Here is a 72,089-nt window from a genome sequence, read left to right as displayed (position 1 = left end):
TCCTCAATTGATGGGCATTTATTTCGTTTTCAGTTCTTTGCTACCCCAAAAAACGCCTCTAAAATTTTTTGGTATATAAGGGGACTTTCCCTTGAGATAAATACCTAGTATTCTTTGATATAGTTGTCACTAGTTGTAATTCTTCTTCTGAGATTTGTTTATACTATTAACTCAATTAGCATACACCTGCTCCTTAGAAATAACAGAGGCAAACTTCAACCCAGATCATATTAGGATTATCTCCAATTTAGAATTAGCCAGCCAGTCAATAAGCATTTATTAAAGATTTATTATGGACCAGACACTGTGCTAAGAGCCTGGGATACAAATAAAGGCAAAGCCACGGTCCCTTTTCTCAAGAAGCTCCCATTCTAATAGGTGAGACAACATGTAAATAATGGTACACAAGATATGTATATATATGTACACACACAACATATATATAATATATATAACACATATATGTGTATATATATACCACATATATATAACATATATTATATATGTATATATGATATAAAGGAAGGAAATCTCAAAGGCACTTGAGGAGGAAGAGGGGACAGGAAAGCCTCTTGCAGAAGGATGATTTTCACCTGAGTCTTGACATAATCTGGGGAAACCAGGAGACAGAGGTAAAGGAGAGGAAACTGGGGCATGGTGAATAGCCAGTGAACAGAAATGGGAAATTGAGGGTCCTGTGTAAGAAATAATAAAAAGGTGAGTGTCATTGGTTCATAGAATACATGAAAGAAAAATAGTAAAGACTAAGAAGACTAGAAATATAGGGAGAAGCTGAGTGTAAAGGTCTTTAAAAACCAAAGAGAAGATTTTGTATTTGATGCTGGAGGTATTAAGGAGACACAGGATGTGACTGGGTTGGGGTGTGACATGGTTATACCAGTGCCTTAAAAAAAATTACCTTAGGGCAGCTAGGTAGTGCAGTGGATAGAGCACAGGCCATGAAGTCAGGAGGACCTGAGTTCAAATCCAGCCTCAGATCAAACACTTGACATTTACTAGCTGTGTGACCTTGGGCAAGTCACTTAACCCCAGTTGCCTAAAAAAAAGAAAAAAATTACCTTGGCAGCTAAATGGAGGATGAATTTGAGGACCAACCAGAAAGCTATTGCAATAGCCAAGCAAGAGGTGATGAGGGTCTGCACCAGCGTGGCAGCTGTGTGAGTAGAGAGAAGGGAACATATAAAAGAGATATCACAAATGTAGACACTCTGAAACTTGGCAAGTCATTGGGTATATGAATTGAGTGAGAGAGAGGAATTGAAGAAGACACCAAGGTTGTAAGCCAGGGTGACTTGGAGGATGATGATACCCTCAAAAGTGAAAGGGAAATTTGGAAGAAAGGAGGGTTTGGGGAAAAGTTAATCCATTCTGTTTTGGACATGTTGAAATTTTAGATGTTGACAGAACATCTAGTTTGAGATGTCCAAGAGGCAGTTGGTGATGTGAGACTGGAGTTCAGAAGAGAAAATAGTGATGGATATATAAATCTGGAAGTCATCTACATATAGATGGTAATTGAACCCCTGGAAGTTTATGAGGTTACCAAATGAGATAATATAGATTGAGAAAGAAAGGTCACCTAAGTAGGAGAGACTGGAGAAATTAGTGTGTATCACCAAAACCAAGAGAAGAAAGGGTATCCAGAAGAAGAAGGTTATTGACACTATGGAAGTCATCAGAGAGGTCAAGAAGGATGAGTACTGAGAAAAGGCCATTAGATTTGGCAATTAAGATATCATTGGTAACTTCAGAGAAAATAATTACTGATGAATGATGAGGTTAGAAGCAAAATTGCAGAGGTTTAGAAGTGAATGAGAGAAGAAATTGAGGCACTTACTGTACATGGATTTTTCAAGGGCTTTGGCCTCAAAAGAGATGATGGTTACATGACAATTGCTTGTGGGGATGGTCAGATCATGTGAAAAGCAGACATGGGTTTGTTTGTAGGTTACTGAGAAGTAGCCAGTAGATAGGGAAAGTTTGAAGATTAGTGAGAAAGTGAGGATGAAATAGGGGGCAGTCTGCTGGAAAAGATGGGAAAGAATGGAAAGCCAATTTGGAACCAAAAATTCCAAAGATAATTTTAATTATCATAACTAGAGAAAAATAATAACAGCCACTATCAATAGCTAAGATTCGTATAAGGCATTTTAATATCCAAACTCTTTCATATCCGATATATGATATATGGCACTTTCTCATTGGATCTGACGTTCTCTTCCCATGCCACTCCCAGATGTGAAAGTCACTCATGGTTCTCCAAGCCTTTGGCACTCAAACTCAGGAAGGTCCAACTGAGATAAGAAGTCTTTAATTACAAGTTCAGTGAATGACTCTGAATGTGTCCATCATTTGAGGGGCAGCTTAGTGAGAATATAGATGCTTGTGTGCAGAGGGTTGGACATGGGATGTTTTTTGTTTTTGTTTTTGTTTTGTCCATTGAAATTCACGAAGATTTTGAATCTTTAGAAGAATCAAAGTACCAATTCTAAAAAACACCTCTAGGGGGAGGGCAAGACGCTGATTATTCTATCCATTTTATAGCAACAGTAAATGAGGATCAAAAAGCCTGCATAAAACCACTTGACTGAAACATCTAATCTAGGATTAGCTCCAAATCTTCTAACTCCAAGCCAAGGGCTATTTACATTGCAGCACGTTGCCCCTTTACTTCACTTAGAATTAGTCTTACCCAGGACAATTGGCAGACAGAGTAGAATGTTGGGCTATAACCAGGGAATTTGGCTGGTCTGGAGTTCACTTGTCAGGTCTCTGTATTACTGGAATGTAGCATGGTGAACTGAAAAACCAGATGAGAGAGCTCAGTCCCAGGATGGCTTTGTGAAATCACTGTTTCAGCCAGCCCTGGGCTAGAAAATGAAACAAGTGAGAAGAAGGCTGCCCTTCATGGGTCGGATGCCCAAGCCCCACTACGGAAAAAAAAAAAACAACCCACAACAAAAACAAAATAAACTCCAGGGAGAACAAGGGCCAGAGGAAACGTTATTTTATTCTTCTCATTTCATTTTCCCAGATATGTGCACTGGTCAAAAGTTCAGTGGCCTCTTATCTCCAGCCCTATCTCCAGACACTCCAAGGTATGGAACAAATTTGGTCTTTGTATGGAAAATGCATGCAATCATGCCAAACCTTCAAACCACTCTTTTTTTTATTTAGCCACATCCAAAGTTGGTCAGTAGCAAATATAATACAGAGTCACAAATATTCCTAAACCTCACCTATAACCAACTTCGAAATACATTCTTTTATTTAATTTTCAGCATTGATTTTACTTTCCTATTTGCTCTCTGCTTGGATAGTGCAGCTGATTCTCCAGCCCTGCAGATCATCAGGTCTGGGGAATGCTGTAAGACTGTAGGTGGAAGGACAATGGTGAGACTCTGTAGGGTTAGAGATCTAGAACTTCCCGCAACAGGAGTGGCCAGTGACACCTTTTCCATCATATGCCTTCAGAAGGAGGGTTAATGTTCTGCTGTGCTGGGTCTGGAGAATCAAACATTCTTCTTGCTGGCTGGGAGAAACATGGCAGGGGCTTGGGGAAGTAGAGGAAAAAGACAGTTATAAAATTGCTGAGGATAATCCACAGAATGGGAGGATGGAGAATTTGCTGAATATTGACAGTTTTTACGTGAGTATGAGTCAAGCTGAACCACAGGTAGGGCTAGCTTCTCCCAGGGCTCAACTCTCCATGGGTTAGACATAGCCTGGCCAGGAAACTGGACAGGACCCTGACTCTGCTTCTTTCTTGGTTTGCAGTCACTGTAAAAGTTGATGAGATTTCCAGCTTGGATTACAGTCTTTTGGGGCCATCCCAGATAACCTGGCAGAACCTGGATGTGATGTTCAAGGTAGAGCAGTCCTGCCTACTAGAGTCTATACAGACCATGATGTAGGACAGTCCTGCCCCTTTCTACCTCACTGAACCATGCAGCTGAGGAAGATCAACATAACCTCCTCTTCCACTTGAGTTATACTGCCATCCCATACACCAGTGAAGCCACAGGGGGCTGGAGGTGTGGCGGTTCACTCTCGTAAAACAAAAGCAACATGTCTGGCTTCAGAAGTCTGATTCCCAAGAGACATGAGAGGGAGTCCTTTATCGGTGGCTGGCCTTGCCTCACGGTGCTTCTCTCCAACCACAGGGGGAGTTCTTTAGTAACACTCACCGCTCCCCTGTTCCTTTTGATGCTCCTGCCCTCAGCCTTCCTCAGGAAAACAACCACATGGTTTACCTTGGAATCTCGGATTATCTCTTCAACACAGGCAGCATGGTTTACCAAGAGGCTGGTGTCATGAACTTTTCCATCACTGATGACATGGTAAAGAAAACCAGAGGAAGCTATTTACGTCTATGCTTATTAATAACATTAATAATAGCTTACTATTAATAATCCTGCATACTGAACTTTTGTACATCAGATCTTGTTACTATGAATTTCTAGCAATCGTTCAAATGCTCTTGTTATAATGGAATTTTGCCCTAGCCAATATTTTTAAAAATAAATAGATAATAATGTAGGTAGTTAAAAGTATTTTGCTATATAGGGATTTTCTAATAGTCATATTTGATCTAATAAATGGCAAGAACGGCCAGAAAGACAAGCAGAACAAATTGCTATAAATTCAGAATAGAAATCACAGAGTCTAGCTGTCTCCTTTTACTGATCAGGAAACTATGTCTCTTATGAGCCTGAGAGACATAGACACTTGCCTAAGTCAGTTCTATTCTGATGGTACTATGGAGACACCAAAGCTGTTAACTGATGGAGCTAGAACTTCAAACCAGCTCTTCAGAACTGAAATCCATGGTAAAGGTTTTCCGCCTACCACGGTGCCTCATATCCCTAAAGAAGGAAAGGAGAATAACAAATTCATGAATTGTTGGTGGATCAATCATGAAAGATAACCATTTTTAACTTAAGTAAGAAATGTTGCCGTTGTCGTAAACGTGATCATAATGTAACATTAGCTTATGCTGACCATACCTTAATGCATGATTTGAAATTCAAATCTAGTGCTTGACACATAGAAGTGAAAAGCCATAGGATTCATAGAACTCTAGAGGTGGGAGAGACCTTACTGATACTGATCCTACCCCATTTATTTTAAAAATGGGGAAACTGAGGACCAGAGAAGGGAATGGCTTGACCAAGTTCACACTGCAATTATTGACAAAACTAGGACTTGAAATGAGGGTCTCCAGACTAAGAGATAGAATAATTTAGTGGAGTCAGAGCACCAAGTGCCAAACTGGACTCTGCCACTAGTTTGTCCCATGACTTGGAGTAAGTTCCTTTTCTCTTCTGGGCCTTAGTTTCTTCATCTATCAAATAGAGCCTTGCTCAGTGAACCCAGCTCATATGTTTTACTATTGCTTTCCCTGGTCATAACAGCAATGCCCAGGACCCAGTGTAGATTCCTGCCATAGTAATCCTGTTACCATAGTCATATCTCCTTGGTCCCTTACCTCTTAGGTTCTGAGTGTGTTTCTCTTGCTACAGATTCTCACAGACTTTGGTATCCATCTGAGCACCAACTTGTTCAAAAATTTGATACCTGAGCTGGCCACAGCCTGTCCCAATATGCAGATGGAATTTCAAATGTGCCCTGCTACATTCCCGATCCTGACCTTCAGCCCTGGGAACGTGACAATTATGCCAAAGATACATGTGGAGGCCTTCGTCATCTTACCCCACTGCCCTCCCCAAATCTGTCTTCTGGCTTAGTGTGGTCAGTCTGGGCCTATTTGGGAAGGACTGGATTATAAATCCAATGTGCATAAGACCATAGGATCTGGAATTGAAATAGACTTTCCAGTCTAACCCCATTATTTCACAGATGAGCAAACAGAAGTAAACAAGACATGCATGATTCCTTACCTCGAGGAGTTTACAATATAATTTAAATTAAAAAATCCTTCCCTAGTGAGAGTAAATGGGATGAGTGGGAAAAAACCTGAGGTTTTTTGTTTTTTACCCAGAAGTCCATTCTGGAATGATAGATCTAGAAGTTGGATGACTTAGGCCACCAACTCTCTGCATCTCAACCATTAAAGATATATGGTGGTTGATTGATTTTCTACAATTCTTCAGGGACAGAGACTGTTTAGAAGATCACTTGGTAGCTTCTTGCAGTATTTAATCATTCTTATGGTCAGAAAGTTCTTCCTTACATTTAATCAGATGTTTCTTACAGAAAGCACATTTCCTCTTGTTGAATTTACTTCCTATACCCAGAAACAGTGTTTCCCTGTCTCTGGGTATGGTATTGAGTGACACACTCACTTAGTCCAAGGGCTAACAGCTTGGACACAGGAGCATCTTGTACTTAATCTCTTTCCCTTGGTCTGATGGGAAACAGTCGGGTGCTAGGCTAGTGCAAAGCTAAAGGGTCTAGTAGTCCTCCTTCCCATATCAGCACCACTTCAATATCTCAATTCTTTGTTCTGAGATCAACCTCCAAACTCCCACTGACAAAAGGTAGCCTCACTTACCTAGGGGCAGGTAAATGCATTTTGAGCTTTCACTGATGTTCTGATTCGCTAGACAATGATTCTTTCTCTACTCTTCACTTCTAGAGAAGTTTCAGAAAGGCTTCATCCTCCCTCTGCCAAAAGACATTTACTTCTATGACCTTGTTTTGCAGCCTTATAAGGTCAGTAAGAAACCCTGCTCCAATAAGGAGCATGTGGTGGTAGGATTGTTGAGATGACCTATTGCTCTGGTTGTGAGTGGTTTTTCAGCGGTGTTGAAGGGAATTAGAAGAATGTCTTTGAGGGGGATTAGGCTGAGATTTCACTAGGGTGCTGCCATGTGTAGAGGTAGAGAGATGACTGGTCAGGGGTAAGGAGGGATGGATTTCCATTACACACAGCTATGGGGCTCCCTGCCATTCACTGACAAATGCTACAACTGCCTTGGCCTTGACAAGTGGATCTAAAACAGAAGAACTTGATTCTAGCCCCTTTCTCCCAACATATGCCCTCCCCCACCCAGTAAAACAGATCAGCTAGAACTTCTGAGCCAGTCCAAGTTTCCAAAACTGATTTGGAGACTCAAGGAGGAAGGGAGAAGAGTGGCTTAAAATCTCTCCTGAAGCTGGTTTCAAGGCAGGATCCCTGGACACTTACACTAACAGAGTGAAACTGGGGATGGATGGAGAAAGTTGTGCCATATAGACAGCAATCTCTGTATTGGAGCTCCCAAAAGGGACTTACCAAAGATTGTTCAATTCTCCATTTCATAAACATCAGTGGGGAGAGGCAATAAAAACACACCAAAGACTGAACCATTTGAAAGTCATTTCCAAAAGTCTGGGTACCTAGAGTCAAGCTGAGATTAAAGAAGCAAGCAAAATGGCCCCTGAGTCTCTACAATAAATTGGATAAAGTTTATACTCTTAGGATGCCTCTCAGGCCCACAGACCTAGCAACTTCACTTTTAATTTGTATATAATTCTAATGAGCTGGGCTCTAGTCTTCCAGCCCACAGGACATTAGACGGGGGGAAAAAAGTATAATGTGTGAAGAAATAAGAAGTGACAGCTTACAGTTGGGAAGAGACAATATTATTATGAGAGTAGGTCTAACATTTTAAAAATCAAAAGTCTAAGCCCATTAAGAAAGAAGTCAAATCTCATTCCTTAGTCATTTAAGAAGACAATAAAATGTCTATTATAATTTAGAAGGTTTTCCTACCAAAATGATTCAAATTTTTTTAAAAAAGTGTTTCAGTTATGTAGAATCTGTATGAAAGGATGAGGACTGACTGTTTTGGAAGCTAGAAGCCCTAGGTTCAAATCCTAACTCTATTATTAACTTGCTTTCTGACCTTGCAATTTCTTTTCCCCTTCTCTGGCTCATTTGCACTTCTTTATAAGCAGCTGGGTGGCATAACGGATAGAGCATTAGGCTTGAAGTTGGAAGACTTGATTTCAAATCTGTCTTCAGATACTTTACTAAATACATGATATTGAGCAAGTCACTTAGCCTCTGCCTCAGTTTCCTTATTTGTAAAAGGGCCATAATAATAGCACCTACCCCTCAAGGTTGTTGCGAGGATCAAATGAGATCATTGTAAAGCACTCAGCACAGTGTCTGGTATCTTGTAAATGGTCTATAAACATTAGCTATTATTATTAGTCTCTGTGCAATGAGAAGGTTAACTATATGACCTTTAAGATCCCTTGCAGCCCTAAATCTGTCTCTAAGAACAGCTTGTTTTCCAACCTCATGAGATGAATGAGCTGTTTCTTTCTGATCCAAACTAAGGGCAGTCTTGCTGAGATGGTGATGATGGTGGTGGGCTCCATTTTCTGTCTGTCCTCCAGAAGCAACTTCCTCTGACTATTCCTCAGTGAGAAAGAGCAGTGGAAAGGGATCTGGCATTTCCTGAAGCTTTGGAAATATCTTCTCCTTTGGGTGATGGGAAATGTAACATTGGGCAGGAGAGCAGCACACAGCACCCATAGCTTTCTTGTGTGCATTCAGCACACAAAATTTACAAGGCAGGTGACATTTCTCTGTGTCTTCCAGAAAATAAACTGTCACTTTATAAAATGATAGATATGGCCCAGGAGCTGGGCTCAGTGAAGACCACAGAGTTGAAGGAAAATTTGATTCCTATCAGTTGACCTGGGTTTAGTTCAAAGTGAGTATTTGCATTTCCATGAAAGGTATTTCTTCCTGAAGTTAGAGAGGTGTTTTTCATGAAGAAAGGTTCTTTACTATTTGTCCTCTTCTGACTCTTCCCTAGAACTTTCTGCTCTTAGGAGCCAACATCCAGTAGACCAGAATGAAGATTGGCTGCAGAATAATGAAGAAATATCTGGAAATGAAAAGGCCGCATTCCCACTTCTATGGACCGGGCAGTGTTTCTCCTGCCTCTTCATCTGTTTTGGTGGATACTGGATGTTGTGATTCCTGCAAAGCAGCTTTTGAACATAGCACAAGATACTTCCAGAATATCCTTTCTTTTTCTCATCCCACCCTCTCCCCTCTCCAGGGTCTAAACCAGGGGTGGGGAAAGTGTGCCCTTGAGGCCACAAATAAGGGAATTTGTTCTGTGAAGTTTGGATTCAGTCAAAGGACCACATTTGAGGAGCTAGAGAGGCCACATGTGACCTCAAGGCCACAGGTTCCCAAGCCCTGGTAAATTATTCCCCAACATCCCTGAAAGGGGAGCTCATGAGGTTTAAAGGAATGGTGGTGCTTATTATTTCAAGACAAAAACCATTAAATATTTGTTGCATCAATTTTGGTGTCAGAATTGATTTCAGCAGGAAATGTTTGCTCAGGCTTTGGAAGATTTCATAGAATCATAACTACAAGATTGTAATTAGATAAATTTAGTTTGGGGAAGTTCATAGGGAACATCTGTCCTGGTCATGTTCAATTGCACCAGGCAATTTGATGGAGAGGTAGGCAATGGGCAGGAGAGACAGGACCCTTGTGATATGGTACAAGACCAGTAGAATATCATGATGTATGTGGATGTTGGGTCAGATGAATGCTATAGGGGAATGTCTACCCCAAGATATTGGCACCCTGGAAAATATCATTGTTGGTTTTTCCAGGAGTGTGCTAGAGCCAGATCAAATTGGCTTATAAGAGCCAATTATTAGATTTTAAATGTAAGCATTTACACTTCAGAAATCAGCAAGCTATAAATCAGGGCTTGAATTATTCTTTTGTTTGTTGTCTAGACATGTATAGCCACCCCTGCTATTGGGCTATCAGCTCAAGCTATACACAGGGATATTGTCTAAACACCCCAGAATTGAAATGTTGCCCTAAAAGCAGACTCATGGAATATCCAACTGAGTTTTAATTCATTCATTCATTTCATTCACTCATTCAACAATATTTATTGAGTATCTACTTTATAATGGGCTTGGCTTTGGTGTAAGGAGGATATAGATGTGAATAAGGCAAGCCTTTACCTTCAAGCAGCTCACCATTCATCCAGAGATGCAGTACGTAATTCTCCTTCCTAGGAACCCCCTCCCCCTCACAGTCCTATGTCTTTCTTTGCCTTTGTCATGTTTCCTAGAATATCTTCCATTTTCATTATTTGGTTAAAAAGATCAAGAATTTAAAGCTAGAAGAGACCTTAGAAATCATCTAATCCAATCTGCCCTTTTGCACAAAGGTTCAGAGATGCTAAGTAATTTGCCTGAGATCTGAAAGGTCATAATTAACACAGGGGACATTTGGACCACAGTCACCTAACTACAAATCCAGCATTCTCTCTGAGGGCAAAGTCTGTGCCATATTCATCCCTGCCTCCCTTACATCATAACCCTACACAGAACCCTACTCATACACAGCAAGGAATCAACAAATTTTTCTTGAATGAATTATTTCACACCCAGCAATATATTAGGACATAAGTGATACAACATAAGACTCACCCCCAATTAAACACAAGACACAGGTCATGAGGTTTTAAACACCCAATGAAGGGTTCATATAGTAAAGGACTGAGGGGAAGGCAGGGTCAAAGCCAAATATTGATGTGAGGGCTGAAGTAGCCAAGGGAGGTCTCCTGGAGAAGATCAGGTTATAAGCTGAGCCTTGAAGTATGCATGGGCTTTAGAGAAGGTATTCTGATCATTCACTCACAGAAGATCCTCCTACATGGGAAATTTCCTCCTGTTTCCTGATACTACACCATCTGCCACCAGACAATATTTTTGCAACCTGGTCATGAGCCAGTCCAGGAGGGATTTGAAGTGTCCGAATTGACAGTAGTAAGTTGGAAGAGAAAGGCAGAGAGGGTTAACTTTTCCTATAACCCTGCCCTTTTCCCTCCCTGGCTCTGTTATTCCCTCAATCCTGCCTTCACAGCACTTGTCTCCAAAGCAGATTCCATAGCCGTCTTGGTACTGAAGTAGCTCCTGGAGTCCAGAGACATGGACTGATGGCAGGCAGGATGCTGCCTGCAAACAGCGCAACTAGTGTAACCAGCTGCACTAGGAAGCTGTGACTTCTAACTTCCCATTTATAACCCACACTTTATGTCACAGGGAAAGTGAAATATGTGGACTTTCCTTTCCCTACCTCTCCATTCTGGGAAGGCTAGGGGAGACTATTGAACTGGGTACCACTTCCTTATGGGGAGAAAGTGGTCCTAAGTTCCCCATTGTGGTTTCCCCTTGTATGTCCCTTTGGATGGTGATAAACACTCCCTTGGGCATCATTTAATCTCTTAGTTCAACACAAGATCATAAAATTGTATTATTTAGATTTGAAAAGAATCTTCAGAATTTATCTAGTTCTCTACCTCCTCATTTTATGGAGAAGGAAATTGAGGCCTATGAAAAGAAAAGAGTTTGCCTAAAATCACAAAGATAGAAAGTAGCAATTTTCTTTTTTATCTAACAACTAAATAAGTTTGGATTTTCATATATGTATATATGTAGATACACAAATATATGCCTTATTTTGAGTAAATTTGTATGTGAACATCTACATTTTTATAGATATTAATCATGTCATCTCATTTTAGACCTAGAATCATAGAACCTAATTGAGATAATAATGTCAGAAAGGCTGCAGAAATACAGACACACTGTATGAAACACCTTTGGTTTTGAAATTGTACATGACCATTCTGGGAAACAATAAGATATTATCCTGAGAAAGTAACTAAGACTTCCATATTTATTGCAGAGATCCCAATCTATACATATACCCCAAAGAAGTCAAAAGTGGAAAGAAAGGTCCTATATACGCCTCAAACACCCAGAGTAGCACTAGTGTGGTATCTAAGGACTGGAAAAAAGCAGATGACCCTCAGTTAAGAAATGGTAAACATATTGTATACATGAATATAATGTTAAAATAATATACTGTGACATAAGAAATGATTAGTGTGAAGAATTCAGAGAAGCATGGAAAAACTTACATGATCCGTTGCAGGGTGAAGTAAATATAAATCAGGAAAACTATGTAAATGACGACTACAGCAATGCAAACGGAAAGCACAAAAAACTTCAAATCAAGTGTTGTGTAATTATAAAAACAACGGTCAATGGGGACTTTGAGATCATCTCATCCAACACACCCTCATTTTACAGATGAAGAAACGGAGGATCAGAGAGTCCTCTTCCACTTTGTGGGTGAGTTTATCCAGGTCACATTCTTATTTAGCTCCTTCCAATTGCTTAAGTGTATTATACTTCTCTTGATTCCTATTATTGCATTTCACATTTTTTACTCAGCTGTGGTCTTTTCATTTAATCAGGAGTGTTTACGTAATGAGATACTACTGGATAATGAATGTCTAGCCCTTATGAAGTTGCTCATATGAACACATTTTCATATGAGCTAGACTATCGCTGGATGACTCCCCAGTATATTTGAAAGTCTGCTGTTTTCATTAAAGGTCCATTCTCCCTACCAATCCTCCTCTTACAATCCCCTTCTTGATCATAAGCCTTTATCTGCTGCCTTTTCGAATAGTATGTTCCAAGCTTGTCTCTCCTTTAGCATAGTTGCCCTCAAGTCTTGGATGATCTTGACTGACTCCTTGATACTTGAATCCTTTAAGTTTATTTATGGTATTTTTCCTCTGAACTGAAGCTCTGGATTTTGTCTATGACATATTTTGGAATTTTAATTTGAGGTTTCTTTTAGGAAGTGATTGTTGAATTCTTTCTATTTTTATTTGATCCTGTAGTTCTAATAGGGTGCAGCAGTTTTCATTTTGAATTTCCTGAAATATGGTGCAGACTTTTTTGGTCATGGTTTTCAGAAAGGGAGTTGCATGTTGCTTAAATTATGTCTCCTAGCCCTGATTTACAAGTCAGTTTATTTAACTATATATACTTCATATATTTTTATTTTTTCAATATTTTTCAATATTTCCCATTATTTCATGCAGTTCCTTTTTGTTTATATTAATTCTCAGAGAGTTTGCTAGTTGGATAAGATTTTCTACTTCATGTTCTAAGTTACAGAGTTACTTATTATCCTTCCATTGTTTTCCTCTGGAGCTCTTGTTTCAATATTTGTTTCTTGCTTTGGCCAAGTATTTCTTTCAGCATCACTTTTGTGATAGCTAAGAATTAGAACTAAGTAGAGGCCCATCAGTTGGGGAATGACTAAATAAATCATGGTGCATTAAAAAAACGGAATATCACTGTGCTGTAAGAAATGAAAGGGACAATGAACACAGAGAAGAATGGAAAGATCTATATAAATTGATGCAGAGTGAAGTAAGTAGAGCAAAGAAAATAATATATACAAGTGGCTACAACACTATAAATGGAAAGAACAGCACACTAAGCAATCCAAAGTAAATGTAACAAAATTACAAAAATCAAGCAGGACTCAAATGAAGAGATATGAGAAGACACTTCTAATCTATCCCTTCATGGATGTGGGAGGACCGCAAATGTTACACATTGAATATTTTTTCAGACTTTTTCAATGTATCAATTATTTGCGCTGAGTATTTTTCCTCTCTAAAAAATACTATTTGTCCTATGAGATAGTTTTCTGGGAGACGTTAGAAGAGGGACACTTGAGATAACTGTGGTGATGTATGAAACAAAAAATATCAATAAAAACTTCTTTAAAAATATTTTTTTTTCTGGATACACACACATATTAGCAATGATTATTGAGTTTCCATCTAGGTGTATTCTTTTTTTGCTTTGTTCTCAATTAATATTTTATTATATTATAATTTAAAAGGGATGCTGTTTAGCATTGCTGACATTATACATTTACTAAGATGTTCTTTGTGCCATAGAACATTGTTTATTTTTGTAAAAGTGCCATGTGATGATGACAGTATTTGTATATTCATTAATGTTTCCATTCAAAGACCTCATACATTTTTCATATTGAATTTCTCCAACAGTTTGTTGAGATCTATATTTTGCCTTTTTCTTATCTTTCTATCAGATTTGGCCAGTTCTGAGAGAGGTACTAGTCTTCTTCAAGTATTGTTTTACTAGTTACAAGTGAATATATATTTACTATTGCTATGTTTTCATAATGTAATTTCCCTGTTTGTCTATCTTGAGACTGTGAATTTTTTGTTTTTGCTTTTATTCTGATAACAATATTGCCACTGCTACTTTTTTGGAATTACCAAATGCAGAGTAAATTTGGTTCCAGTCTCTCATTTTCACTCTGTAAAGGTCTTTATTTTTAGATGTCTTGCTTGTATGCAGCAAATTTTTGGACTTTTTAAAGCCATTCTAACATTTTATTTACTCTTATCGAAGTATTTGAGACATTCAAATTTAGGGCTATAATTGCTAGGTTTATGCTTTTCTCCATCTTTTTGTATTGCTTTTCGTTCTCTTCTTCAGTCAGTATTTTGTCCTTGTGATTAGTTGTGCTTTACTATATTTATTCCATAGTCTCTCAGCCCACTGCTGTTTGCTTACCTGATCCCACATTTCTTAAATTTAATTAAATTGTCAATACCTTTCTTTTTTTATTTGTTTGCCTCCTACATACCCCTCCCACTTTTTATCCTTCCCTGTCTACATCCAGATAAGAATGTAGTTCAAAATGTTAGGGTATTCTGAATTTTTTTCCTCACCTATTCATCAGTTATACTTTTGCTTAGTCTTCCTTCATTCTCCCTTAAGGAGAGGAAAGGCTGGGAAATTTGAGCCCCATCTTCTGTCCTATTTCTTTCTCATTGCATTGTAAATTTTACATGGTTGAGCCTTTTACTTTTGTGTCTCTTAGCAGTATTAATCCATGAAGGAAGGTGGGTCATGTGGAAGGAGGTACTCTTACTTTTATACCATGAAGTTCATTCCTTGTCTCTGCCTTCATGATCTCTCACTGCTCCTATCTATGCTATCCTATCTATGGCATTCTGACTCCAAGTCCAGGACTTTTTGTAGTAAATAATATCCACTCTGCCAAATTCTTCTCCTCTTGCAGCTTCCTCTGCCCTTGTCTTCTTCCCTCTCCCAACACTTCCCACCCCTTCTACCTCCAACCCCAATGTTCCAGTGCTCACATGTGTGCTTGGGAGGATGGAAAGCAAAGATATCAATGCAAACTAGTTCATGGCCTCTTCTACCACTCTGGATGGCTAGTTGCCTCTGGGGACCCATATATCCCTTATCCTGGGGTGGGATACAACTACAAGAAATTTTTTTTCTTACATTTCCAGTCTATTGCCCAGGCAAGGACTGGGCATTGGTCAGAGATTGAGGCAAAACTGAAGACCTGTATTCTCTAGTATTAACTATTCTATTTCTCTTCATTCTGCCTTATCTAAATCTTCTCAAGTTTATGTGAATCTAACCCTTTATCATTTCTTAAGGCACAAAAATGTTCCACTACATTCATATCCCATAATTTCTTTATTTACTCTCCAACTGAGGGGCATTCACTTTGTTTCCATTTCTCTGTTACAACAAAAATTGTTGTAATAAATGTAATAAAATAAATTTTATGTACCAATGTTCTTTACCTCTGTCTTTGATCTCTTTGACGATATGTATCTTAATAGTGGTATCACTGGGTTAAAGGTTATGCCCATTTCACTGAAATTTTGGTTATAGTTACAAATTGCTTTCCAGAAAGTTCAAACTAATTCTCAGCTCCACTAGCAGTACACTAATATGCCTGTTACCCCAAAGCCTCTCTAACAATTGTTATTTTCCTTTTTTTTAAAAAAAATTATCTTTGCCAATTTGAGGGGGATGAGGAAGAACCTCAGAGCTGTTTTAATTTCAATTTCTCTTATTAGCATTTTGGAGCACTTTTTCATGTGGATATTGATAGCTTGCCTCTTTTCCTTTGAAAACTGGCAGGGATTGATTTTTAAAAGGATCTGGGTGACCCCTTTCCTTCCACTCCACCAACATTTCGTAATACCTCTCCTAAGGACTCAAACTGGAAGACTAATAATAGAGTGTCCTTTTGTGTACTCTAAGTATCCATGTGCCCATCTTGTACACAGTTGACACAAAATACTCCTTTTGGTGCACTTTTCATACAATTTATATATTTGGCTAGGCAATGGGGTTAAGTGACTTACCCAGGGCCACACAGCTAGTAAATGTTATGTGTCTGAGGCTGATTTGAACTCAGGTCCTCCTGACTCCAGGGCCGGTGCTCTATCCACTGTGCCACCTAGCTGCCACCAAGCTGCCCCCACAACACACTTTTAAGTTTAATTTGCATCATTAACATTTTTTCCCATTTCTTTCTAAGTCTAGACAATAGACAAGAGAGTAAATTAAGCCTTAATTTGTGGTGTTTGCCAATTTTGGAGGATTAAATGCTCACACTGAAAATTAACAATGAGCTTTTGCTGGCTGATATGAACTAGCTCCAACATACCCTTTGTCCTAGGTAACATGATTTGTTGCAGTAGCCTACCTCACCGTCCAGCTTTCAGCAGATCTACAGAAAGGAGTGTAGTAGTATGTATTTTGGCCACCAGATGGCTCCATCCTCAAAGCACTAAACAATTCAGAGGTTATCCATTGCGTATGTACTATTAAGCTTTCCCAAAAGCTGCAGCGTTCTTGATGTTCAACAGAAGGTATTCACCTATAAGCTCATAGACTACTCTCTTTCACACCACAGAGGTAGCTGGGTAGTTTTAGTAACCTTCACTACCTAGCTAGCTTTGAAATTTAGCTTAGGGGAAAAGAAAAGTAATTATCAATCTAAAATACCAAAATCAGGGATTCTCTCATCCCACATCAACTTTGGGAAATCTGCTTTTTGCTGATCACTCTCATTCATAAGACTTAGACAACTGGTTTGTCGATGGACACATGGTTGATTAAACCCAGTAAAGGAATATAAGTAGTTATATATGAGCTGTTGCATAGAAAAACCAAAAATAATCCCCCCCAATAGTCTCTGCCCTCCCAATCTCTGAGCTGATAGTTTATGAGATAAATAGAGTTCATGAGATAGGCCACCGAGGACATCTAAGAGAAGGATTTTTGCTTCAGAAGACTGGCTCTGAATCATACAGATAAGGGGAGTAGGAGCTAGGACTCTGGACCACAAAGACAATTTGATTTGGTACAGAAAAGGGGGAAAATTGGGGTTTGGAACTTTCAAAAACTAGATCTGCAAAAAAGAAATGGAGAAAATAGAGAATAAGAGGATGGGATAGGATCAATCTACCAGCCTGATCTTGCCAACAACTTAAAGTTTCACTGTAGTTGTCAGTCTGGACTCTACTACCACACTGGTTCTGCCTAGCACCAATGGTCTGTCTCACCAACATGATAATTCAGTCCTATCTTTGTCCCATGATCACTGTCATTGCCATCTTTGAACACTCCTTGCTACGTTCAGCTCAGGATGCAGTAGCAGTGGCAACTCCAGAAAAAAGAAAATAGTGAGCAGCAAGAGGCTGCTGCTGGCTGCCTATCTCACCAGCAATATGGGAAAGAAGGTTTTGAATGTCAAACTAGAAGTTTCTTCAAAAGCAAGAGAAGAGGATACTCAAGGATTTTGTGATGTGTACGTATGACTATATAGCTTTTCCTGCCTTCCCACTTCCTCCCTGATCAATTGCTCTTTTCAGACTTCAGAGAGAGGGAGGGGCTGGTTCATACCACTTATACTATTAGGTATCTATTATATGCATATGCATATCATATGGGGTGTATAGAGTGTTCTAGGAAGACTAGCACCTCTAGTGCCAGGGCTTGCTGAGCCCTTCTCAGGGCTGCTCATCCAACTTTGGTGTCCACCTGATTCATTCAATCGTCACCTATGGTTCCAAGAAGCTATAGCATGGAGGGCAGAGCCAAGATGGCAGAGTGAAAGCAGGGACTTGCTTGAGCTCCCCCCCAAACCACTTCAAATACTCATAAAAATGGCTCTAAACAAATTCTAAAGCAGCAGAACCCACAAAAAGACAGAGTGAAACAAATTTCCAGCCCAAGACATCCTGGATGATTGATCAGAAAGGACCGGAACAGGAGCACAGTGCAGCCACAGCGAACCTGGAGCAGGCCTCAGAGAACTGAATTGCGGGCAGCTGTGGCAGTTTCCATATTCCACAATCCACAAATGCCAAAGACAACTTAGCAGATCAGTGGGAAAAGTCTGTTTCTGCGGTGCTGAGAGAGGAACGCGGGGTCTCAGCTCCATTCCCCAAAAGCGTGGCTCTGGGGGGGCCAGCTGCCTCCTGAGCTTCCAGCCCATAGACTAAGGAATCCAGTGGCTGATCAGAGAGGGATCTCTTTGCCAGTGCTGAGGCAGGAATCTCTTGCTTTGCCTGTGTTTGGATCTGGGTCAGAGTTCTGGGTGGAGGTCCAGGTGTGAGGAGGAGTACTGGCATGGTGGAGCTTGTAGTAGCTGTGCATAGGAAACCCTCCTCACAGTTACAGGGCAGAAAGGAGTACTGGTGGTCACAGGCCAGGAAAGGAGTAAACACCTCGCTCCTTATCATACCACCTTGGAAGAAGTGAAAATTTACAGGTCCCTACAAGTATCTCTGAAAACATCTACACAAACCCCTGAAGCTTGGAAACAGTACATTCTCCACACTGGAAGCAGATTCTTACCTTAACAAAGCATTTAAAACTCAAGTAATTTCCCAGGATCATGAGCAAGCAGCACAAAAAGAGTCAGACCAGAGAATCTTACTTTGGTGACAAAGAAGATCAAAATATACAACCAGAAGGAGACAACAAAGTCAAAGCCCCTACATCCAAAGCCTCCAAGAAAAATATGAATCAGTCCCAGGCCTTAGAAGAGCTCAAAAAGGATTTTGAGAAGCAACTAAGGGAAGTAGAGGCAAAAATGGGAAGAGAAATGAGAGTGATGCAAGAAAATCATGAAAAACAAGTCAACAGCTTGCTAAAGGAGATCCAAAAAAATACTGAAGAAAATAACACCTTAAAAAATAGCCTAACCCAAATGGCAAAAGAGGTCCAAAAAGCCAATGAGGAGAAAAAAGCCCTAAAAGAAAAATTGGCCAAATGGAAAAGGAAGTCCAAAAGATTACTGAAGAAAATACTTCCTTAAAAATTAGAATAGAGCAATTGGAAGCTAGTGACTTTATGAGAAATCAAGACACTGTAAAACAAATCCAAAAGAATGAAAAATTAGAAAACAATGTGAAATATCTCATTGGAAAAAACAACTGATCTGGAAAATAGATCCAGGAGAGAGAATTTAAAAATTATTGGACTATCTGAAAGCCATGTTCAAAAAAAGAGCCTAGACATCATCTTTCAAGAAATTATCAAGGAAAACTGCCCTGATATAGTAGAACCAGAGGGTAAAATAGAAATTGAAAGAATTCACTGATCTTCTGCTGAAAGAGATCCCCAAAGGAAAACTTCTAGGCATATTGTAGCCAAATTCCAGAGTTCCTAGGTCAAGGAGAAAATATTACAAGCTGCCAGAAAGAAACAATTCAAGTACTGTGGAAACACAATCAGGATGACACAAGATTTAGCAGCTTCTACATTAAAGGACCACAGGGCATGGAATATAATATTCTGGAGGGCAAAGGAGATAGGATTACAACCAAGAATCACCTACCCAGCAAAACTGAGTATAATCCTTCAGGGGGAAAAATAGTCATTCAGTGAAATAGAGGACTTTCAAGCATTCTTGATGAAAAGTCCAGAGCTGAATAGAAAATTTGACTTTTAAATACAAGACTCAAGTGGAACATGAAGAGGTAAACAGGAGAGAGAAATCATAAGAGACTTATTAAGGTTGAACTGTTTACATTCCTTCATGGAAAGATGATGTTTGTAACTCATGAGACCTTTGTCAGTATTAGGGTAGTTGGAGGAAAAATTATATGTATGTGTATATATATATATATATATATATGTATATATATATATATACACATATATATGTATGTGTATATATATATATATGTATATATATATATACATATATATGTATGTGTATATATATATGTATATATATATATACACATATACACATATATATGTATGTAGATAGATAGGTGCATACATAGATAGATAGATAGATAGATAGATAGATAGATACACAGATACATAGATACATAGATACATAGATAGATGGATGGATGGATGGATGGATAGAGGGCACAGGGTGAGTTGAAGATTAAGGGGTCATATCTGGAGAATAAAATCAAGGGACGAGAGAGGATTATACTCAGAAAAGAAGAAAGAGAGAGATAGAATGGGGCAAATTATCTCACAAAAAAAACCAGAAAAGAAAAGGGCTCTTACAGTGGAGGGGAAATGGGGGAAGGTGAGAGGGAATGAGTGAATCTTATTCTCATAGGATTTGGCTTATGGAGGGAATAACATACACATTCAATTGGGTATGGAAATCTGTCTTACCCTATGGGAAAATAGGGGGAGAAGGGGACAAGAGAACAGGGGGATGATAGAGAGGAAGGCAGATTGGGAAAGGGGGCAATCAGAAGTAAATACTTCTGAGGAGAACAGGGTCAAAAGAAAGAACAGAATAAATGGGAGGGCAGGATAGTATTAAGGGAAATAGAGTTATTTTTTCACAACATGTCTACTATGGAAGTGTTTTGCATAACTGCACATGTATAACCTATAATGAGTTGCTTGCCTTTTCAATGAGGGTGGGTGGGGAGGAAGGATGGGAGAAAATTTGAAACCTAAAGTTTTTAAAACATATGTTTAAAAAAATGTTTTCACATGCAACTGGGAAATAAGAAATACAGGAAATGGGGTACAGAAGTCTATCCTGCCCTACAGGAAAATAGAAGGGGAAGGGGATAAGAGCAGGGGGGAGAGATAGAAGAGAGGGCAGACTAGTGGAAGGAATATTCTGAATGCATGCCATCTTGTGGTAGGAGGAGGGGTGAGATGAGGTGAAAATTTGGAACTCAAAATCTTGTGGAAGTAAATATTGAAAACTAAAAATAAATAAATTTATATATAAAAAAAGAAAGAAGCTATAGCATGTGCAGTGATCACCCCCCCGTAAAACCATTGTGGCAGATGCTAAATCAGGTTATGGGTAACCAACGGGCTTCAAACCTTTCAATGACTTACGAGTCCTAAGCAAAACAAACTCTAAAGATGTACAAAAATATTTGTAGCTCTTTTTGAGGTGACAAAGTATAGGAATCTAAGAAAGGGGGCTCATAAATTGGGTAATGGGTATACAAGTTATAGTATATAAATGAATAGACCACTATTATGATATAAGAAAAGATGGAAAAAGTTTCAGAGAAACCTGGGAAGACTTTTATGAACTGATACAGAATGAAGTGAACAGAACCTGGAGAACAATTTATACAATGACAATAAACAATTTTGAAAGAATTAAAAACTTTTATCAGTGTAATGACAAACCATAATTCCAAAAGATTGATGATAAAACATCATTATTGTAAGACTATGATGAAACATGCTATCCTCCTCCTGATAGGGATGCAAAGGATGCAGAATGTGGAATGAGATACTTTTTTTTTTTAATATGGCATATGTGGAAATTTGTTTTGATTGACCATAGATGTATGCAATTGGCTTTGTTTTTTCTTTTATTCTCATTTGGGAGAATGGGAAGAGGGAGTTTGGGATGAGAAAATTTAAAATATTGATTTTTGCTGATTGAAACAAAATATATTTTTTAAAAACCTGTAGTCCTCATGAAGTAGAATGAGGACTAGAAAAACAAAAACCATTCTATTTAGCAGGTAAGAGGTCATGAAAAACTTTGGTTATGAAAGTGACAGAGGATGCATGGTAGCTTGAAGGAATTGCAGGCTCAAGTAAAAGCTTTTTAAAGGGTAGAGTGGGCCTGGGTATAAGTGTAGGTAGCTAGGAAGTAAGCATTAGCTAAAAAAAGTATTGAAGATAAGAGAGTAGGAGGCAGTGATTTGTGAGGCAAATTCCTAGAGGAGATAGGAAAGGATGGGACCAAGAGCACAAGTAGAGAGATTGTTTTAGGAAGGAGAAGGGCTACCTCTTAATGACAGAGTGGAACAAAGGAGGAGAGGGCAGGGCATGATGAAGAAGGGCTTTGAGGTGTGAAAGAATGTTTTTAGCAACTGTGCAGTTTAAGGCTAGATTGCTCTGAGCCAGGGGTAGGGAACCTGCAGCCTCAAGGCCACATGTGGCCCTCTAGGTCCTTAAGTGCCGCTCTTTGACTGAATCCAAACTTCACAGAACAAATCCGCTTAATAAAAGGATTTGTTCTATAAAACTTGGACTCAGTCATGAGGCCAAAACCAAGGACGTAGAAGGCCACATGTGGCCTTGAACCCACAGGTTCCCCACCCCAGCTTTGTGAGAGAAAAAAAGTGCCTTTTCTGATGTATCCTTATCAATAAGCTCTGAGTCTGGCCCCTTTCAGTTGTTCTTGAAGATTTGTAAGTTATAATTAGCCAAGGTTCATGAGTTTGAGTTCCTGGACTGTTTTTTTTTTTTTTCTGAGTGGTAATTGACCTACCCAGCTGACAGTGTTTTCTACATTTATGATTGGTTTTTTACTTTTAGGGGTCTCAGATATAGGCAGGTGTCTATTGTCTGGGGGAAACCAATGGTAAACTACTTCCTGTAATTAAGTAAAGGATTATATATGGTCAATGACATTGGGAGTGAGAGTTCTCTTAGGATGGGCAGTATGCTCAGTTTCAGTACTAATAAATATCCTGAGAGAGACCTTGACAGAAACTACTGTTATCCTAAGAGTATGAATGTGTGTGCCACACTCCTACCATCCTGCACTTGAGTGGGAGAGGGAAGGTATTGAAGATGGAGTTGAGAGGAAATCTTTTGAAGAAGTTAAAGGGGATACAAGGGAAAAAAACCTCTTAAACTTCTGACAGGCAAATTCATGAGGCTATAAACAACTATGCTTCTAAGAAAACTATTAACTTTTAACATGCAAGTAACAAGGATTTTAATAAATCATACTTAATACGAAAGGTTTTTATTCTTAGGAAAGCAATCTCTTACAATGGGGATAACAAAACAGTTTCAATAGATAACAAATAATAACTGCTACAGCAATAATGGTTTGATCCATCAGCAAACCTCATTTCTACAGCTAGAAATTCATGCAGTAATAGTGCCTGAAACTAGGAGATGAAAATTCACACTGGCTAATGAAAAAGACCACCAAGGACATCTAGGACAAGGATTTTTGTTTCAGAAGACTGGCTATGAGTCATAGAGATAAGGGGAGCAGGAGCTAGGATTCTGGACCACAAAGACAATTTGATTTGGTAGAGAAAAACTGTGCTTTAAAGGCTTTCCTCTGACAAGTTGTCTCCCATGCACATGTCAAAAATAATACAAGCTTCCTTTAAAGATAGAACAACAGAGATAATTTTGCTTGACGACCCTGATTGTTAATATTAAGTGAAGGATTCATTCATTCATTCAATAATAATTACTAAGCATTTACAATGTGCCAGATACTGTGATAAACGTTAGACATGCAAAGGGGGTAAAAAGCACCAATTCCTGCCTTCAAGGTATTTCTTGTTTTTATTGGAGGAAAAACAATGTACAGAAAATTAAATTCAAAATATGTGTGAAAAAAATAAAAAGTAGTTTCCAAGGCTCAAGGGCATGAATAACTGGAAAGAAGGATCAACTTTCATATAGGAAATGGTATTTGACCTGAAGTTTGAAGGAAGCTAATTATTCTACAAGAGGAAGTCTAGAAGAAGCTACATTCCACCTAGATAGCACGTACTATGTAAAGACATGGAGACAGGAGATATAGTTTATGGCAGCAGTGTGTGAAGCTAGCTCCTACTGATCTGGAGTGCTTACCCCTTGTAAATGAGCAAATTACCAATCAAGGCTTGATTCATTATTTTTTGTTGTCTAAGAGGATTAAGGAAAAAATGGAGAAAATGTTAATATAAATTAAACTCAAAAGTATGTCATGGGGACTTTTTTTTTCTTTTTGCTAACAGGTTAAACATTCACCAGGATACCTAAGTTTATGAATAACATTAAGCAGGGCAGTTTGGCCATAACGTAGAGTACCTGAAAGAGAATAATGTGTGCAATAAGACTAGAAAGGGAAGGTAGAGTCAGACTGAAGGGCTTTAAATACCAAAGAGATATTCCTAGAGGTAAAAGGGAGCCACTAGGGTTTCTGGAGTAGGGGAGTGACATAATCAGACTGAGCTTTAGAAATATCAATTTGTCAACTGTGTGGATGCTGCATTGGACAGAGGAAAGATCAGAGAGGTCAGTTAGGAGGCTAGTGCAGTAGTGGAGGTGAGAGGTGATGAAGGCCTGAATGAGAGTGGTTGTGACGTGAGTGTCCGATGTAAAATACATTATGGAGGTAGAATTGACAAGATTTGTCAATCAAGAGATCATTGGTAACCTCTGTGGAGCACTCCCACTTGAGTGATGAGGAAAGCCAGATTGTAAGGGGCTGGGAAGTGAGAGTAAAGTGAGAAAGTGGAGGGAAGTGGTCATTCAATAAACATTCATTAAGCACCCCATATGTGTCAGGCACTGAGCTAACTGCTATGAAAGATTCAGTCAGGACCTGAGTTGAAATCCAGTTTCAGACACATGACACTTACTAGCTGTGTTACCCTAGGCAAGTCACTTAACCCCAATTGTCTCACCCAATTAAAAAAAAAAGATTTCAGTCTAATGGGGGAGACAATTTACAAAGAAATATGTACAAATAGGAGCTATAGTGGTTAAACTGGAGATAGCAACAGAGAGACGACACCAGCATTAATGGGGATGGAACAGTGAAGGGAGACATCTTTTTCTAGGGATTTGGCAGTTTCCTGTATCATGTTCCCTAAAGGTGTTTGCCATGAGCATGCAGAATATCAAGGGCAGAGTCCAAACTGAAGATTTCCTTATAGATAGTTAAGTCTTCCAGATATTCCTATTTGCAGATGAGATTTGTGCTGATTGTTTGATGCCCCAAACACTGCAGAATCCCTTAAATTAGAGCTATAATCACTGGAAAGAGTCTGGCCTGATGATCCAAGTAGGAAAAATACGATGCCTATTGCCCAGTGTTAAGACGTGTACTAGAACAGAGAATCCTTAAAGCTTTTCCATCAGCACTCATGTCTTGGAAAGACCCTGCAAAGCGGACAAAGGCTTTCAATCATTACTGAACAGGAGGAGAAAAACCTTGGGAAACTGAAGAGTTCTTTCAAGGACCATGAGCTTGCCCTTGAAACAAAGGCTCGTGATTTTAACCACACTATTTTTCAGGGGACAATGTATGACTGCAAGTGGTGGAATATTATAGTCTCTACTAATTTCCTTAGAGCCAGTGTAACGCTTCCCTTCTGAGACTTCCACCCACTGCTCCTCATTCAATCCTCTGGGGCCAGGTAGGACGAGAATATTCCCCTTCCACATAGCAGACTTCCAAAGACTGGCAAGGCTGTCATCTTGCCCCACACGTTGCTTCCTTGGGTTCAAGATCCCCAATTCTTCAGGGGGTGGAGGACCCATAACATTATAAGTCATAGGATTTTCCCCCCATATTAGTATCCTTATCATTATTTCCTTGGGAAGGGGAGGGTTGTCGCCCACATTAGCGAAGGTAAGACTTCTGTTGCAGCGAAGCCAAGAGAACGGGACCAGGGGGAGGAACTCATCTCCCGGGGCTTGTTTCCGGGAGGGCCCGCTGCGGACGGGACCAAATGCGCCTGCGCAGTTGCGCAGGGATCGTGGAGTGATCGCACTCTCTGGGGGATCTGGAGGTGGTAAGGCAGCCTCCCGGCCTCTGGCTGCCGGCTCGTCGCTCTCCGCAGCTTCCTTGCAAAGCCGGGAGGGTGACCGCAGACGGACAGGTGGGAAGGAGCGATATTTTCCGGGTTAAGAGGCCCTAACGCCAGACTGTTGGACCGACTGGTGTGACTGGGCATCGCGCACGTGTGTCGCGCCCCCCCCTCCACTTCCGCCCCCTCCCCTTTGTGATCTGGGGTGGCAGGACGGTTCCCCCCTAGTGTTGCTTGTGACCTTGAAGGAAGGCCTGGGGCCGATGGCGAGCTTGGAGGGCCCAGCGGGCAGTCAGTGTAGCTGGAGCTGTTTCAAATAGCATTTGTTGAGGTTCCACCGAGTGTGATTTGGTGTCCTTTGGGAAGAAACAAAAGCAGTTGTGGGCACTGATACAGTAAGGAATCTGATTGGGCAGTCAGAACATTGGCATAACATGAAACAGCTAAAAAACCAAAAAGTATAAAAGTGAGTGTTACATTAGATGGCTTCTTCCTGCTCTGACATCACATAAATTATGATCCTGGAGTAAGGTGAAATTAATTGGCAGATTTCTTGCAAAATGGCAATTTTTCATGCAGTTTTGGAAAAGAGTCTATATAGGTGAAGAGGGTGTTTTAGATGTGGACTTCGTGAGAATGAAAAATTCCTTTGCCAGCATATAATGAGGTTTACCTGGCAAGTGTGCAGCATGAGTTGGAGAGGAATGTGGTGGGAAGTTTGTGATTTGAGGGGCTTTGTCCACGGAAAGCCTTAATCATTTGTATGTAATACTTCATGTTAAATGGCATTATGTGGGAGAATTACGAAGGAATAACCTTAAGATTCAAACATTTACTGCTTTTCAAAAATTTTGTTTCATTTATCATGCTTTGAAGCTTGGGATCAATAACTTTGTTGATGTGAACACACCCTCCAAATTGCACTCCTTTTTAACTTGATTTTTTAACTTGAGAGATGCTTGGTTAAAAAATTCATCATCTGTGGCCAAGTTGATGCCGAACCTCTATGAATTTAGGTAGATCAGCTGGATAGCCAACATACAGCTGGTCACTGAGTCCATACCCAAAGTCTTTCTTGATTGATGGGACGACCAGGGCTTGCACACTGCTGTTACGGTCTGTGAGGATCCAGTGTTATCTCTGTGCCATAATGAGGCATCAGAAGCAGACTTCAGTAGAGGTTGGTTCATTAATTGTAATTTGTTTGTAACATGTTTGTCTCTTTTTAGTCTTTGTACAGTTTGGGTTCCTTGCTCCCGACATGCAACCTTTGAAGTATGCATTGAAAACCAGTCAGACTCTGAGGCAGAGTCCATGGTCCTCAGTAATCTGGCAGATCCTCAGGACCTACAGAGCAACAAGCCATCTCAATGCAAAAGTATATCCAGAGTTAGAGAAACGGCAAGATGATAGAGTCCAGAGGGATTTCAGCTCCAGACTGGCAGCAGGACCAACATTTCAGCACTTTTTAAGAAATGCTTCAACCCCTCAAGAGAAATCTGATTCCTCTGCAGCAGTGGAAGATCCTCCACCTTATCTTACTGCAGAAGCCCTTGTAGGAAGAGGGAGAAAAGGTCTGTTTTTACTTCCTTTCTATCTCTTTGGTCTCCCTCAGTGCCAACATGCAGTTTTCATGTCCTAGGTCTTAGCTTTCAAAAACTGTCGTAATATTGATTACTGTGAAATTTTTTTTCTTCTCTCTTTTATTTTATTTTGTAGGTCCTTGACATTTAATTGTTAAGATAAGGACCACTCATTTTTAATATCTATTAATTAGATATTTTAGATATATTATTAGATATTATTAGATATTATTATTAGATATATATAATAATTAGATTATTATTAAGCAATAATCTGTAGAATGGATGCATCATACAGGTTCATAATTGTCCTGAGCCTGAAAAGCTGAGAAAATTTGGCTCCAGTTTAGGGTCTTTCCATGTAAGAAAACTTTGAAAGTTTTGCAGTTACAAAATTTCACAGGGTTGCATATTAACATAGAGGAACTCTTTTTAGCCAGCGTGGGGTTTGAATTCCTGGGAATTTATCCTTTTAGTATAACATTCTTTTCCTGTGTGACCTTTGGATAGTCTCTGCCCTTTTAATTGAGAAAATGATTGCCAAAAGGCATAAAAGGATTAAAGAATCATTTAGGTTTATAATGTTAAGCAGATTCGTTGTTTGTTTTTGAGTTGGGGATTCAGTAGAACCTTAGTCATACTTTTTAGTTTTATAGGGAGTTTTGTAAAATTGATATTGCTATTTCAGAATAGCAGAATCATAGATCCCAAAGCTGGTAGTGACCTCAATAAGTCTTCTGGCCCAAATCCTTTTTCATTTTATAGATGAGATAATTGACATATTGTGGTGATGCGACTCTGTTAACATATAGGTACAACCATTACTAGTAAACCTGATATATCACTGTAGTATTTCCAGGTGTTGTCAGGGTATTTGAAAAGGTATTCTTATCTATGACCCTTTGTTTTCTCCCTCTTATGTACTGTATTACATAGGATTTTCCTTCTTTTTCTAGTCTATCTAGAGACTTATGGCTGCCAAATGAATGTTAATGATACAGAGATTGCTTGGTCCATTCTGCAGAAGAATGGCTATTTGAGAACTAATAGCCTCCATGAGGTAAGATATCATTTTAATTTTTCTTATATCCTGGGACTAGAAGAAGATTTGCATTGATGGTAAGTTCTTAAATGTGGTTTGGTGTGTTGGTCACATAGAAGAAATAATGATATATACTTCCCTTCTCTTGGTAGAAAGGTGGAGGGCTATGAGAACAAAATGGTGCACAAGCTTCCAGGCATGATTGTTTTGTCAGTTGGTTTTACTTAACTTTTTCTTTGTTATGTGAGGAAAGATTTATCGGTTTAGAAAGATGGTGTTTATTAAGAAATAATTTATAAAAACAAAAAGAATCAGTAAAATTATTTAAAATGCAAAAAAATAGTGATTTGGGGTGCATGTTGGAGTTTCTTGGTAAAGAAAAAAATCCCATGTATGAGATGATATATTCAATTCATCAGCCATTAAATGTCTATTGTATACTAGGTACTCTGCATACAAAAATGAAAAAATAACAGTTCCTGCCCTCAAGGACTGTACATCTACTAGAAATAGTGTGTAAATAAATATGATAAAAAGTAGAATGTGAAAGTGGTAAAGAAGAGATCCAGATAAAATAATCTAGGTGAATCAGGACAGAGTGCTCACTTTTAATTGGGGGTGAGGGGGGGTGATGGGTAGAGATCAGAGAAACCTTCATTGAGGAAGTGGCATCTGAGCCTCCACCCTGAAGGGAAGGAGAAAGTAATTTCAACCAGTAAAGATGAGGAAGAAATTGTGTGTCAGGCATTGTGGGCAGTTTACATGAATGCATATAAGTCTGAAAGGAAGGATGAGATCAGGGAAAAGCTTATAGTTTGGTTTAGCTATTTAGAACCTAAGGTGCCTGAAGTGGAATTGAATGAAAAAGATGCTAGAAAAAGGTAAGTTGGAGCCAGAGTATGGAGAGCCTAATATGGCTGACTAAGAAGTTTGTATTTATCCTATAGGTAGTAGGGAATCACTGAAGGATTGACATAGGTGTCATTGTGTGAATGGTTATTTTGATGGTTGTGTGAAGGATAGATTGATGGTGGGAAAGATTCGAGACAGGATCTCTTCCAAAGCAAGAGAAAATGTGGACTAAGGTGACAGGGCTGTTAGTGGAGAGAATGCAAGATGTGTTATGAAGATAGAATTGATAGGACCTTTTGTATGAGGGAGAAGAAAGAATCAAAGATAACATTTGAGATTCCCTTCTGGATGACTGAGAAGATGGTGGTGTCATAAATAGAAATGTGGAAATTAAGGGGAAGGGTGACTTTGGGAGGAAGATGAGTTCAGCTTTGTATATATTGAATTGGGGGTGCTGTTGGGACATCCAGATATATATTGGGCCTGGATACATAGATTTGGAAGTCGACTACGTAGAAGTAACAATTAAAGTCTTGAGATTGAGTGAGATCCCTGTGAGAAAGAATACAGGAAGAAGAGAGAAGAGGGTAGAAGATAAAGCCTTAGGGAACACTCACACCTAAGTGGCAGGTGGAGGATGAGAAACCAGTGAGCAGTCAGAGACATTAGAAATCCAGGAGAGAGTATTGAAAAGAAGGAGATAGTAAATAGTGTGAATTACAGCAAACAAGGCAGGTTTTGCAGTTTACAGGTTATTGATGATCTCAGAGAAAATAGTTTCACTATAGCACTGTGATCAGAAGCTGGTTTGCCAAGGCTGGAGGATTGAGTTGATGGTGAGGATATTTTATAGAAGTATTACAGAAGTATGTAACTACCAGTGGAATTATTGGAGTGTCAGTTATTCTTTTTAGAGGTCAGGCAGTTAAGGTTGCAAGAGATATTGGTTAATAGCTTGTGGAAATGAGCCTGTTTGTACATGATGGGGAGAGGAGCTGATAGGGAAGTGTCAGGGATGATGAGAGGGAGGTTGGGAATGATTTTTGGAACAAAATCCCAGCAAAGATGAGAGGGGATGAGAACAAAGGCTCATGTGGATGATTAGCATTTGCAAGGAGGTGGAACACCTCATCCTCTGAAACTGCTTTCTCAGAAGTTACCAGTGACCTTTTAGTTGCCAAATGTCATAGCCTTTTCTTAATTCTCATCCTTGACCTCCCTGAAAAAATTGATGCCAGTGATAGTCTTCTCCTCCTGTGTACTCTGGGTTTTCATGATACAGTTTTCTATTGGTTTTCTTCCTACTTATTGGATTCTCATACTTTTTTGCTCAGTCATCATCTATCATACCACCTAACGATGAATGTGCTCCAAAACTTTGTTTTCTGCTTGCTTCTCTTCTTACTGGTTCTTGTGGGTTTAATGATCTTATCCCTACAATTCATTCAGTAAGTGAGTAAACGTTTATTAAATACTCACTATGTGCCAGGCGCTGTACTAAGTGCTGGTGATACAAAAAGAGACCAAAAACAGTCCCTGCCCTCAAGGACCTCACAATCTGATGGCGAGACAACAAGTAAGCAAATATATACGAAACAAGTTATATGCAAGATAAATAAGAAGTAATTGACATAGGGAGAAGGCACCAGAATTAAGAGGAAATGGAAAAGGCTTCCTGTAAAAGATGGGATTTTCGTTGGGACTTAAAAGAAGCCAGGGAAGCCAGCCAGTGTAGCCAGAAAGTGGAAATGAGGAAGGAGAGCATTGCAGACATGGGGGACAGATACCTAGGGTAAATTACCTGGGGCTGAGAGATGGAATATCTTGTTTGTGGAACAGCAAGCAGGCCAGTGTCCCTGGATTGAAGAGTAAGTTCGTGGAGAGGAATAAAGTGTAAGAAGACTGGAAATGTAGGAGGGGGATAGGTTATGACTCCAATGGACTCCAGTCTATTTTATCCTGCTCTAATCTCTTTCCCAAATAACAGTCCTGCATCATTAATTATCTGTTGGACATTTTAAACTTCATGCCCTCTATGCATCTTCAATTTAACGTGTTAAAAAGGTTGTATAGATTGGGCCATTGTTTTCCTCTGGAGTCACTAAACCCATTCCTCTTCTGAACTTTTTATTACTGTTAAGGGCACCATGATCCTTCCAGTTAGTCAAGTTTGCAGCCTCAGTGTCATCCTTGATTCCTTATTTTACTCATTTCATAAGTCCTCTCATTTGTCAAATCTTGTCATATCTACCTCTGTAACATCTCTCAAGTCCGTCTCCTTTTTTCTGCTCACACAGCTACCACCTTTGTGTGCCCTTTATTGCCTCTTTTCTGGATTATTGCGATAGCATTCTAATTGGTTTCCCCACCTCATCTTCCTTCTCCAGTTCATCCTCCATGTAGCTGCCAAAGTGGTTTCCTTGTCCTTTTCACTCCCCTACTCAATAAACTTCAGTTGTTCCCAGTTGTCTCTAGAATCAAATATAAACTCTTTCCTTTGACATTCAAAGTTCTTTACAACCTGATTATAACTTACCTTCCTAGCTTTATTGCACATTACTCTCCTCGAGTCTACAATCCTGCCAAATTGACTTTCTCACTGTTTCCCATGCACAGTTTTCCATCTCCCATCTCTGTATTTGTGTACTGGTTGTTGCTAGGGTTGGAGTTTTGGGTGATAGGATAAGGGTTCAGAGGACTCAAGGGTAGAGGACAGTGTAGTTCAACTGGTTATCTGTAGGTTCTGGATCTTGAAGGGAGGCAAGAGAGGACAGACCTGGAGAGAGAGTGTGGGAAATCAGGGCAGGGTAGAATGACCAGAGATTGTCATGAGGATGGAGAATAGGCGGAACTTGTAGTAATAATTCTTCAAGGGAATCAGTGACTTCAAAAATGATCATTTTTCTTTTTTTTTTTTTTCCTGCTCTCATCTCAGGCTGACGTGATTCTTCTTGTCACATGTTCAATCAGGTAAGGCTTTGTCCATATGAGCAGATAAGAATGATTCACTGTCTTTTGTATTATGGAGTGCTGACCTCCATCTGTAGACCACATAGTGCCTGGCACTTAAAAGGTTCTTAATCAGTGTGGATTGATTGAATTGTAGGATGTAATGCTTTTTCTAGGAGTGAGAATGGAGATGACCCGTGCTCAGTTTTCCTCACTCTTTGGATAGTTCTTGTGACCATTGAAACAAATTGATGAGGCAGCATTCTAGCACTAAGGATATATACTGCATGTTCAGAGGACCTGTTTGAAGTTAGGTGCTCAGGTCTTACCAGCATCCTTTATTGGTTAATCATAGGTGTTTCTGTGTTAAACATAGGTGTTCTGTCTTTGTTTTCTTTTCTAAATGTAGCTGTATTTCTTTCTGTTTTATTAATGCTCTTTTAGAAAAAATTGTCAGTTCCCAGTGTCCCTCTCCCTACTCCCATAGAACTTCCCTAATAATAAAATGCAATTATGCAAAACAATCCAATTTGTTGGCCTTATCTGAAAACGTACACTAACTTCCATACCTGTCATCCAGCACTTCTCTACAAGTGGTCAGAGACTTGTTTCATTGTCGGTTCCTCTGAAGTCGCTATTAGTTACTGCACTGAACAAAGTTCCGAAGCCTTTCAGTGTTATTTTCCTTTATGTTCCCGTGTAAATTGTTTGCTCTGCTTACTTTGCTCTACTTCAGTTCATACACATTTTTCATAGTTATTTTTCCATCACTGATTACATTAAAGTTACATTACATTAATGATCCTTCTCTGCAAGACCACTAAGAGGACCCAAGTAATTTATAACATTATTCTCTCTGCCTCCAGTTATGTGGTGACTCTTTTAAATGTCCTGATCATTTCAGTTCTAACTTGGTCTATTTATTTATGCCACAGGGAGAAGGCTGAACAGACCATCTGGAATCGTTTAAAACGACTTAAATCTGTAAAGGCCAGACGTCTCAAATCACAGGTTCCTCTTCGGATTGGGATTCTAGGTATCCTAAAATTTGGAAATGAAAGTCATTTTGATGGATTGGGCTCTGTATTGCTGGAATGTACTAGATTCTTCGTTGGAGACGGCCACTTGTGAATTCTGAGCAGACCCAACAGGATATCAGTGTATCTTGGCTTCACTATACAAAGACTTCCCATAGTGCAAAATTGTGTATATTAGTGTTAGAAAAGGAAATAGAATGACAACATGTAGTTCTACAAGTAAGTGGCAGCCTGAAAGAATGGAGAAAACACTTGGCCCTATGTATGTTGGGAATACGTCTGATAAAAGAAGTCTGAGTAGGACAGTGCCTTAAGTACCTCAAAAAATTTTAGCAGTTCCAGGACTTTCTCCACAGGCACAGATTACAACTCCTTCATGCCTCAGTTGAAGGCATTCACGATTGCTATGGCCAAAAAGTGATTATCTGGTGGTTGACCTACTAGTTATGAGTCTTTTTGAGCTTAGCTAGACTGTCCTTAGGGTTTAGAGCTGGAAGGGACCTTGGAGAGTATCTAATCCTATCCCCTTCTTTAGTAGATGAAGAAATTGAAGCCTAGTTCTTCAAACAGTAAGCATTACATGTATTTATATGAGACCATACTCTACTGCAACAACAACAACAATTCTCAAATTTGTGATAGACAAACTCTATCAGAGTTTGTGGTCTTCTAGGGTACCCTCTCATAGGTCGCCTCCATACCAGGACTCATCAGAGTAGCACTTCAATAAAGGCTCACTCCTCCTAAGCCTCTAAATGAGGGGCTGAGACTTCTGAGCTAATCCTTGATGTTTCCAAAAAGAACAGGGGAATGAGGCCAGCATCTATGATTGCCTGTCACTCTTTTGACCTAAAACATATTGTTGGAAAAGATAAGCCAAAAAGTAGAGTTTTTGCCAGTGTAGTACTGTGGAAGGAGCACTGACTCTGGAGTGACAGGACCTCTATGTTTACTACTTGTGTAAACTTAGACAAGTCGCTTAACCTCTCTGGGCCTCAGTTTCCTCATCTAAAGTCTTATCCAACCCTAAGGTTTTGATCTTTTGACTTCTCATGATATCCTGAGCTTTTTGGTAGTTTCTTTTAAGAATTACTTATATACCAAGATACATTTTTAAACTTCTTCAAGTATTTCATTAACCTGTGATTGCGTTGATGTTCATGCTTCTTCCACAAATGCCAGTAACTCCTCTATGATTTAGCAAAGTTTCTGGAAGAATTGTTGTATTTGAAAAATCTGTCATATTGCAGAAAACTGGTAATGAGCCTCTCTGAATTTAGTTTGTCTTTGCATGAGAGACACACAGTCTCTCAACATGTCCCTTCTAGTAGCATAGGGCTAGCCAGAGCTTACGCCTTCTTGGCCTAGTCTTTGAGAACCCAGGGTAACCTCTACATCATTATTAGGCTACTTATCAAATGCCCCAGGTTTTTTGCTTACACATGAGTGTGTCTTAGATACCATCCAAGAGGATTTGTTCCTGGTATCCCCAGAAGCATCCTCCTTTTAACCAGGCGCCATAGGTGACTCTCAAACATATGCCAGACTCCATTTCCCATATTTTTAGCAGCAGTATCCAGTGGGAAAGGGGTGGGGGGGAGGGAAAGGCATAGTTATAGTAGAAAAAAAGTTAAATGAACTCCTGGCACAGTGTTATTTTTGGCCTACAAATCATTAGTTGACTGTCAATTCGATTTAAGGCACATGCATTTAAAAGGTTTCTGAGTAGGTGGACACTTCCTTTTCCTCAGGCAGTTTAGTGAGTTGGTGATCAGTTGACTACACTGAGGATTTAAGGTTCTTTCTTCTTGATATACTTGCGTAGAAAAATATTGATTGCAAGATTATTCGTGTTTTGGTCGCTTTCACAGGATAGCTGAATGCTCTCATGCACATAAATTTCATGGGTGAATGTGGGTTTGTGTGCTTAGCATGAGCTGTGAGAACAAATACCACTCCATAGCTGTATTTATTTTTCTCTTCCCAGGGTGTATGGCTGAAAGGTTGAAGGAAGAGATCCTAGAGAGGGAAAAGTTGGTAGACATCATAGCTGGACCAGATGCTTACCGGGATCTTCCTCGGCTGCTGACTTTAGCTGACTCTGGCCAGAGATCTGCTAATGTTCTGCTTTCACTAGACGAGACCTATGCAGACGTCATGCCTGTCCAGACAAGTTCAAATGCCACATCAGCGTTTGTGTGAGTCATTTCCCCAGTGTTGGGTTTTGACGTTCTTCTTTTGATGATCCATGTATTACATCAGATACAAAGGATTCAGAGCAGAGCCCTGTGTTTTAAGCCTTAATTCTTAAAGATGACAAGTTTCTGCCTATCTCTAAGATCTGAATTTGATTTTGTGTGGGTGTATAGCTTTAAAAAACCAAAACAATGAAATATGGTAATGTTGTGAAAGTTTTAATTACTTTTTGGATCTTTGATAATTTCTGATGATTTTCTTCCCAGGTCAATTATGCGAGGTTGTGACAATATGTGTAGCTACTGCATCGTTCCTTTCACACGTGGCCGTGAAAGGAGCCGGCCAATTGCCTCCATTCTGGAGGAAGTGAAGAAACTCTCTGAGCAGGTGATACATTGCCTGTGCATTTTTCCTTTTTACTATTTGGGAAAAGTAAGAGAGGCTGATATTGTGGGTTCGGTCTGCCAGTTCTGGAAGTGAAAGACAAAGAAGTGGGAAGAGGGAACTTCTCAAGTGGAGTTAAGTAAAAGGTCTCTGGGCAGTTGATATGTGTATCCATGTTTACGTGTGTATCTTTAGCTTCTTGCTGTCAACTAATTATTTCTCTTTTGTCTTCAAACATACCCAAGTCGTCTTTATCTTTAAAAATCTTTTAGGACCTTCTCATTTCCTTAAGATATCCTATTTTTCTTGTTCCTTTCTCAGCCAAATTCTTTGAAAAAATAGTTTGCACTCACTGCCTCTATTTCCTCTCCTCTCACTCACTCCTTGGCCTTTTGCAGTCTGGCTTCTAATCTAAACTAAAACGGCTTTCCAAAGTTATCAATGACGTCTTAATTGCCAAATCTGAAGGTCTTTTATCAGACATCATCCTTGGAAATTGTCATGAGATTTGAAGAACAAGAGTGTTTGGTAGCTCATCCCTGTCCAAGCCACTAGCTAAACTCATGAGCATTATTTATACTCATTCTTCGTAGTTTCATATTCACCTAGCATGGTCAAATATATGTTCATTTAGTGTAGTCAAATTAGAAAGAACGTTATTTGGAAACCATACTGCCTTACAAAGTTATGATCTTCACCAATATTTCAGCAGAAGCTATTTATTTCAAATAGTTATATGGAGATTATTTGATAATAATGTAATTAACAAAGAATTTATTATTATCTTTTATGATGATTTCTTTTGAATATCAGAAACAAATATTTAGCAGTGTGACTAAAGAATCCTGATGCTGTTCTCTTCATATTTTAAGTTCCATATTTTTTTGAACTGAAGTTAAACTAGAGCCATCTCATTCAGTCACAGAATGCTAAAATCTTAAAATTAGAAGGTATCTGAAGAATTGCCAGACAAGACATCCCCAGTTCCTTCCCTTCATCCTTATGTTGCAGGGTTTTCATTACTGTTATCTTGGTTACCTTCTTCTGGACACTGTCCAGCTTGTCAGTGTCCTCTCAAAAACGTGATGCCCAGGACTGAGTATAGTATCCTAAATGTCATCAGGTTAGAGCCGAGTCCAGTGGGGTCATCACTTACTGCATTATGAATACTATGCTTCAGATCAACACATCTTAAGATCGAATTGTTGTTTCCTCTTAATGAAATAGCACACTGTCAACTTACTGAATTTGTAGTCTACTCCAATCCTGAAGAGTAAATTAATTTGATTATGTTGAAGTTATGATTAAGCAGGGGCTTCTCTTATAATTCATTCCAAAGGAAGTAGTGGGTGCAAATTTAATTTGATTTTCCTTTTTCTGTTGAGTCTAAAGTTCTTAATCACATTAAGAAGTGAGAAACTGGATGTCCTGGGATTCTGGAAAGCAGATGGCTTTCTTTTTAATATTACCTATGAGTAACAGGTTCTCTTTGAAACAGGCACTTATAGGAGGAATACGGCCACTTCTTATAGGTTGCTACTGCATTAAATCTGTTAAGAGTGCCTAAATTGTTCCATAGTTACTCAGCTTTTTGTAATCTTGCCCAGAGAGGTCTAGAATAATGTAGTCAGGTTCTGAATCATCTTGATGGTTACAGTTTGGGGAGGTATATTGCTACCTGAATGGCAGTCATACCAAAATAGTTTTCATCACATCTTATCTGCTACTTAAAATATGATATAATTGCTCAAAAACTTAAACTTTGATTTTATTTTTCCACTTTATTTCTAAAGTAATGGTTTGGTATGAAGGTGCAGCGAGTATTTCCTAATTCCTCCCATTATGTATTTGTGCCATTATACAGGGCCTGAAAGAAGTAACACTCCTTGGTCAGAATGTCAACAGCTATCGGGACAACTCAGAGATCCAGTTCAATAATGCCACACCTACTAATCTGAGTCGAGGATTTAGTGCAAATTATAAAACAAAGAAAGGAGGCCTTCGATTCGCTGATCTTCTGGATCAGGTCTCCAGGGTTGATCCTGAAATGAGGATCCGCTTCACTTCTCCCCATCCCAAGGACTTTCCTGATGAGGCAAGTGTGGAATCTCCATGAGGAAGTGATGTTGCTATTATGATGGAAGCCTTTCTTTCAGAAAGTCCAAGTTCGAGACCAAGAAGAAATCAGAGGGCTGGTGTAGTGTATTCCCTATCTTTGAAATCTGTTGTTCTTTTGTAGGAATGTAAAACTCCTCTCTGGATAAAGATGGAAGGTGAAGCCTATGATGAGTATGAGGTTGGGGCCGACTGTTGGCTAAGTGAATGTTGGGAGGAGAGGCAGGGCTGAAAGGAGGACAGATTATTGGAATATAACATTTCTGAAACATAACATTTCCTTCAATAAAAGTTAATTAAGACAGCCAACCATTTAAGCAGGTGATATTACTCTCCTCTGACAGTAGCATTCTGTGGGTGTTCTGTTCTATTTTCAAAGGTTTTGTGTTGTTATGCCAGTTAGTATTGTGGGTGGGAGAGAGAGTCAGCAGGTCTTATAGCTCAGTCAACCAGCATTTATTAAGATGTGCTATGGTGTGTGAAGTTAGAACCAAATTAGTCTGAAAAGAAATTGAGTTGTAGCCAAATACAAGTTTGAACCCATATAAAACGAGTAATAGTCTATACCTTCTGTGGCTATTGATATTCATGACCTCATCACTGGTAATGTAGGGTAGTACACTACACTAGTGTAATAGTATAGAGGAAAACCTGGAATCCAGGTCCCCAGCCTCTGAGGCCAATATTGTTTCCATACGATATTATGCCATTTTGAGTTCCGTATATTTGTTTAAGAAAATCTAGCCAGATCTCACTTATTAGTGGATAGTTTGAAAGTCACAAGTGATTTTAGTGTCATAATGTCATTTTAATGCCTTTAGTTTCACCACCCTCCCTGATTGAACTTTTTGCCTGAGCACTAACAGCCTGCAAAATAATTTTACTATTTTATCTTTTTTTCTCCCCCTCCCAGTTTGGTGGGAGTGCTGTGAGACACTAGAAAGGAGGAAGAACAAAACCATAGTCTAGGTAACCCACAGCTAATATTGTCCCTGCTTCTCTGGCCAATTCTCTCTTATTCAGGAATTGACTATGAGGAGGAAGAATAGTTAGCTATTGGCCATAGAAGGAGCAGTACTATTTGTTGAAACTTTAATGACCTACCGTCTTTTAATTATTCTCTTCGGTCCAGGTTCTACATTTGATCCAGGAGCGGAACAATATTTGTAAACAGATCCATGTGCCAGCCCAGAGTGGAAGCAGCCGGGTCTTGGAAATCATGAGAAGAGGGTCAGGCTTGTTTGGGACCATTGACTACCACCATAAACTGCTATGTATTTTCACTAGCCTTAGTTTCAGCATTGCTCACAGATCTGTAGACTTTGGAATTTAGTGTGTACTTGACCAAGTAAAGACCTAGATATACGTTTACAGTTTTTAACATTAACATTCTCAGGCCTTAGAATTTGAATTGTAGCTACTGTTTAGATATCTGTTTTCATGAGGATTAGCATTGCAGAGGTAATAACCTGAGGAAGATAATTTAGTACAAAACAAGCTTGAATTATGCCATCTGGCTTGTTTGCTATGTTGGCACAGACTTAAATGTTTACTTACTCTTTTCTTTATTAATGAAGAAGTGAAAAGAATTAACACTACCACCCCCAGTACCCAGATTAGTCTACAGTACAGATTTTTGGTTACAGTAGGATTTTCCTGGACTTCTACGTAAAAATACTATAAAAATACAAAACCTTAGCGATGTGGTATTTTGGTGAAACAGAAGCAACGTTTGGCCAACCACAATACTTAGGATCCCTTACATAATATAACTTTGTTCCTAGGATCATAGATTTAGATGTGGAAGAGATCTTAGAGGCCAAGGAGCCTCATAGTCCAAACCTCTTATTATGTAGATGAGCTAATCTTTCTCTTTGTCTCCCATTGTAGATATACAAGGGAAGCTTATTTGGACTTGATTCACCATATCAGAGAATCTATTCCAGGTAAGCTTTTTTTTTTTGAAGTGATGCCTTTTGATTTTTACACATCCCATTCCCACTCTCAAATATTCCCTGGGTATTAAAAAAAAACAGTTAAGTCGAGCTTTCTTAATCATTTTTGTGTTATGGACCCCTCCGGCAGTCTGGTAGATCCTGTCCTCCACCTTCTCAGAATGTTTTTGAATACATAAAATAGAATACATATGATTGTGAAGGAAGCCAATTATGTTGATATGTAGTTATCAAAATATAAAACAAAAACAAATAGTCCACAGACCTTCTGTTAAGAACTCGAATTAATCAAGACTGGATGACACAAGAAGCATCCTGCACCTGTTGTCTTCCCTCTTTAGTTTTGGAGGAGGGAGATGTGTTTCATCACCTGTTCTCTGGAATATTGCTCATTGCCTTTAAGTTCATCTGTCTTTTAGTGTTCATTCATTTACACGATCATGGTCATTCTGTGTATTAATGTACACAGTGACTCTTCTGTCTTGGGTCATCTTAACTCAGCATCAGTTCATTTTTTTATGATATCCTCTTTTTTAAAATGGTGCAGTAATATTCCATTACATTCATGTTGCACAGTGTGTTCTGCCATTTTCTTGTCAATATTCACCTACTTTATCTACAGCTTCTCGTTCCAGGTTAATATTCATTAGCCTTTTTTGCTGGCCATGTTTCCCCTAAGTCACCATAATCTGTTAGCCCAGACATAGGTAATTTTGAGCCCCTACAGCAGTCATTTTGGGGTGTCCACTTCACCATACTCACCCTTTATTCCTTCCAGCTTCCTGATTTTCTTAGCAAACATTTTTTAAGCACCTGGTCTGTGCAGTGTACTCTGCCAGATACTGGGAACATAAAGCTAAGGAATGTCGTAGCCCTTGCCCTCTAAGATGATCCTCTTTGTACTTGGTCCCTTTCTTTTAAGCACTAAAAAGACCAGACTAAAAGGACTAAGCTGCATCAATTGAAACAGAACTTATTTTATCCAAAAGGAAAACAGAGGTTGGATGACAAGTTGTATTTCAAAGTAAACGTTTGGGTCACTTATCACATCTGGCCCTTCTAGAGTTAGGCCTGCTGCATCCATGTATTCCTTAGCAAATTGCTTCACCTTAGGGCTGACGAGATGACCGATTCCAGTTCCGCATTGTAGTTTCAGGTCAGATGAGAGAGAGGTCATACTCTCTAAATGCATGTTTATACAAGGTCTGGAGTAATTAGTCTTAGATTCAGATTTCATGCAGCTAGTATGTGTTAAAATATACAGTGGCTATTACCTAATATCATGTGGTTTTGAATTCTGCAAGTGCATCCTTTTCCTGTTTGAGATGATAAAAATTATTTACCTGGCAGTTGTACTTGATTGTTGTTTATATTTTGCATTTTACTTTTAATTGTTTTATTGCCCCATTATGTGGAACCTTCTTTGGTGTAAATCACAAGGAAATTGCCAGATTTTCTGTACATCTCAAATGAATGATGTTAAGCTGAAATTCCAGAGGCAAACAATTAGTGAGTGATAATTAAAAGTAGAACCAATTTGGAATCGTGGACTTGAATTTAAATCCTAAGTCAATATTTGGAATGAAAATTCTTTATTTAACCAGACAGAATGACAACTGGGAATACAGGCCAACTGTATCTGTAACATGGCTAAGCAGGTCCAGTCTTGATTTCCAAGCTTTAGCCATTCTTAAAATAAGTGGAATTTGTATGTGATAGGCTGAGAAGAGGTGAAGTCGGCATCTCACCTGTATGTCAGTCGGTAAAGACTCTTCTTGGTGTGTGCCTGGACCGCTGCCATCAGACCATGTCTGGAGTCCTGTGCTTTGTTCTGGGGACACATTCTAGGGTGAATGCAGAGAAGCGAGAGCGTGTCCGGAGATGGGTGGCCAGTATGGCAGAATAACCAGAGGCTCAGTGCCGCGTGCCATTGGAGCCTCAGCGGAAAGAACTGGGCCTTAATTGCTTGCCTGTTTGGAATTACTTTTTGAAAAGTTGTTACTTAAGAGCTGAACTTGGCTAGATTTTAGCTTAGCCCAGTGAAGAGAATGCATAGGAAGGACATTGGCTGTAAGTATAATAGTACGAAGGCTGTCATGTAGAGAAGTAAGTAGAGGTATTCTTGGCCCCAAAGAACAGAATTGAGAGTAATATGTAGAAGTTACAGAGAGGAGAATCTGGACTCGGTATAAGGAAAAGTTTCCTAACAATTACAGCCATCCGAAAGGAATGGGCTGCCCTGGGAAGCGATGGGTCCTCCTTACTGGAAGCCTTCAGGCAGAGGCTAGATGGCTTCTTGTCAGCTGTGTGGCAGAGGGGAGTGCTGGGCTGGTGTAGGTTGGACTAGATGTCCTGTGAGGTCCCTTCTCACTTTTAGTTTCTGTGATCTTTGTATGGCAGGAGTGAGCCTCAGCAGTGATTTCATTGCTGGATTCTGTGGAGAAACAGAAGAAGATCACCTCCAGACTCTGTCCTTGCTTCAGGAAGTCCGCTACAATGTGGGTTTCCTTTTTGCTTACAGTATGAGACAGGTGAGTTCTGGGAACTTAAAAGAGACTGTTGGGTGATTCTTAACATTCTCAGCTATTCTTGTGTCCGGGGGTATGGTAAACTTACAGGTGGGACACAGAATGACAGCAGAGTGGCTCTGGAGAGTCTCCATGTGCCTTGCACACGGTTGGTTGTGTGATTAAACAGCTGTACTCTTTTGCATGTGCTGCTGTATGTATTGGAAGTTGAATTAATTCAGGTCCTTTCTGACTCCCTCCGCCTGTCTCATTGTAGAAGACACGAGCATATCACAGGCTGCAGGATGATGTTCCGCAGGAGGTGAAACAGAGGCGGCTTGCAGAGCTTATCATTGCCTTCCGAGAAGGTGCCGCAGAAGCCAACATGGCTGTGGTTGGCCACACGCAGCTTGTCCTTGTGGAGGGGGTAAGGACCTTGGGAAATTTTCATCAGTCTTATACATAAATACCTTAACTTTCCCCTGTTCGGTGGACCTTCTTCACTGTTCTCCCAATATAGACATGGATTTGCAAATTTTTCAGTGAAAGGATAATTCCTGCCAAAAAGAATGTGAACATTTCCCATAATTATGTTTGTGTCAGATTGGCCCTTGCCAAGGAAATTTTGGCAGGTAACCAAGTATTCATGTTAATCAGATAGTCCTGAATCTAATCTGGCAAATGCATCTCCCAGGTGCAAGGTGTTAGGTATCGAAGTAGTGCAACAAGGAGAGGGGTTCTAAAAGCCCCTTGCAGCCCAGCATTCTAGGTGATGGCTTAAGGATGCATCTGCTTACTTGGCAGTGGATAGAAGGTGGGCTGTGTGACTCTGGGCAAGTCTGTGTCAGCACAGAGCAGGTGCATTTATCTGCACTGATAGAGATTCTTCACTGGGAGTTCCAAAGACGTGTTCAGTGCTGCCCCTGCACCAAAAAAAAAAAGAGTGAAAATACTTAATATTAGGAAGAAGGGATCATAAGATTTACAACTGAAGATAATGTTTCCTCTGTTTTAGGTTACTTAGGATAATAAAAGAGTTGATACTTGGTTATCTACAGTGATTTATCTAACATCTGAATCAAAATGTCAGCTATTATTATCATTAACTTTAATCAGTATTTTATCCTGGGTGAGTTTTCATTCCATCACCTAACAGGTTCCTAGGTGATGGTTCCTTTGTTTTTAAGTGCTGAGTGCCCAAGAAGTACAAATTTAATTAAAATTGTCCACACATAGGTGGGATGGTAATTCTGCTCCCAATAAAATTGTATATGCATATCTTTTGGAAAGGAAGCTTTTTTTGTAATTAAGTATCTTTCCAAAAAAATCTACATCAATCATGATTTGAAGTTGCTTTTGCTGTAGCTACATGGCAAAAATTCTCATGGCATCGGTTCTGTTTGTCTGTGATTATTTCAAGATAAATAGGCCTGTCTCTGGTGTAGGGTTGTAAAGCCTGAAGTTTGTCTTTTTTTTTTTTCAATTAACAAGCATTTATTTTCTCTTCCTTTCACTCATACTTCCAATTTAAAAGGAAAAAAAAAGAAATAAAACATTTATAACAAATACAAATAGTAAAGCAAAATGAATTCCCACGTTGACCATGTCCAAATATCTATATGTAGCAAGCTAGCTAGCTATCTGGCTAGCTATATCTGTCTCTTTTTTAATTTATCAGGCCTCTGTCAGGATGTGGGTAACCTTTCCAGAATGGCTATACCAATTCATAGTTCCACTAACATTGTATTAATATGCTTGTTCTGTAGCTCCTCCAGCATTCTTCATTTTCCATTTTAATCATTTTTGCCAATCTGATAGATATGAGGTGGAACCTCAAAGTTGCTTTAATTTGCATTTATCTAAGTATTAGTGATTTGTAGGGTTGTTTTTTGTTTTTTGTTTTTTTTTTTGCTTTTAGGCAGTTGGGGTTAAGTGACTTGCCCAGGGTCACACAGCTAATAAGTGTTAACTGTTTGGTCTGGGGCCAGATTTGAACTCAGGTCCTCCTGACTTAAGGGCTGGTGCTTTATCCACTGCCACCTAGCTGCCCCGGTTTTGTTTTTTTGGGGTTTTGTTTTGGTTTTTTTTTGAGGCTGGATCTTTCTGTTGTACCCAGGCAGGAAGTGCAACTCATGGACCTGATCTCAGAGCAGATGCTGATCTGCATTAATGGAAAATAGAGTTTCTCACTAAGATTTGCCAGTATAGTGAAATTGCAGATCCAGTCTCCCCCGAAAAAGAAAACAAACCCACCTGCATTCCTCACCTTTGTATTTGTTTGTTCACATAGGAGAATCCAATGTTTTTATTGGATGTTTTCCATTTGGAAGCAGCACAACAGATATAGGAACAGAGTTTGGTTCGTTTTCTTTTTCCCCATTTCTCTCTTACCTTCCTCATTGAATCTGAGATTCTTTTACATAGAGTATAATCCTGCCACACTGAAAGGGTTATTTTTATTCTTTCTTTGTTTATGCGAATACAACTAATTTTCAGTAAAATACGTACCTTAAGATGGGCCGCTGAACTTCAGAGTTGTATTTGAGAGACAATCTGGTACAATCAGTATCTGTGGGGAAAAAAGTCCTTCCATAACATACTTGCCACATATGCCATACCTAGCCTTTACTCAGAGACCTTAAGTGAAGGGGAACCCATTGCCTTCCATGGTGCTTCCCTTCATATTTAGATAGCTCTGATTGTTAGGAAGTTTTGTCTTACAGCAAATCTAAACCTGCCTCTTTCTTTTACCTCTTCTGGTTCTGCCTTATGAGACCAAATAAAACAATTCTAATCCTTCTTCCCCAAGATAGCCCTTCACATACGTGAAGACAGTGGTCATGCTTCCCCCTTAGCCTTATCTCATCTCCAGGTTCAATATCCCTAAAGCTTTTTCCTCCAATAGTTTGAATTCAAGGCCCTTGAGCCTCCTAATTATCCTCCTCTATAAACTCTCCAGCTTATCAATGCCCTTCCCAAAATGTGGTGCAAAAACTGAATACATTTATATTGTAATCTACTTATTCCTAGAACTGGTATCTTTCTTAACAAAAGATAAGATTGCATCAGCCTTATGGCTGCTAGATCATACTAGTGATTCATACTAAGTGTGTTGTCCACTAAACCCTCCCCAGACCTTGATTAAAAAAAAAGCTTTTGAAGTTAAAATTCCCCATTAGAGAAGTTCTCACCCACCCACCCACCCTTCTCTGACTGTGAGTGCTGTATAACCGTGTGTTTTAAAAATTGGCAGTTTCCAGAATGGAGTTGCATTCTGCTTTTCAGAGATCTCCTAGTCCTTAGTAGCCATGTCTGAAAATAGAAATAAATCCTCTGTAATGTAATGAGTGTCCCATTTCAACAAGTGTTCAGACAAATGCTCGGCATTATCTGCCTGGGAGCATTAGAGTGAATTAGTTGGTTGCATAAGGGTTGGACCAGGATTTCTTCTAGAACTGGGTGTTTGTGATCTCGTATGTCCTGCCATGGCAGTAAAGACCTTGAGCATCTTTCCTTCTTGATACTCTTCTTGTGATGTCAAATCATGTGTTGCCCTCTGACCTCAGCTGTCATTTATAATCCTTGTGCTTTCACTCACCAGTCCTGTCCCACTGACATTACAAGGTTGTTTTTAGAACAAATGCAAGTTTTATGAGAGGCTTTGGAAGAGGATAAACCACTATGCCACTGTAGGGCTGTTTTTTAAGCTGAGCAGCAGTAATGGCGGTACTTTTCTCTCACTACTCTGTGTCTTGTGAATCACTTACTGGTCAGTGATGCTGACCAGTGGGACTCAGCATCCAGGGATGCTAGGTTGCCTACAGTTCTTCATATTACTGAGATTTACCTTGTTCTGAGGTTACTCTGCATTATTCCCTTCTTTATGAATGACCTTCCCTTTTCCTCCTGATTATCCAAATCTTGTCCATTTTTCAGGGCCCAACTTAAGTCTTATCTCTTTTGTGAAGTTTCTGTGATCACCACAGTCCCACTGATCTTTCCTCTTCTCTGATCATTGACTTGAAAGCAGAAGGAAGCCCTAGGGCTCATCTAGTCAAGCCCCCTCACTTTGAAGATGTAGAAACTGGGACCTACAGAGATTAAGGTCTCATAGGTAGTTTAGTAGCAGAGCAGAGATTTGAACCCACTTCTTCTGACTAGAAATCTCGTGTCTCATTCCACCACACAGTTTAGCACTTGTTAATCTGTTGTTGTCTTCTGTTATTCGGTGTTGCTCCATGTGATTTAATTTTGCCTCTCCAACTAGATACTAAACTTCTTGGTCTCTACTGTTCTTTCCTTTGATTCTTTGGGACCTGTCGTAAAGACTTCTTCATCCCCTGCATTGCCTAGTTGCTTAAATCACACCCAGGACTTTTTAGTAGAATGGTAGTGCTCTAGCCCTTGAATCTCTAGCAGTTACCTTCAGTGTTATTTCCAAGGATTGTCTAAGCCAAAATCAGTTCATAGTCTGCTATCCCCAGTTCTGTGATCCTTAATGGTTTAGCATTGTATTCCTATTCTGCCTTCTCAATAAATCAGTCAGTTCATAATTTCCAGCAACAGCTTGGTTTTTTATTTAAAACCCTACGTTTTGTTTCCTGTTCACCAGCATCCAGTGTTATTCAACCACAGATACAAGTAATTATCCTTTAAAAAAATTGTTATCTTTTATTTTTACATCACCATAATTTCCAGATGTATTTTTCTTCCCTCCCATCCCTAGAGAACCAAGCTCTTGTAACAAAGCATTTTTATTTTAAAGCAGACAGAAAAGCAGTTCAGCAAAGTTAACCAGAAAATCAAAGCTGATTCTATGTCCAGTATTCTATACTCATGCTTTCTCATCTCTGGAAAAAAGCAATGGCAGAGCATTTTCTCTTCTCTTTTTCTCGTGACGAGTTTGACCGTTATACTTACAAAGTGTTTGGTTTCATTGTTTTTGTTCTTTCCATTTATATTTTTGTAGTCACTGTGTATATTGTTTCTGTGATTCTGCTTTAGTTTGCATCAGTTCATAGAAATTTCCCCATGCTTCTTTATATTCTTCATATGTATCATTTCTTACAGCAAAGTAATATTCCCTTAATGTAGCTTGATTTTTTCTAAGCCATTCACCCATCCCAAGTGATTATTCTAAATACCGTTCACTGCCCTATAGGTAATCCATTTTACTTCTCTCTGCAGCCCAGTAAGCGCTCTGCCACTGAATTATGTGGAAGGAATGATGGAAACATCAAAGTAATCTTTCCAGACATAGAGATGGAAGATGGCACTAACCCTGCGGGCCTAATCCGAGCCCAGCCAGGAGACTATGTGATAGTGAAGGTATGGATCCATTTTTAATTTAATTTTGCTTTAGAAGATGAATGTTTTATTTTTCTATTAGACATGTTTAATCATTTCAGCAATTTCTGGCATGACATTTATACTACAGAAATCCTCAAAAATGTACTTCTCAGTTCTTACTTGACTCAGTGCTACTTGATGCTGTGTTTGCAGCAGTCAGGGGCAAGGGAAGTTGGAAAATACAACTTACCATTGCCTCAGTACTCTTCCTGGCAAAGAGCAGGACATATGGAAATGGAAGGAGGGGTAGAAGGAAATGCAGTTTCTTTGCTTCTCTACCTTTCCCCTCTCCTACTTTAAAGGAGATGGGAGAATAAACTCTGTTCTGTCTCTACTCTTCTTTTTTTGTTCCCTTTTTTAGGCAGTTGGGGTTAAGTGTCAAGTGTCTGGTCTGAGGCCGGATTATAGTTTAACCACTCTTTTTTTCCTTTTCTTTCTTTATTTTATTTTTTTGCAAGGCAGTTGGAGTTAAGTGACTTGTCCAGGGTCACACAGCTAGTAAGTGTCAAGTGTCTGAGACTGAACTTGAACTCAGGTCCTCTTGTCTCTAGGGCTGGTGCTTTATCCACTGCGCCACCTAGCTGTGATCTTCACTCTTCTTACAGTTCTCCATTCTTGTTTCTATTCTTCACCACAGAGCCCTCACTCCTGTCTCTTCTCTCCAGCCCTTGTATAATTCTCCCTTGACTTGCATCCCAGTTCTTCACTTCCTGTCATATTCCTCTGCCTTTTCTTTACTATTCACTTCTCCATCCCTTTTTCCTCTTTCTGCAAGCCCCTACCCTCCAGAGCATCACCAGAGCATCTCTCTCTGTAGGTTTTCCTGTATGGATTCTCTGGGGCTCCTGAAACTTGGAATTCCCTAGTGGCCACCACACTTCTTTTCCACAGTAATCCTTTGCCCAAAGAGCTACAGATGAATTCTTTATGAATTGATGCTTTTGGCCCAGTTGACTGTGTTTTTTTCTTGGATGGCTTTTTTTTCCAGATCACCTCTTCCAACTCCCAGATCCTGAAAGGGGTTGCTCTGTGCCGAACATCTCTGCGGGAGTACTCAGCACATTGCTGACCTGAATTGCCAGCCACAGAGTTCTTCTGGATGCCCACTTGTTAGTGAAGTTGTGAGAAGATACTTGCATCTGTAGATTGGACTAGATACTCTCCGAGGTCATTTCCAACTCTGAAATTCTGTGATAAAATGGTGCTGACCAGGTTTTGCCAAAGAGAAAGGGAGAAGTGACTGGTTACAGCAGTGGTATTTCTCTGACAGGAAGTAAGTTTATGTCAAGTGGAAAATGAATCTTCTGGATTCATTTGCTAGATGGAAGCATCTCTAAGAATTACTATTAAATGATTCACCTGCAGCTAAAACGTTTCTCTTTTTCCCTTTTCTCTCATGTAATTTTTCTTTGGTTAGGTTTTTGGGAACTCTGAAATTTAGTCAGCTCTTTGTTTTGTCTCCTCAACATCAATTAATTTTCTGATTTAGTTGATAAGTAATAGATGGGTTAATAGATAATCTTTCACCTCATCTTGCAGGGCACCAGGACTCATAGCACTTCCTGGATATCTGTACCCCATGCTGCCACAAATATTCCCCTTTATTCTCCCTTCCCGACGCCATTGTGTCCTGTCCAAACCCCGCGCCACCCTCCCCACCTCCCCCCATGTGTAGTGACTTCTCTTGATTGAATGTAGACTCTTTGAGGGAAGGACCATCTTAAGTTTGTATCCCTAGCGCTTACACAGTGCCTGGTACATAACACTTTCACTCTTCTCCCCTTCTCCTTTCTCTTTCTGTCTCTATCTCTGTCTCTCTGTCTCTCAACTTAACCACTGAGTGCACAGTTAAGCATTAAAGAGACCTTTAGAGGTAATTTAATCCAATTCCCGAGAACCTGGAGCTTAAGCAACTATAGTATTCCTAGCAAGTGTTTGTCCAATCTCTGTTTTAATACCTTTAGTGATAGGGAATTCATTGCTTCCAGAGGCAGCCCATTACATTTTGGGATACCACTTATTTTTTTTTCCCCTTGATAATTAATTAATTTATTTTTAGTTTTCAACATTCACTTCCATAAGATTTTGAGTTTTAAATTTTCTCCCCCTTCTTTGCCTCCCCCGCCCCCAAAGACAACATGCAATCTGGCATAGACTCTACTTATACATTAATATTAAGCGTATTTTCCCATTAGTCATGATGTAAAGAACAATTAGAACTAATGGGAGGAACTTATTTTGAAGTAAAATGTGTTTCACTGTAGTTTTCACCCCTACCCCCATTAGACCTAGTTCTACCCTCTGAGACCAAGAACCAATCTAATCCCTTTCCTACATGGTAATCCTTTAAGTAATTGAAGGCAGCAATCTTATACATCCCCACTAAATCTTCTTTTCAGGTTAAACTTCCCTCGTTTCTCCAAGTGATCCATATGACATTCTTTCAAATCCCCTTCCCTCCTGATCACCCACCACTTTATCAATATGCCTCCTAAAACATGATGTGGAGAATTAAATGTTTTTATTCAAATGTGGTTTGATGGGGGCAGAACCCAATAGGACTATCTTCTCATTCATTCTGAAAATTAAACTTCCGTCAGTGAAGGCCCGGACTTCATTAGTGCTGTGTTTGGTTACTCTGCCACGCTACTGACTTGTAATGAGCTTGCTGTCCAGAAACGCTTCTACATCTCTTGCATGTGAGTGATCTTATCAAACTTCCCATTTCCTGTTTTTGTGCAGTAATTAAGGAAGTAAGTGTGGTAAGAAAGCCGTTTGGCCTGCTCCATTTCCTAGTCTGTGATGTACATTAAATCAGTATGGCTGATTACCCATGTCCCAAACGACTGATACTTTTACTAATAATTAGCCACAGATAAAATCCCCCTATTTTTAGAAAATTAAGGAAATGAGTCACTTTTTTTTTTGCGAAGAAATGGGGTCATTTATTGAGTAAACACTGATGGAAATGCAAAAAAGTACACGTTGCCAAGCATACTTATAGCTTTTCACCCATTTGTTTAAAAACGATGAGTTAGAATCAAGTACCAGTAGGTAGTTATGCTTTGATACTCAAAAACTCCTGCAATCATGTGAATGTTCTTGGCTCAGAACGTCAGAGAAAACAGGTATGTCAGGACTTGTTGGTCTTGCAGCACTCTTCTGGTGAAGACTGGAAAAACTCATCCTGGCTTCAGGTGAGTTGGTTTATTTACTTGCTACCAGGTGACCCTGTGGAGGTAGGAGAAGAGAATGATAATTGTTGACGATGTAACTTCTTATGGTTACAAAGTACTTAACATGCATTGGCTCATTTGTTCCTTACAACATCCGTTTGAGATAGATAGCTTCAGTAGTAGTATCATTATTCTATGTATTAGAAAACCTAGGCTCCAAGAGGCTGTGATTCTTGAAGGTCAAACACTTGGTAAATGGTGATATGAACCTGGGTATCCATTGTTCTTCCCACTACACTATGCTAAGCATGAATCTTCATGAAACCAAGAAATAGATACTTTTAGGAATTTTGTTTCTGTGATAATTATTTCCATGAGAAACAGTTATGATGATAAAGTGAGAGGACCAGGGAATGAGGTGGTATCATGATCATCCTGACCAGGAAGAGTGATACCTGGCTTTTGAGACCTTCTGTTATCTGGCCCTACCCTGTCTCACATTTTCCCATTCAGATCCTCCTCCTCCTCCCACCCAAACCCCCAGCACCTAACTGAAGTGTTCTCCTTCCAGCTTTTTTTAAGATCCCACTGATTCTTCAGCTCACCTTATTTCTCCAGAAAACCTTCCATAGGTATCCCAGTCTCAATGCCTCTTGAAATGATAGTAGTAGCACACCCAGTGTAAATATCCCATTCAGTGTCCCCTGTATGTGATTTGCTTAATGAGCAAATGGATTTATATCTTCCACAGTGTTAGGCACAGGCTCATGGGACTCAGAGTTGGAAGGGCTACTATTTGATCAGTCAACAAACAGTTATTGAGCACCCACTGTATGCCGGGCGCTACTTAGACACTGGGACTGCAAAACCAAAACAAATACGCTCTGCCCTCAAAGGAAGGGGTAGAAAACATGCACCTATCTAAGTATATATGCAACAAACAAAATAACTTTGTGGGGGAGAAATGTAATAGCTAGGAGGACTGTGAAAGACCTCATCCAGAAGATGGCATTTGAAGGCAACCCATTACATTTTTGGATACCTCTAATTTTTAAGGAATTTTTTACTTTGAAATAAAATGCGTTTCAAGGGTACATGTAGAAGGGCTGGCCTTGTGGAGGAGAAAGATGTTGTCTTCCTCAGAGACTGGAGTGAAGGAGGAGAGTGGGGAACATTAGTGGGTGATCTTCATTTTCTCGATGGTTCTTTCTCCCCATTTTTACCGAGGAGGAAAACTGATTTACCAAAAAGGGGAGTCACTTGTCTGAGATTACGTTCTGAGTGGCAAAACTGGAACTAGAATCAAGGTCTGGAGCTAGATTCTGTGCTTTCCCCCTGCCTCACACTAGTTCAACTAAGGTCACAGGTGCAAAAGCAAAAAAACCTTAAAGCCTATGGTACTAGAAAGCTCAGATGAGGATGAAACAAGTGTAAATCATGCCATGTAAATCATGTGTCCCAGAAACAGGATTTCTCGTGGCTCCTTATCTAGTTTGGGTTGAGGCAAGGCAGTAAGGGAAAAAGAACTGTGGGAGGGTAGGATGTCATAGTATCATAGACTCAAAGATGGGAGGAATTATAGAGACCATCTAGTCCAATTCCATTTTATAGAAGAGGAAACTGAAGCCCAGAAAGATGAGGTAGTCCAAAGTCACACAGATAGTAACTGACAGACCTGGTACTTGAACTTAGGCCCTCTGACCGTAAATATGGTACTTATTAGACTGCTCTGTGGTGTTTCCAGGGATTAACAGAACCCTGATTCTAGCTAGGAAGAGAAATAAGGTAGATTTTAGGAGGTTGACCAAAGCCAGGAAGAGCAATACCCTGGTCTTGATAGCTCTTCTAGGGCTTCCTGGGAAGATCCCCAGGGATCCCTAAAAAAAAAAATACCCAGATTGAGCTTTCTTACCTGAGAATCAACTTGAACAGGGGCTTTGTTTAAAAGTTTAATTTCTGGACCGAATGGCACGTTCATGCGTCTTAAATGCTCTGCAATGAAAGAGAACACTCTCTTGAGATGTGAGCTCAAAGGGAATTAGGCTTAAACCTTCAATGGGTTTGAGGAGCTGAGTCGTCTCAACCAAGGCCGACTTCTGAAACAGCCTTTGTATCCCATTTGTGCACATGGAGAATGATTTCCCATAAAGGACTTATGCAACCCCGAGAGAGTTCTTAGCTCCCTCCCAGTGTTTCTATATTTGAATTAAAGCATGCCTGGATTTTCACACTAATTCTGAGTATATATAAAATCAAGATTTAGAGCAAGAAGGAAGCTTAGAGATGTTGAATCTAGCACCTTCATTTTACAGAAGAGGAAGCCAAGGCCCAGACAAGGCAAGTGACTGCCCCAAATTCATACAAACATTAGGTTTGAGAAACTCTATTTTAAGATCTATTGGGGTGTGAAGATGGAGAAACAGGGCAGATATAAGGGCACAGTTACATGGCAGTGGACTGCGCAAACTTTTGTTTGTGAAGCTGCTACTAGTGACCCACTATCAGAATGACATGTGCTCTAAGTTGTTTGTCCAGCAGTGGGGATGGACTGCATTCAACCATTCACACATTCCTTCCAGTCCTCTGGTGCCCAGTTGTTTAAGTTAGTGAGATGATGTAGGGGATGAGTTTTCTCTGTGCAGCACCCACTGGCCCCAGGCGAATACAACCTCCTTGTCTGTTTTTCTTAGCACCGCACATTTGTGGCCTGTGCTAATGGCCAGTAAGCACAAACAAGTCATTCTTTGGTGTAGGATACCAGAGGCACATATTTAACATTTGGAGTTTCTCAGGAGCTCAGTTTACATAAAATCATAGAATGGAGAGCTGGAAGGGAGCTTGGAGATACTTAGCCTGAGCCCAAGAGTTCACAGACACTGACTTGTCCATGTTCACACAAGCAGTACCAGAGCAGGGCTGAATAAAACACATCTTCAGATGCCAAATTCATGACTCTTTCCACTCTGCTGTTCTGCCTTCGGTGAGGCTGAATGAACTTGGCCTCAACCCTCTTTCAATGTTTCAATGGAATAATTCACATCTTTAAAGATTTCAAACCCAGCTTTCTTGTCCACTGTAAAGACCAAGACCTTAAATGGTAGAGTATCTAAAAGCAAGGACTGACCCTACAGTAATAGAATTAATTATGCATTTGGAAGCTATGGCATCCCCACAGTGACTTAGGCCATGCAGTTTGTCATTACTGATCCATTGGGCTGCATACACCTTTAAGTTTACAGGTAGCCAATTCAGCATACCATTTGCTTTGCTCACCAGCCTTGAAACCATCCGTTTTCCCATTTCTTTGGCAACTTCGTTCTACAAGAAGAGCAAGGAGTAATTTTTTTTTAGCATTTTAATTTTTTTAAAAAAATTCTGAACTTGACAGATGTCAAGCAAACTAGAACAGTTCCAAATACAGAAAAGAAGAAAGGGGATTATATATGAAACTGCAAATCTCTTAAGTATAGTTTGGTGTGGGGTATGCATACATGAACGTGTATATGTGCACAATAATATGATATATGGAATATAATATATAGTAAAATGCACACGTGTGTACACAAATAGTATACATCTTTATATCTATATATGATTATATCTATAGAGACAGATATATAAAGATAAGTGCAACATATTCCAAAGCTATCCTTTTTGTTGTTCTCTTTTGGATCTCCCTCTGTCTCATACATTCAAGCAAAATATTTCTGAATTTCCCTCTGTCTCATACATTTAAACAAAATATTTCATTAACTTTCTTTTTTTTCCCTGCATCATCATCACTAAACCTCCTTCAGTGCAAAGAAAACCATTAATCAAAAGTATAGCTTAGCCAAATTAATCTTCACATTAGTTATATCAGAAAAGATCTATCACTCTGCACCTCTAGACCATCACTGCTCTGACAGTGGTGGTAAGTATGCTTCCTCATTGTCCTTCTGGGTAACAATCAGTCACTGCATTGATCAGGGTACAAGAATTCATTTTGTAAGTGTTGCTGGGATAGAAATCCCTATGCCACCACTTAATAACTAAAGGTGGTATAAAGAGCTTGACCTATAGCTCAACCCACTCACTTTCAGCTGGTGATCAGTTCAAAGGGCCTCAGATTGGGAAGGAACCTCAGGCTGCCAAGAGCAGCCTCTGCTTCTGTCGGGATCTTCCCTGCGACATCCCTAGAGAGTGCTCTATTTGAAGACCTTGAGGGATGGGACTCTGGAGAGACCCTGCTCCAAATATCAACAGCTCCCTTCATTGGAAGACTTTCCTTTCTACTGATCTCTGTGCTTCTCTGTAACCTTTTTCTGTTGCTCTTTGTTCTGCTCTCTGAGGCTAATAGTTCCTAGCATTCATGTAACACTTGAAAGTCTGCAAAGCACTTGGTCCTCACAACAACCCTGTGAGGTGGATGATATTAGTACACTCATTTTACATATGGAGAAATTGAGGCAAGCTTAAATGACTCACCCAGGATCACACAGCTATTAATTATCTGAGGCACACTTTGAGCTTAGGTGTTCCTGCCGCCAAGTCCAGCACTCTATTCACTGACTCCTGGGGCCAAGCTGAACAAAGCGAAATCTTCCACTTGATAGCCCTTCAGATACTTGAAGACATTGTTCACATCCTCTTCACCTCTCCACCCCAGCCCTCAAGTCTTCTCTTCCCTACCTTCCCCAGTTCCTTGGATCGCTCTTCCCTCTCACCATCCTCATTGTCTTTCTTTAGATGTACTCCCACTTACCAATGTCTCTGCTAACTCTACTATCTGCTATGGTTGGTGGATAAAGTAACCTGGCTCATAATGAGTTCCTGTCTGTACCATAGACAGATAATCATTTTCAGAGAGCTGAAACATGATAAAGTCCATTTAAATCTAACATGATAGCCTAATTAAAACATTTGGGGATTCAGAAAACACTGGAGAGATTGGCAAAGATTTAAGTTCAATGGAGTCATGTGCTCCAGCTCACACAGTAAGCTGCCAGAACTGGAATTCATTCACATTTTAACTGAGTCCTCTGAGTGCAAAGCCTTCGCTCATTCCAGTAAAGGTTTAAGAAATGAGAAGAAGCATTTACTAAGCTCCTATTATGTTCCAGGCACTGTGCTAAATGCTTTCCAAATATTATCTCCATAGATCCTCACAACAATCCTGGGAGGTAGATATTATTATTATCCCCATTTTATACTTGAGGAACCTGAGGCAAACAGAAGTTAAGTGACTTGCCTAGGGTCATATAGCTAGTAAGTGTCTGAGACTGGATTTAAACTCACATCTTCTGGAATACAGGCCCAGTATACCGCGTTGCTTCTATTTTTATTGTATTTGAGATGGAATTGGCCCCAGCCCCATGACATATACCAGGAACTAATTAACTGTCTTTTTGATAAGTCTCTACTAGATAAGTAACACAGTCAGTTAATAAATAAGTTTGTGTTATTTTAGCTAGTTTGTTTATAGCTTATCTCTTCCAAGTAAAAATTGTCTACAGAATATGCAATTTACTGAATAAACCGTCTTTTTTTAGTTTATTTAACTCAACATCAGAAGTGTATGTAAAATAGGTTAGGACTGTCTTATCTGATCTCTTAGCTTCTCCAGGGCTTTGTACAGTGCTCTGTACCCAACAAGTACTAAATAAATGTTTGTTGAATGAATGAATTCTGCATAGTCATGGTGGAAAAGACTAGGAGTAATTGAGGGAGTTACAAGGAGATAGAATTTGACTTCATAACAGTCAGAGCTCTCCTTTGTGTGAATGGACTGTCCTGTAGCTGGAGATCTTTAGATAGAGGTCAGCTGATTATCTACTAATTATGCTGCGCAGGATTCATGCCTGACGTAGGGCACAGGCTAGCTAGCAGTTCTGAAAAGTCATTTTCAACTTGAAGATTCTATTATCCTGTAAATTTGATTGATATATAGTTTGGCCACCATTACATTTTAAAAGAATTTTTCATTTTTAAATTATTGGTGAATTTGTTCCTAATGAAAGTAAGGAATTATCTAATGACCAGGGCCTAGGGATGTTTTCTGATGTTCATCTTCTACCTTTCTTTATAAGAAGGCAAACATGATGAGAAGTACAGAGTCATGTATCCTCTCCCATAATTCCACAAGGCTATGTTCAGCCTTGTTCTAACAATGCACTTAGAGTTATCCTCAGACTGTGCCTGGAAATGTTAGCATGTTAGAGCTGGAAAGGATCTTAAAATATACAATATTAAAGCTGAAAGGGACCTTAGAACACAAATGGTTAGAGATAGAAGGAACCTAAGAATGCAGGATGTCAGAACTGCAAAGGACCTTAGGAAGCATTTAGTCACAGCCTCATAATTTCAGAACTGGAAAGGACCTCAGTGGCCATCTAGTTAAACTCATACCCTAAAAAGAATTCCCGCATGACTGATAAATGATCACCTAGCCTCTCACTGAAGATTACCAGGCAGGAGGAACTTGGCTGTTTCCCAAAGCGTCCCCATGCTGCCTTTAGACAGATAGCTCTGTTAGGTGGCTTTTCCTAATATCAAGCCTAGATTTGCCTCTTAGTAACTTCCACCACCTACTCCTACTGGCGCCAAATAGATCAAGACTAGCTCAATTCCACATTAAAGCCTTTCAAATTGAGTTTTCTCTGTGCTAAACATCCCCAATTGCTTCAACTGATTCTCTTAGGGTATATGTGCAACCACTTCATTTTAAGATTGGGAGGCTGAGGCTGAGAAGGGAAATCGCTTGTCTTTGGTCACTCAATGTTAATAGAAGATTTGGAGTTAAAGCCTTTTCTTCTGACTAGTTTTGGTGTTGATTCACCCTGCTTTCTGTTTTCTCTATTTTGGCCCATATTAATCTTTCCTTCTGAATTCCTATTGCCCTTATAGTATGCACTGTGGTCATTATTTCTTATATATGTATGTATGTATGTGTGTGTATGTGTGTGTGTGTATATATATATATACATACATATATTTGTTAAAAACAAAACTAATTGACTTACATCAGGAGGTTCTATCTTGTGTTCAGCGCTGTTAGGAAAGGAAATATAAGAAAAGGTTGGTTTTGTTTGGTGTATTTCCTCCCTCTACTAAGGTAGATTTTTTTTTTTAGATTATTGCTGTTTGTTCCCTTTCATTTCATTTCACCCAGTCTGCGATGAGCTGCATAGTTCGGGCATTCCAGTGTACATTGGGAAATAGCTAATGAAATAACTAGGTGAGTGGACAAGAGCAGATGAGTTTAAGACTTGATGTACTGCTGGGCTAATCACTTGCTAACTGCATACGGGAAAACATCTGTGATTTTGTCAGGGAAACTCCTGTTGGGAATTCTCTGCCCCAACATGGCAGATTAAATCCTCTATGATTTAGTAGATATGTCTTGTCTAGTCGCCAGAGGCAGTGTTGTTCAGTCGTTTCAGTTTTGTCCAACTCTTCATGACCCCTTTTGAGATTTTCTTGGCAAAGAGACTGGAACGATTTGCCATTTCTTTCTCCAACTCATTTTACAGATGAGGAAACTGAGGCAAACAGAGTTAAGTGACTTGCTGAGGATCACACAGCTATTAAGTATCTGAGGTCAAATTTGAACTCAGGTCTCCCTGACTCCAGGCCCAGTGCTCTATCCACTGTGCCAGCTGGTTGCTGTTGCAAGAGGTGCACATTGCTAATAAGCATTAGAGGTAGGATTTGAACCCAAGTCCTTCTGACTTCAAGCTCAGAAGTATATTCACTATGCCATGATGATGATGATGATGATGACGATGATAGTGAGTGATGGTGATAATAATATTAGTAATAATAGATTTCTGTAGCTTTCTAAGGTTTATAAAATAGCCTTTGAAGTAGGGAGTGCAAACAGCATTTTAGAGAGAAGGAATCCAAGGTTCAGAAGTAGATTGACTCAGCAGAAGTCACATAGCCATTAAGTCAGACTCTCTGCTACACCAGGCTATCTTAGTCTCCTTCCTGTGCCTCTTTTTTTATGGGTCTCTCTAAACATGGCCTTAAATTCTGTTAAGTACTAGGTAGATAATGCAGTTCTATACAGTACCTTAAAAGGCTGACGTTACCAAGCAAGTAGCCATTACTAATCACAGAGCCATGGGAGAGGTCAACAAGCTAAGATGAGAAAAAAAATAAAATGAGTTAGAAATGAGAATTGTCTTGAGCGTACAGGTTACAAAATAGTTTCATAGGATGTCTTGAGCAGGAAGCTTTCTTCTCTACAGTCTGGCCCCATCCTATTGAATCTAGCCCCATTTTCCTCTCAAACTGACCCTCCGTTACAGTTAGGCAGACTTCATGTTTCGCTATGCTTGAAGTGCTTCCTCATTCTCTTCACCAACCAAATTACCATCCTTCCTTCGAGGCCCAGCTTAAATGATAGGATTTAGAGCTGGAAGGGGTGTCAGCAATTATCTAGTCCATCCCCCTTATTTTATAGATGAGGCCCAGACAAGATACATAAGCTGTCCCAGGCCATGCAGCAGATAAGCTACAGAATTGGGATTCAAGCCAGGGTTTCCGAATCCCCCTTCTTTCCACTGCTGCTGAGGTCTCTTCTGGCCTCTCCTCGTGACTCATTTGCCTGCCTTTCAGGGTCACTGAATCAGAACTCTCTTCTCAATACTCACCGAAGTTATTGTAGCAGTCTTGACACCATTCTCCTTCACATCAGAGTGGATATTTAATTGGGCCCTTTCGTTGTCCAGTTTATAGCTTATCATCTTCAGTTTAATTTCCCCTTCTTTTGACTGTTCATGAAAAGAAAGTAACACGGAGTATGAAGATGAAGAAGGATTGTTAATACAACCAAGAGTAATTTTTAAAAAAATGTTATTGATGTCTTCTGTTTTTATAACATTTCCCAATGTATCCTTCCCCAGAACCCCTCCAAGAGAGCAATCTGTTATAACAATAATAAGAAAGAGGGGAAGAAAACAGTTCAGCAAAACTAACCACCACATTGAAAAAGTCCAATGTAGTGTGTGCTTTAAACCCATAACCTCCCACCTCTACAGTGAAGGGAGTATGGAATCTATTCATACGAAGATGCTATGTAGTGTAGTAGATAGGAAGATTTGAGTTTAAACACTGCCTTAGATGTTCAGTAATTTGGTGACCCTGGGAAAGTCACTTCTCCTAACCTTAGCATTCTCACCAGTGAAATGAAGATAAAAGCACCCTACCATACAGGGTTCCGAGACTCAAATGACATAATATATCTAAAGCACTATGTAAATTATTATTCTGTCATCCTTTGGTGCCAAACGTGGGTCATTATAATTTAACAGCAATCAATTGTAATTATATATGTTGTTTCCATTTACATCATTATAGATATTATATATTGTTTTCCTGGTTCTTCTTACTTCACTTTGCACCAGTTAAGAGAAGTCTTTCCATGCTTTTCCACAGTCACCATATTTATTGTTTCTCATAGTTCAGTAATATCCCGTTATATTCATGTACCACAACTTGTGTAGACATTCCCCAATTGATGGGCATATACTTTATTTAATCAATAATGATTTCACCTTGCTTTTATATGTAGTCTTTTAAACCTTTCAAAGCACTTATTTGATACTTGAAAGAGCCACAATTTCATCTTTTTGCTTCCATTTACATAGATCAAAACCCCTTAAGAATTTCTGTGACCGGGGTAGCTAGATGGTGCAGTGGATAGAGCACTGGCTTTGGATTCAGAAAGACCTGAGTTCAAATTTGGCCTCAGACACTTGACACTAGCTGACCCTGGGTACCCCTTTGCCTCTCAAAAAAAAAAAAGAATTTCTGTGACCAAAAAATTCAATCAACAATCTTTTGGTAATGAGCTTCTCCATACTTACCTAGGCTGGCCTTTGAAAGACGGACACTCAGTATGTCACTGGCATCATATTCCAAGTCTTGGCTCAATAAGACCTCTGACAGCTTTAGTGCCTTTAGTGCACATAGGGTTGTGCCCATACCACAATAAGATGAGGGACTTTAGTACATTTATTCATATGTTCTCCTTTAATCCTCACAACTACATAATGTCAACGTTATTATCCCTATTTGCCAAATGGCTAAACTGAGGTTCAGCCAGATTAAGTGACTTTTCCAACGTCACACAGGAATGGAATGCAAAAGATGGGCCAGAGCCTAGATCTCTTGAGTTCCTAGTTCAGTGATTTTTCAATACTGCTGCACTGTCTATCATTAAGATAGCTTAGCCTTTTTATTACTAGGGAACCCTCAAGGCGTGCCTAGAACTTTGTCCCTAGCAAGACAAGATTCTTGTGACATTCCCACCTATTCACAATAGATGCACAGCCACAGGAAGGAAAGCTCTCATCATGCCCTCTCAGCCTGGTCCCCTGAGGTATTAAAGTTCAGGACCTCCACAATCTGGCACCATATTTGCTCTCTAGTCTTTCGTATTGTTCTTCTACTTTGGCCAAGCTAGATTTCTCTTCTGTCTGAAAACATTCTGCATCAGCCTGGCTCCGTGACTTTGATCATGCTGTTCTCTGCCTACAGTTCTCTCCTTTCTTTTCTTTGCCTGTCAAATACTAACTGTCCTTCAAATTTCGATCAGATGTCATTTCCTTCATGAAGCCTTCCCTGATCTCTTCCCACCATGGTTGTAATGCAGTTCCCCCTCACACGGCACAGTGTTATACCTCTCTTTGATGTACTTATCATGTATCATTGTGCGTTAATGATATGTATTTGTATCTTTGCCTCTCGCTAGACTGTGAGCTCTACTAGGGCAGAAACTGGATCTTTTCTAAACTTTGTACTTTCTTCAGTACCTGAACAGTAGTCGCTTAATAAATGTTTAATAAAAGAAGGAATGAGTGGGCATGTCTGAGTATAATTGATTTTCTCATTTAGCATACTGGCCATTAGGTCCCAATGGGTCTGGTGAAATTCACAGAGAAAAAAAATACAGAATGCCATCCTTTTATGATGTCTCTACATTAGAATCTCTTTGAGAATTGTTAAAGAACCAAGCAAAGAGAAAAGAGAATAACCTCACTTGAAAGTCTCTTGGAAGGAAGAGTTTGTGCTGGGACATGTAGTTGGAGAAAGACGGAGGAAGATGGTAAACTGAAAAGGCGAATCAGATTTCATTTTGGAACTTAGGGCTGTTAGTACATTGCTTCTATCCATTATTTTTCTTTTGGTCTTTCCAAATAACTACTTTTTAAAAGAGACCCTGCATTATTTTCGTGCTATTTGTCTCTGATAAGGGCCTTCCAATCACCTGTTAGGACATATGTAAAGTATTTTGCAAACCCTTTTAGCTATCTAAATGGTGGTGTGGTAGTAGTAGTGGTAGTAGACAATAGTACATGGTACATAGTGGTAGTGAGATCAACAGTTGGACTTCGGTTTATACCAAAGTTTGTTAAGTAGACTTAGTTACATAGTTTCTAGAGCTGAAAGGAACCTCAGAGATCATCTAATCTCACCCCCTCACTTTACAAATGAGAAAACTAAGACACAAGAGACTTACCCAAGGCCACATAGGATGAATGGAAAAAAGAGAAAGGAAAAAAGAAAGAAAGGTAAGAAGATAGGAAGGTAGGAAGATAAGGAGGGAGGGAGCGAGGATGGAAGGAAGGCAGGAAGGCAGGCAGGCAGGCAGGGAGAGAGGGAGGGAGAGAGAGGGAAGGGAGGGAGGGGAGGGAGGACGGAAATGAGGAAGGAAGGAAGGGAGGAAGGGAGAAGGAACGTGGTAGATGCTATTATTATCCCAAGTTTACAGTTGAGACTGAGAAAGAGGTTTTTCCAGCTTGCCCAGGGTCACACAGCTACAGTGAATGAGATCAAATTTGAACTCAGGTCTTCCTGACTACAGTTCCAGCACTGTCTCCACTATGCCATCTAACTGAGATGGTAAATTAAAGCACAGGGCCCTGAACTCAGGCTTGCCAACTGAATGCAGGCCCTTTTCTGTAACACTATTCCATCTTGAAGAGATTTAAAAAAATAGCCTTCTGAGCTGAGTTCAGAAGGAAAGGGCCCAGTTCCCTTTGGAAACCATTGTTGACAATGCTTACCTTTACAGAGCTTTCCTTTCCAACATCAGTAACTAGTGCCTTGACTATGCTGGAAGAGAGTACCAGAGAAACATCAACATCTTCAGGGATCGGAGGAGAAGGGCCACCAGCCACAGGGATTGTCTTATCTCTAGAATTGATCTCGGCCTAGACAGAGACAGCGAATCATTACTTCAGGTTCTAAGCAACGTGTCTATTTGGTTGGATATTGCTTGGATATTACTCTGATTCTATTATTCTGCACGACCCAGCTTAGCCTTATCCTTGAGGACCTTTGGGAAATCAAGGAAAACTCAGCTACCAAGCTTAGATAAAGAGATACAATGCATTTTAGATGCACTGCACTGCACTGCACTGCCCCCAAATCCATCTCCAAGGGTTCAGCAGGGACTATAATTCTAAACTACCTCAACAGTCCTATGAAAAGAAGGCTTTGAAGTGCTAACCAAAGACTTAGGGTGGAAGTAAAAGAAACACCCCAAAGTCAATTCCCAAACTGCCCTTGTGGTATTAGTGAATTATAGATCTCTGGCTTTGTCTGACTTTCCCAAACCCCCATTAAAATCTCTACTTGGAATGCTAGAACAATTGTGGAGATTGGTTCAGGTGTCACAAGTCTTAACCTGGCATTCAAAGATCTTTGTCATCGGACACTAGATGACACCACTTTGTTCCAGGCAGTTCTGTTTTCTTGCCGTGCCTCAAATATCATGCTCTGTCTCCTCTCTGTGTCCTGTCCCTCCACGTCCCCCACCCCAACCTGGAAAGTTGTCCCCTTCCTGTCTCCTTTTCCAAATCCTGCCTAACTCCAGTCACCTATCCTTCATGTAGTCTTCCCTTTTACCCTAGGGCCCCCTAGTTTCTGCCACTCTTGACTTCCTATGAAATCACAGCTCATAAGATTTGGTGCTGTAAGAGACCTTAGAGACTGCCAAGTCTAACTCCAGAGGCTCAGAGAAGGGCTTGTCTAGACCATACAGATAGAAAGTAATAGATGTATAAATTTGAAGCCAGGTTCTGACTCCAAATCCAGTTCTCTACATTGTATGGCCTTAATGTAGCCAAGCTACCAAATTTGGGATTTTCCACAGATAGCATCAATTATAAATAATCTATCCAATTTTATTGAGTATTCTCCTCCTAGTCATTTTATTCTTTAAATAAAAGATTCAGCACAATTAATTTTTTTAAATGTTTGTAAGATTTCTTATATAAATAAATCTGCACATCAAAGAAAAGAATCAATCAGATTATATGCCTTGAATTTCAATTTGGAAAATATGGGCACTTGCATATTGAATATAGACATTGCAAAATTTGGCAGTTACTGGTTTTTGTGCATAAGATTTATTTCTTTAACCAGATTGTAAACTCCTCCAGGGCTGGGTCTACCAGCTGTTCTTTGCTTTTATCCCCCTCTACCCTCCCCACAAACTTGGCACTAACCTGGGGGCATCATCAGTATGCACTCATTGATTGATTTCCATCTCAGCTACTTGTTTAATCCATCATGGGGGAAATTGAATAATTTGGTAATCTGGTGTGGCTACTCCTGATGTTTGCCAAGTGCCTCAGAATTGAAGCAAGTTAGGATGCTCAGCAAGCTGGGCCCTTATTAAAGGAATAGGGACCAGACAGGAGAAGGGCCTAGCTTCCTATTCTGGCAGGAAATATTTCTTTATCTTACAAGAGCATCCAGTTTTCATCTCATTGTTGTATGAAAAATAACACTTACACAGTAGGCAACCAGAAGGCCTTTGGAGGTGAAATTCACGGTTTTTTGATGGTAATTAAATAAAATTCCCATACCAGGTACAGTTGCTTCTGTCAGACACAGAAAAAAAGAATGTTAGAGCCTTGTCAACAAAGATTAAGCAGCCACTGAGTTGGGGGGGCGGTTTACATTCAAAATCCTTTATTTTTGTTTTTGTTGGGTTTTTTGAGCAGGCAATGGGGTGAAGTGACTTGCCCAGGGTCACGTAGCCAATAAGTGTCATGTGTCTGAGGCCAGATTTGACCTCAGGTCCTCCTGACTCCAGGGCCAGTGCTCTATCCACTGTACCACCTAGCTGCCCCCATTCAAAATCATTTTGCTGAAGGATAAACAATCACAACAGCTGATATTTATAACAAGCTTAGCTCATTGAGCCCAATCCCAGAGATCATAAGATCATATATTTCAAGCTAGAAGAGACATTAAGGGGTCATGATAATAGCACTTTAAGGTTCGCAAAGAATTCTTAGGTATCTCATTTGATCTTCACAACAAGTCTAGGTTGTTGTTGTGTTTTGTTTCAGTCATATCTACCTCTTCATGACCCCATTTGGGGTTTTCTTGGTGGGGATCCTGGAGTGGTTTGCCATTTCCTTCTCCAGCTCATTTTACAGGTGAGGAAACTGAGGCAAACAGGGTTAAGTAACTTACCCAGGGTCACACAGCTAGTAAGTATCTGAGGGCAAATTTGAACTCAAGAAGATGAGTCTTCCTGACTCTAGGCCCAGCACTCTATCCACTGTACCATCTACCTGTCCCTATTAGTCCGATACCCTCATTTTCAGATGAAGAAATGGAACCCCAGAGAATGATTGAAGCAACTTGCCCAAATTCACACAGGTAATAGTCATAGCAACCTGTTGCCCATAGGACAAAAGTCTGAACTCCTTAGCTTAGCCAGGATCTGATACCAATGAACTGCCCATTCATTCATTCAATGAACACTTGAATACTTCCTGTGTTCTAGGCATTATATAACCTTTTGGAGATTTCCCTTCCTAAACCCTTTATTCCAGCCAAGCTGATGGACTCTCTTGTACACCTTGTATTTTTTCACCTCAGCTTTTGCTCAGAGCCTTCTCTCACATCTTTTACCTCCCCCACCCCTTCCATCTAAACAAATCTAAATCATTCTTCTAAACTCTGTCTTACTAATTTTGTTTCCCTCCCAGGGCTAAGCACTGGGCTCTATACACAGTAAATACTTGTTACTTTTTCTTTTCTTTCTTTTTTGGATTATATTGTTTTATTAGGTAGTAGAAGTTCAGTAACTATGTTGAATTATTGATTTCAGTACGTCTGTGGGCAGAACGCAACTTCAGCCAGGTGATCTTGCACATATGCATGTTTACATTCATACATTATGCCAATTATTTATTAAACTCCTATTGTGTGCAGTATATTGATCGATCAACTAGAATCTCAGCATCAGCCCCAACAATTTGTATTCCCCAAAATGGGAATGACTGACACAATAGTAACCACTCTGGATGGCCGGCCGCTTATCAAGATGTAGACCGTAGAGCCATGGGGTTGGAACCTTTAGAATCTTCTAATCCAGATATATCAAGCACAAAACCAGCAGGCTGCAGTGTGGCAAGTACCACCTGAGGCAGATTAAAATGTCATTGGGAAAAATTTAAAAAAATAAATAAAAACACAATAAAACATAGATAATGTTAATTTGTGGTTTTCCAAGTCAACACATGGGCCACTAGGACTCTCATGTGTGATTTAGTGGTCCTCATTTCTATTTGGGTTTGACATCACTGATCTAGTGCAACCCCTTCCTTTTACAGAGGAGGCCCTTGATATGTGCAGAGAGGGAAAGGGCCCTTTTTTAGTCACATGGTTCATCAGGGGCAGAGCCAGACCTGGATTCTAATATTCTGTGACCCAAGACAGTGTTATTCCTGCTCACTGGGAGGAAGAACATTTTAGAAAAAGGGTTCTTCACCTGAGTTCCATGAATCCCTAGAAGGTCCATCAGTAGATTTCCCTTGGATGGGGAAAAATTACCTTTGTTTTTTTTTACTAACCTCTAACTGAAATCTAATATTCCCTTCAAAAACACAATTCTGAGAAGGGGTCCATAGACTTCACCAGACTGCCAAAGGAATCTAGGACACGCCAAAAGGATTAAAAACCTCTGGTTTAGAGAACTTCTGAAGCACCAGCTTGTGAAGTTGCTGCTGCACTAGGCATCGAAAGACCTGCATTTGAATCCCACCTCATGTACTTCTTGGATGGACAATTCACCGAACCTTTCTAAACCTGTTTCCTTCTCTACAGAATGGGAACAATAATGCTCATACTACCTGACACAGCTGGGAAAAAGAAGTGCTTTGTAAACCTGAAAGCCTTGTAGGAATGACAGAGCTCAAAACCTCTTAGGACCTCTTTGGCTTTTACATTGATTTCATAACCGTTATCTTTAGTCCATGTAATGAGGACTCAGAGTCGTCAGAGACATTTCATCATTTGAGATCGGCCAGCCAGTGTGTTTGGATTTGTGCCACTCACCATTTATGCACGTAGGATTCTTTAAAGTAAGGTCACACTCTCCTTCCTGTAACATAGACACACAGTGGGGCTTCAGGGAAGACAGACTGAGAATGTCAGAGTTTAAAGAGACCTCCGAGGCCAGCCAATCCAGCTCCCAATCAAATAAACATCCCTTCTACAACGTGCCCAATAAGAGGCCCCCAGCCTTTGCTTGGAGAGCTCCATTGAAGACAAAATCTATCACTTCCCAAACTAGCCAGTACTCACTTGTAGGAAGCTGTTGGTTTGTATTCCTGAAATCCAGCCTAAATCTACCCCTTAGCATTGGCCCTGTCACTCCTTGTTTTCCCCTTGAGGGCCCAAGCAGAGCAAATCTAATCCCCCTTTCACAGGACAACCCTTCAAAAGACAGCTACCATGTTGCCCTTTTCTTCTCTCGGCTAAACAGCTCTAGTTCCTTCATTCATCCTCATTTGGTATACATTGAAGGCCCCTCACTACCCAGGTCACCCTTCTCTGGATGCTTTCCAACCTTCTTATAATGTAGCCCCCAGAACTGAATACAGCACTCCGGATGTGGTCTCATGAGACGAGAGTACAGTGGCATTTTGATCTCCCCTATTCCTGAACACCATTCCTTTCTTCATTCAGCCTATAATCTCATGAGCTGATGGGGCTGCCATGCCATGTTACACTATCGACTTTTACTAGGCTTTCATTCTACTAAAAGAAAACAGAGTAACAACAAACACCAACCCTCCAGTTTGTTGAAAGGGCTGTTTTATCTGGTTTAGAGATTGAGGTTAAGAATAGGAAGCCAAATGCCTCACCCTAGCATGGGTAGACTGTGAGAACGGTATCCCTGAGGTATTTTGAAGCCAGCCATCATGACCTGAAAATCTGCATCTCTTTCTTGTCTTTAGATCTTCTATTCTATCTCATCTTTCCTTCAGTTTGCTGGTACCTGCTCCCAAACTAGGTGTTACTTCAGGGTGATCCCTAGGTTTAAGGCAGGTGACTTTTAACCTAGGACCTTATATGAGGCTTAGTCACTAAACTCAGGTTGTCAGTGGGCCAGGCCTGATGAGACACCCGCTGTATGCCCTTACCTGGCCAAGCGGCATGCATAACCCTGAGGGGGTACCCTGTAACTTACCGGAGGTGACACGTTTACCATCAGCATTGCGGATGCGATTGAATCCAGTGGAATTGATATTGGTGCCTCCAATTCTCTTTTGATCCTGGAAAAGCAAAGAGGTGGGCTCTTTGTGCTTTTAGCACAGGTACCCAGAAACCCACTGGGTAAGGGAACAAGCCCTCCTGATTCATACTGCTTTATTGAATGCCCTAACATTTAGGCATCAGAGTCCCTAAATTGCCTTCTACCCACCTGCAATTCCCCACATGTAGAAAGAGCATTGAACTTGTAGTCAGAGGACCCAGATTTGAATTCTGTCTCTGCTCCTTATTAGCTATGTGAACTTGTGTATGGCCTGGCCTCAATTTTCTCCTCCATATGACAGGGCTGGAATAGGTCGGCGGGTCTCAAAATATGATCCAAGGACTCCCAGTGGCCTCTGAGACCTGGGAGTCCATGAGATCAAAATTATTTTTATAATGATGCCAGATCTAGTCCCTTTTCCACCCTACAGTGCTATTATGAAGAAGGCCCCTTGTAAACCGTAAAACCTACAAATGTTAGCTATTCTATTGACATTCTACATTCCGTATTTTGAGATTGCTCCCTGCCCTGACGTTCTAGTTTGTCAGCTCCTTTGCTGCTCTGACATTTTGTATTGTAAGGTACCTTCCAGATTGGCCATTCTATGGTTCTAAGATTCAGTTCTGATCCTCTTTGGAAGAACCAAAGGGGTTGCTACAAATGAATGAAAATTTCTCCTACTCACCTATCAATTAGTTTAATTTTAATCTCTTCAACTTTCATTGCTTTTTCCAGGACTGCAAAGAACGTACATATGGTACCATTTTTATCCGGACCAATTATCAGTTGCACTGTAGCTCCCACTTGGAAGTGCAGTAGGTCTGTGGCAGAACCCAGCAAGCTAAAGAAGAAGCAAGATTTAGGTTAAAATGTATCATTAGTAAGCAACTACTTGTTAGTCCAGAGTACAGGCAGACCATGAATCTTCCAGTTAAATTCATGCATCTTCCTAGCATATTTTCAGCCAGCTATAATCATGGCCTGACCTTGATTACCATGTAAGAAAAACACAAATCAGGCAAAGTTAACACCTTGAATTTTTAAAGGGGAATGTGAGCCTTGGCACAAGATTGGAGCTATATGAACATGAAAGGGCAAGGATCCCCACGGGACCCATCTGCCTCTTACATGAATCTAATGCTGAAGGAATTCACCTTTAGGTATAATATTTAAATTTTTGGCATAACATTTATGTTTTGTGGCATTTTTGTGACCTAAATATAAGTCTTTTTTTTCTAGAAAGGGGGCATTTTGTTTTCAAGGTATGATTTTAAAAGTCATTCATAGGCACAACTTTGATGACATTATTGGTCTGCTTTAAAAAAAAAACCTGTGGAACAAGTTTATGCTCTTATAATTGAAATCACTGGATCATGGGAATCAAATTGTAGAAGTCCATTACATAGTAGAAACATTAAGAATCCCTTTTTGTAAAGTAAGATAGCCAGCTATTGCCTGTGTCAGGAGCAAAAGGGTCTTCCTTTGCTCACAGTCAATGTAAAATTCTTCAGGCCAATGGCGGAGTCAAGAGAGTCTGCCAATATTCGTAACTTCATTTTGGGAGACTTGCCACGCTTTAAGCTACAGGATGATAACATCTTTGCATGCCAAATCCAATACCCATTTTAAAAAAGACCATTGGAAACCTTTGAGATTTTCACTAATGAAGAGGGGGGAGGGGGGAACCCCCTCAAGATCAAAATATTTTAAGGGAACTTAGATCCTTTTAACCCATGGAAAGGTAGTATGAATAGGACAATAGGTTGTAACATAATACTACATACTGACTTCCTAAAGTAGCACTATGTGAATGTTTTTTCTTGTTTCTGTCCAAACACTCAGTTCACTAAACATTGCTTAAGTGCCTGCAATGTGAGAAGCACTGGGGATATAGAGACAAACAGAAAAGGCTTTGGAGCTTCCATTTTTCTGTTTGTGTCTGGGAAGGGTGGCTACATAAAAATAAGTAAATATAAGATAATCTGAGGAGGGAAGGAGTACTAACCTTTGGCCGGACCAAGGACAGCTTTATTGGAAGGTAGCATTGAGGATTCTAAGAGGTGGAGGTGAGCGAAGGCCTTGCAGGCCTGGGTGAATGGAGGGAGGTGGAGAATGGAGTGTTGAGTTCAGGAAACAAAAACTCTCAGGTTCTAAGTTGTTAAGGTGTAAGGACAGTGGTTATGGCAATGACATTGGGCAGTTAAGGACCACATAATGGTTTGTAAGAAGAAATTAATTGCCATTGCAGTGTTTTATCAGCAGGGATTGAACCTTGGTAGATGAGGTTGATAAGAACAATGGAGGATTGTAATGGAATGAGGCAGAAAGGAACCTACTCATCCGATCCACTTATGTCTGCTTCAACATAGGCTTGGACATTTATGAAACTGTCCTCTGTTGTTGTAGTCATATTCTTTATAACAATATCGCTGGCATGAAGACTGCAAGGCAACAAGACAGAGAGTCAGAAGAAACTTAGGGGAATGGATTCTCCAAGGAGGGGGGAGGCACCTTTACAGGGCCTAATTAACATCTTCTTAACCCAACTCCACTGGGCATATTTTAAGGATTTGTAGAAGGGATAAGTCTTTAAAATCCCTGAGTCCTTTCTTACTTCCCTCCCTCCTCCAAATTACACAGAAAATCCCTGATCTCTGATGAGATTTCTAACTAGGGAACCAATTTTGTAGTACAGAACTTGGCTTTAGTTTGAGTAGATTATAATATGGGGTGGGAGTGGGTAGAGAGCAGAGAGGGGGAAGTTCAGGCCTTCTATTTCCTCACTGTAGGAAATTCCCTCCATGATGCAGATCAGCAACTGATTTATAGCTTATTGTCTCAGAGAGTTGTTTGAGACCTTAAGTCTCATGGTCACAGAGCTACTTTGCATCAAAGTAGGGCTTGGAACCCAGGTCTTCCTATGTCCAAGACCAGCTTTCTACCCACTCTGCTATGTGGCTTTTCAGATTGTAGATTTCTTCAATGTAAACTCAGCAAGGATAAAGTCTATGCTTTACAGAGTGACTGATTCCCAGAACATTAAGGACCTGAAGGGCCATCATAGCTGAGAAGGAAACCTCCTATAAGAGGTGATCAGCCTTCTGCTGGCATAACTCCTGTAGCTGGGAGCCCATGGTCTCTGAGAACAATCCTTTCTGATTTTAGCCTTACCTCTGCTAAGACTGTGCATCTCAGGAACTTCCCTTCATGGTCTAACTAGGAATAGTTATCCTCCCTGGGACCCAGCACGGTAAGTCACACCCCTGTGCTCTGTAACAGCCTTTCTAATACTCAAAACTAGCGATCGGCTTCCCCTCTTTGCAAATATTTTCTTTTCCAAGTTAATCATCCTCTGTTTCTTCTACTGATCCTCCCAGTAGTGTGGTTTCTAGTCCCCTCTGCCACTTGCCATGGCCCAAGGCAAGCCCCTCCCTGTCCTCACTCTACCCCACCAGATCCCAGTCTCCACATCTGAAGAGAAATGGAGGGCAGGTGATCCCAAGGTGCTCTTTAGCTTCAACAGTAAATTATTTTAAAACTTAAAAGTGACCATCACCTGAAAATCCATCCCATTGCTGGATAGCTCTGATTATTACAAACTTTTCCTTCCTTATATCAAGTTTCAAATCTACCTCCCTGGAGCCTATTGTCCAAGTTCTG

General features: G+C 40.0%; 1 protein-coding gene and 1 long non-coding RNA gene across 3 annotated transcripts; one reads left to right on the top strand and one right to left on the bottom strand.

The window, feature by feature from the left end:
* The first annotated feature begins 25,665 nt into the window (after positions 1-25,665).
* CDK5RAP1 (CDK5RAP1 mitochondrial tRNA methylthiotransferase) lies at positions 25,666-49,070 on the top strand. Of its 2 annotated transcripts, none has more exons than XM_020990747.2 (14): positions 25,666-25,802; positions 26,960-27,304; positions 28,270-28,373; positions 32,143-32,177; positions 33,092-33,192; positions 35,181-35,391; positions 35,656-35,776; positions 37,638-37,868; positions 39,021-39,118; positions 39,779-39,834; positions 42,244-42,374; positions 42,628-42,777; positions 47,538-47,678; positions 48,688-49,070. In XM_020990747.2, the coding sequence occupies exons 2-14, from the start codon at positions 26,992-26,994 to the stop codon at positions 48,766-48,768; spliced, it is 1,773 nt and encodes a 590-aa protein (XP_020846406.1). In that variant the 5' UTR covers positions 25,666-25,802; positions 26,960-26,991; the 3' UTR covers positions 48,769-49,070. The 2 variants fall into 2 exon arrangements, with proteins under 2 accessions (XP_020846406.1, XP_020846407.1); XM_020990748.2 differs by lacking the exon at positions 25,666-25,802 and adding an exon at positions 25,923-26,196.
* Positions 49,071-50,643: 1,573 nt separating this feature from the next.
* On the bottom strand, positions 50,644-57,906 carry LOC110211438 (uncharacterized). The gene is made up of 4 exons (XR_013484793.1): positions 57,877-57,906; positions 54,133-54,193; positions 52,788-52,867; positions 50,644-50,930 (listed from the first exon to the last, which is right to left on the bottom strand). It is a non-coding gene; the product is annotated as an uncharacterized LOC110211438 (long non-coding RNA).
* Between the last annotated feature and the right edge of the window lie 14,183 nt (positions 57,907-72,089).

This window comes from Phascolarctos cinereus, unplaced genomic scaffold (assembly GCF_003287225.1).
Source record: "Phascolarctos cinereus isolate Bilbo 61053 unplaced genomic scaffold, phaCin_HiC Scaffold_2;HRSCAF=192, whole genome shotgun sequence".
Lineage (NCBI taxonomy): Eukaryota > Metazoa > Chordata > Mammalia > Diprotodontia > Phascolarctidae > Phascolarctos > Phascolarctos cinereus.
This window is presented reverse-complemented; position numbering and strand designations above follow the sequence as displayed.

What these genes read in the sequence shown, in the direction of transcription:
- CDK5RAP1 (XM_020990747.2), top strand. Translation starts at nt 26,992, where the DNA reads ATGCAACCTTTGAAGTATGCATTGAAAACCAGTCAGACTCTGAGGCAG. An exon ending in AATGCCACATCAGCGTTTGT is followed by an intron (nt 35,392 to 35,655) that starts GTGAGTCATTTC and finishes TTTTCTTCCCAG; the next exon opens with GTCAATTATGCGAGGTTGTG. An exon ending in AGCTTGTCCTTGTGGAGGGG is followed by an intron (nt 42,778 to 47,537) that starts GTAAGGACCTTG and finishes TTCTCTCTGCAG; the next exon opens with CCCAGTAAGCGCTCTGCCAC.